General features: G+C 37.0%; 1 protein-coding gene and 1 long non-coding RNA gene across 2 annotated transcripts; one reads left to right on the forward strand and one right to left on the reverse strand.

Annotated features, from left to right (window-relative positions):
* Window positions 1–1,553: 1,553 nt before the first annotated feature.
* Window positions 1,554–54,832, reverse strand: LOC149779842 (uncharacterized). The gene is made up of 2 exons (XR_016414946.1): window positions 53,574–54,832; window positions 1,554–3,484 (listed from the first exon to the last, which is right to left on the reverse strand). It is a non-coding gene; the product is annotated as an uncharacterized LOC149779842 (long non-coding RNA).
* On the forward strand, window positions 50,043–57,756 carry LOC149779843 (toll-like receptor 1). The gene is made up of 2 exons (XM_089936517.1): window positions 50,043–52,727; window positions 54,853–57,756. The coding sequence occupies exon 2, from the start codon at window positions 55,331–55,333 to the stop codon at window positions 57,665–57,667; it is 2,337 nt and encodes a 778-aa protein (XP_089792643.1). The 5' UTR covers window positions 50,043–52,727; window positions 54,853–55,330; the 3' UTR covers window positions 57,668–57,756.
* The last annotated feature ends 14,333 nt before the right edge of the window (window positions 57,757–72,089 follow it).

Here is a 72,089-nt window from a genome sequence, read left to right on the forward strand (position 1 = left end):
TAAAATTAGGTTTTTCATTTAATACATCGTATGTTCTCAGCATTGCAATCAGAGGTGATAATATAACTTCAAAGTATCATAAATATATGATAATTAGGCCTTCCTGCTTCTTTTGGGATTTGAAAGCTGTTTCTCAAACAACGGGAATCTTCACAAGTTAATAAATAAAAGTAAATACATTTTGAGATAATTCAGTTCCTAATGATTCCATTTTATTTGAATTATTTGTATCTCATTAATCTAGATGAGCTGTTTAAAATATGCCTCAATTTTCCAGCTGAGCAGAAAACCCAAAAGGAGTTGAGTAATCGGTCTCGTAAACAGTTGTCTGAATATATTTTTATGTATATCTATATTTTTTCTAATTCCTGGTACATGGCTTTATCTAATTTTTGTCATTTATTTTCATGGCTGTAAAACGTAGAGAATATCTTTAATTAGATCTTGCTTACGTGACATGAGTTATTTATGAGCGTAGCGTAGATAGGATCTATAAATAGATGATTACGTATGTGGTATGTGTTGACAATTGTTAACAATAAACTTAATAATAAGACTTAATGGGGCCATTAGATTAATTTCTCATTGGCTGATGGGGTTTCGAGATTTCTAGAAGACTTCAGTAACTTCCCATTGGTTGGGGTAGGATACATGAATAGAACAATTCGAGGCAAAATGAGTAGTAAGATCCGTCACGTGGGGTGTATCGTGAAATATAGTCGTAATAGAAGGTGTATATAAGGAGGGAACCAGGCAATAAGATTAATTCCTATTTTGGAATCAGGCTTATTTATTGTGTTCCTGGAGTAAGTCTGCAGACACGTTTCATGTTGTAATCAGACACGATTTGTGAGGAAAACATTTGTTGGACTGTTCAGTGGAAATAAGAAAGTGCTCATTATTTGGACAGTAATATTATTCTGGAACTGTTGTGAATGATTCAAAGACGTTCTGGACGACGCCATCTTGACAACGTCACAATTTTGGGCGAACCAGTACATTTCCGGTTTGAAATTTATATGGAACTTTCAATTTATTTGGTCTTTGATAGAACTTTGCCAGGAATATTTTGGATTCACTTCATAATACACAAGTTCCTCTCACATTTTCATTTATAACTTTGATAATTAAATCATTTGTTAAGTTTTTACAAAACATGTTGGTCTTGCTTCTTTCTGTTACTTAGTTTGTGACCATATATATATATATATATATATATATATATATATATATATATATATATATATATATATATATATATATATATATAATGGAAGGGACTGGTCCTGTTGCACACTTCATCGCCTCAGTTTCAGAACGAAACAAAGGATTGAACTTGCCTTCTTGATGATAGTGTCGTATCGTTAAAGAACTGCTCATCATACAAGAGAATTTGTCTTAAGGAAGTAACGTTTAACAAATACTGCAGCGATGCGTGATGATGTCGGAGAATAAAATAATTATTTAAGGTTTGTACAAAATAAATGAATTGCACTGCATTGTTTAAAATATTTAGAAAAAAAGAAACAAATGTGAATAAAAAAACTCAAAAGTAAAAGTTATAAATGTTTATAAGCAGTTTTGTTATATATTTTCATTTTTACTTCATTACCATGTCCATTTTACACGAAAATTTGTATCCATGTAAATGATATTTAAAGAAAAAACCTTTGTCGCATAAATATAGTCGGTTTCAAAGTGATGGTGGAGGGTAGAGAGGGTATAATGTAAAGTCAATAGAAATTACAAATGAAGTAGTCTTGTCGTCACGTGCAAAAAGTATTGCTACTGATGTGAGTTACTTGCTTTCATTTGATTTCTTTATGAATTAGATCTTTTCTCATATATATGGAATGTGTCCCTTCTTTTCACTGTCTTGTATGAAAACAGCTATGTGTATAGCATGCATGAACTACCAGTCTAAACTCACATCCGACCAAGAATCGCATAGACTGGGATTTGGCGTGTCGCTGTCTACCCCCTTCGTCAACTACTTATGATTCCGACCTAACATGCACCAACAGATCAGGATCAACGTTGTTAATCTGATTATTATAATGCAGTATATCTGGGTGCGCGTTGCGCATTTAATGTTACGTCGTTCTCAAAGCGCACTTTATGTACATTTAAACACGTTAGTCCGGATTATGTAGACATTCACCTGTCAGTCACCAAGTTTATTTCTAACCCTACACGATCGCACATGCATATTTGTGGATTTCATCCTAAGTAACAGGGGCGTAGCTACCGTATAGCAAGATTATGCAAAGCAGAAGGGCACACAAATTACTTTTGTACACTATAGATTAGGCAGGGTCCCATCTCTACGCTTCGCATGGGGGCCCGCATAGGGACCTAAATATCCTAGTTGCGCCAGAAACAATGATGCATTTTTTATAGCTAGGATATATCTGATTGTAGATCTAATTGTCTTGATAAGATCTGACATTTTCAAGGACCCCATTTTATCTTCCGTGTACTTTGATCTTCCTGCATGGATAAAGCGTGATTTCTCCATGCAGGAAATACATTTATAGCGAATTTAGAAATGAGGTCATGCCACTTTAAACTGGTGTGATAACATGACCGCTACATACATATCAGTTGACTAATTTCAAATACATGTATTTGTTTTATAACACAGCATAACGAAACCAGAGGCCCAAGTGGGTCCCTGTCACAAGATAGTATGACTGTTTTAACCGAGAAGGAACTGGAACAGGAACATATGCAAAGACCAGTCATCAACATAATACATACAAAATATAAAAAAAGAAAATGAATACAGATTTACTATGTTATGAGCAACTTCTGACACCTAGTTTACATTCCTGTCATTGAAATGTATTGCACGTTTTCTCTGAATTCATAAGCTCTTAGAATATAACGATTATACGCTATCAATTCTACAATAGGGAACTCTTTTGTCCTCATAACAAGTGTAAGACTATTTTATTCACACAACAAACATGAAATTATGTTGTTCACATATCGTGTAAGGCAACAGACATGAACTTACGCTGTTCATATATCGTGTAAGGTAACAGACATGAAATTATGCTGTTCATATATCGTGTAAGGTAACAGACATGAAATTATGCTGTTCACATATCGTGTAAGGCAACAGACATGAAATTATGCTGTTCATATATCGTGTAAGGTAACAGACATGAAATTATGCTGTTCACATATCGTGTAAGGTAACAGACATGAACTTACGATGTTCATATAGTAGAGATGGAACTATTATATTTTGCTGCTCATATGAAAGTCATGAAATATGAAATTGTGATGTTCACATTATAGAGTTGAATATGCCCTATTCCTCTTTAACAGGGCAACGAATGCTGGAGCGTGTCGTCAAAAGGTTGCACTATCAGACCACATAACACTAGACTTTGTTGAACACATCTTTAGCATAGCCCACTCCCTATACAGGTTACACTCTGATTCCAATGACAAACACATCAAATCAGCTGAAATGCTGAAATAAATAATGATAACATGGGTTACAATCTTTATAGCGCACCATGATACAAACACTATTATAAATGTTATGTATGCGTGAACAAGATAATACCTAGTGTGAGCATCAAAAACTGTTCTAACTTCAGAACAATTGTATATAATTGCATGATAACTAAGTCAACTATTGATCTATCTACAAATAAGAACAATTGAAAGAAGTTAATAGAAGCTGGAACCAGTTAAAGTATTACTATATACGTCGTGCATAATTCATACCATATCACATCAATGTCAATTCCGATAGGAATATGACTGTAAAATGAAAACATATACAATTAAATCTTACATCACCGTGCTGTGGGAAATGTTACTGACAACTGAAATCTACTAAACATTCCATGTCTTACAACACAGAACAAAATACTCTGTCAGATGATATAATAAAAAAGAAACATATATGATTAGTGATACATGTGCTGTACACTGTCGTGAAGGTTATTTGTGTATGTATTTTTTCAAATCTGATAAACGTACACTGTCGTGAAGGTTATTTGTGTATGTATTTTTTCAAACTGATAGATGTACACTGTCGTGAAGGTTATTTGTGTATGTATTTTTTTTAAAGCTGATAGATATACACTGTCGTGAAGGTTATTTCTGCATGTATTGTTTTTAAAGCTGATAGATGTACACTGTCGTGAAGGTTATTTGTGTATGTATTTTATTCAACACGCAATAATGACCTAGTTTTTCTGGGCAGAGCCACTGTAAGATATTTTGCTTTACAGACCTTTTTATTTTGTTCAGAAAACATCGGTAAACTGGATAGTTCCCTGACAAAACTCGTTGTTTTGTCGTGAAGGAGAAATCATTCTGACAATGCATCCTGCTACATGCATATCTTGAAAGATTCAGACCCCATAAGCACATACATGGCGCGAACCGCAGACTGAAAATCCACGCAGCCAAGTAAAAGAGTTCATAATGACGACAACTAGCCTGTGCCGCAGTAAGCAGGTCATCTTTTGTATGAGTTAAACTATAAACATCATGAATGCTCCATACATCTAAAACGTATAGCAAGTAATGCGCGCGTAATTACGAAAATTGCAACATGACCCACTGTGTATTTACTTTAAAATTCAATAAAATGGCCGCTTAGTACACATAGTTCCGTGACAACCCGAATTTGTTCACCTGCCTGACATCGGCAAACATTAATAACAGCTCGCCCAGTAGTATGGGTCAATTATGGCAGCCATAGTAGTAAATGGGGCCACCCTAGGGACAATGGGAATTACCATTAAAAACACCCCTGGGCCACTCTAGGGACAATGGAAATTTAACATGGGGAAAATTGCTGGGCCACTCTAGGGACAATGGGAATTTAACATAGAGTTTGGGCTTGTCTAGGGACAAGGGGAATTGAACATGGGAATAGAGTTTGGGCTTGTCTAGGGACAAGGGGAATTGAACATGGGGAATAGAGTTTGGGTCTGTCTAGGGACAAGGGGAATTGAACATATGGAAATTGAACATGGTGGGTCTGTATAGCGTCAAGGGGAATTGAACATGGTGGGATTGTCTAGGGACAATGATGGTAGAGGGTCAAACACAACAGAGACAGAAACATACATACACTAGTACAAGCGTGAGATTTATATATAAAGCATTACCAAGACCTGAAATCTTGCTGGGGTGTTCAAAAATTTGCATAATTGTAATGATGCTATAAATAGCTATAATCAAGGAAATGCTCAACGACAAAATGGATGTGACTAAAAGTAACGCTAAAATGACGAAATTGTCCCAGAATTTAAAGGAAAATAAACATATCCCCGAAAATTAAGTTACAATGGTTTAGACTAAAATGGATAAAATTAGTAACTACTTACAATATCAACTTCTGTGACGATCGTGAATAAATACCTATGTATCTATAATCAGCTGAAATTCCTATGAAATCCCACTATCTATTTATAGCTCCAACTTGTGGGTTTTTCCTTTGGAAAATCCCACTATCTTTTTATAGCCTCAGCTTGAGTGACGTTCCTGTTTATGAATCCTAGTATATATGTATAGCTACAAAATGTGGAAATCCCCAAGTCGATATTTACAGTCTCAAAATTTCCAGCGTCAGTGACGTCACTGTACTGAACACTAGGGGATAAATGTCAACAGTGTTGCAAGTGGCTGACCTGAATACACGCTACTGCAGGTAGGTAGGTAGAGTGTATCTGATAGGGATAAAGTGAGTTTTTATAGGGACAAACAGAGACCAATACACACACACACACACACACACACACACAACGTACGCGCGCAGACATACGCACACAAACACACACACACACACACACACACAGAGGGAAGAGGAAAAAACAAACCCCAAATATATTATCAATACAGAAGGGAGATAACACAAACCCCAAATAAACTATCAACACAAACGTACGCGAACGCATACAAACCCCAAATATACTATTCACACAACGTCGCTAACGCATACAAACCCCAAATATGCTATCCACACTCGGGAGGAAGAAGAAAAAACAACCAAATATACGATCTACACAACGTACGCGAACACACACACACACACACACACACACACACACACACACACACACACGCACACACAGAGGGAAGAGGAAAAAACAAACCCCAAATATACTATCAACACAGAAGGGAGATAATACAAACCCCAAATAAACTATCCACACAAACGTACGCGAACGCATACAAACCACAAATATACTATCAACACAGAAGGGAGATAATACAAACCCCAAATAAACTATCCACACAAACGTACGCGAACGCATACAAACCACAAATATACTATCAACACAGAAATGAGATAATACAAACCCCAAATAAACTATCCACACAAACGTACGCGAACACATAGAAACCCAAATATACTATCAACACAGAAGGGAGATAATACAAACCCCAAATAAACTATCCACGCAAACGTACGCGAACGCATACAAACCCCAAATATGCTATCTACACTCGGGAGGAAGAAGAAAAAAACAACCAAATATACGATCTACACAACGTACGCGAACAAACACACACACACACATACACACACACAGAGGGAAGAGGCAAAAACAAACCCCAAATATACTATCAACACAGAAGGGAGATAATACAAACCCCAAATAAACTATCCACACAAACGTACGCGAACGCATACAAACCCCAAATATACTATCAACACAGAGTGAAGAAGAAAAAGTTTTTTGAAAGCACCTAAGCCCTCACCTGCAATGACCAACTCTGCCAAACACCTACACCCCACCCCCACTCCCAACACTACAAAACCCATTTAACCCGTTATTTTATGGCATCAGTGTGTGATGTAGGAAACATCAAGACACAAAATGATGGATGAATAGACTGACTATTGTTTACCGACTTGCATGCCTAAAGAGCGTGCGTGAAGGAAAACATCCTTCCATTTCAATTCTAACTAAAACATGATCCAGAGGGATAGAGAGAGGTGAAAGAGCACAATTTCATAAAGTGTGAGTAAAAACAAAACACGCCATCCTTATTATACAATGTCAAGACCAAGAGACACTTACGTTTTCTTTCTGGTCTATTCTCTTTTAGAAGGTAGTATGAAATTTCACATCAGGGCCAACGCATCGGCTCACATTGTCAATTTTTCCATTTCCATGTCTTTACTGGCACAAGTTCTTCATCATCTTCAATTTCTTCTTCTTCTGAATCCATCTTCTCTGTTTCGTCTTGTTTTTGTTTCTTCTCTTTTCTCGTAGGGCACTCTGAATTCCAGTGTCCTTTCTCCTGACAACGATATTAGGTATCTTGACTTTTGTCTCTCTTTCTTAGACGAAGCAGGTATTCTGGAGACAAATACCCATTTACCTTTGCAGATATAGCAAACTTCATTAGCACTTACACACTTTCGTATGACTCTCATCAAATCAACGATCAAAAGAGTAAGTTTTGTTGCCACTTTCGCATGTGAATTATGCTTTCGTATAACTTTTAGCAAATATTTGACCAGCAGGTCGATCTGTGCTGACTCTTCCATCTTCTTGATCGTTTGAGAGCGGAATGAATACTCTGACGCTAAGACACTCTCCTTATATACAGGGACCTGCTGCGTATGAAACCTAGTCAAATGTAATTTTGCAATAAGATGAAACGATTTCATTGAGGAAGTAAAAAGCAATGATGTACCGTATCGCCTCACACAAAACCTGAAGTGTTAGTTCAAATCCGTGTCAGCGATTTCGAAGACGACATAACTGAGCTTTAATCAATGCTCTCCAATTATGCCACAAAACCACGAGTCCTGATTCACGCAAAAAGAAATTTCGTTCGGTCCATAAAAAATAGTATCATATCTGAGAAACGCAAAAAGGAACTTCCAGAAAACTGAGAAAGACGGCTTACACCTACAACGTAAATGTATGAGTTCAAGTAGTGCGTAAAACTTAGTCAAATTAAATTTTTACAGTCAAGACGAAACGATCTCTTTTCGAACAAGAAAGCAGACACCAAGCGACAATGGCGACCCGTGTCACACAACACTTTTCAAAATGTATATTATCAGAGGTTTGTTCTAGCGATCTGCACGGTTAAATTAAATGTTGATGTATTTTGCAATAAGACGGACACAATTTCCATGGGATCGCCCATGGTACGAATGTTCGTGCATTAGTTTAATTTTTAAAAATATTTTTTTTATATAAATCGCCTATAGGATAGACCCAGTAAAGCATGGCCATTCTCGTCACTGTCTGAATAGCTACTCAAGTCAATTCGAAGCGAACGCGGTAAGAAAATAAGTATAGCCAATGAAATGGCTTACAACGGGTGATGCATTGTTTTGTTCTAGGACTGTGTGGCATAATAATCCCTATGTTCTTGCGTTGTTACCATTACAATGCAGACAGACTGAAATGTGAACTTACAAGCCCTCTTTGTGTGTGTTGTACCATTTCCTCTTACCACATCAAAATACTGAGCGTCACAGTATTGGTTCGCGTTTTCAAACTGACCATTTTTTTTATATCTCACTTAAACATTTCGACATAAACACTCGCACTCACATCGGTAGAGTCAGAACAGACGTGTTACAGTATTGAGGGGCATGTTATCTTTTCGTTTTCAAACTAATAAATTTGGGGCTTGTATGAAGTAAAGAACCGAAAGTACAGTGAAACTCAAGGATGATGACCCAATCTGTCTGTCTATTGATGCGTGTATTTACTTAAGAAGAAATATGACCTCTAAAACACAAAGAGAACGGCAAGCATGATTAGATCAAACACAACGATGTTTTCCTTCACGCCCGTGTAATTTAGAGTTTCAATCGTCTTTGAAGACAAACTTGGTCTCCTTTTGTAGGGCTTGAAATAATAAAAGAAACTGAAAAATCTTAAGCACTTTGCTATAGATAATTTCATCAACAGACTAAACAACATAAATACCGTTACAACAATAGAAAGCCTTAAATCTTCTATCAAAAAGAAATGCATGAAAAAAATTAAAGATTAACGATAACTAACCAATGAATCCGAATTTAACAAAGGCAATGACATGTGAAGAAATGCCTCTCACTTTGGAAAGGTAGGCGAATGTACTCTGTCATGCACCATCAACTTGAAAAAAATTATAAACAGAGAGAAACCTGAATTCAAAATTCAGTTGTTTCTTTTTCTTCAAAATTGTTTCGTTTCTTTTTTCTTTTTTTTGGAACAAATCTAAGCACTAATATAGAGTGGAAAAGGGAAAATGCACATACAAGCTTTGATATTTCTGAAAAAAGGAGGGGATATTCCTAACGTTCATAACCACCTATATATGCTTGGACTTGTCTGTGACTTATCCACAAAACAAGATGTACATATTTCTGGTCAAGCTGCAAGTGTGTGCGTGTTTTTGAAAATGGTAAAAATGGGATATACAATTTTCTCGTGACACTTATAAAGTGAAGAGTCTGTGCAAGTGTCAAAAGCCAAAGTCACATAAGTTTTGTATTTTGTACGGCTTGTAAAGATTTCCACTTTAGAAAATGTGAAGTATCACAAGTTATTATCACAAACAGAAGTGGAATATAGGGGCTTGCAAGAAAGAAAATAACCCAGACAGTTGGTGTCATCAAGAGTGCTAGAGACGGTACCCGAACTTGCTTGCTTGCTTACTTGAATTAAAGTGATTTTCGCTCTAATGGAGCATATATCACTGGTTTAATAACGCACCGCGTGATTTTTAATTACTCCTGTGGAAGGAAAGAGAGCCTCATCCCCCCAGGCTTTTATGTACTCACAGACTACTTTTAAATTTAGCCAATCAGGTGTAGGACTAACTAGTCCTTAACAACCTCACTGAAAGGCTTTAAACATGAGTGGGAATTGTCTCACCACACACTCATTTTTCTGTCCGAGCGTGGTAAAGGAGGAAAAAGGTGCTCAGCAAGACAGCCATGGATGTTAAGTACTCACCAAAACGCTAGCCCGTACTTATTTCAAATCAAGTCGTGTCACCAAAAAAGACGACGTGTACGACATCAAAGGCATTGTCAAACGCAGAATGCCTCAGTGCTAACTGGCTAGGTCTGCATTTCTTGCTCCCGCTGCTGTTGCGTATATTTCTTCCCTCCACACCGAGTTCTGGGCCTAATTCTTTAAATTTCGTTGTACCCGAACTTACATTATCCATATTATCACCAACAAAAAAAAACAAAAAAGAAACGCACAGACCTAAAAGAAACACTCACTCACTTTTTACAGAACATTACTATTTTTAAAATTTTGATAAGCGACGGAAACGAACAACTTAGAGTCACACTTTCTAACCAAGATAAAGAAATCATGTGCTGATAGACTCACTTCTGTATTTTTTCTTCTAACTGACTAACATATCATAGGCAATGGAATGTTATTTCTTTTCGAGAGTATGGGGTAGCCCTGAAATTTTTTTGGGGAACTTGAAGCGATCGCGTACGTTGTGTAGATCGCATATTTTTTGTTTTTCTTCTTCTTCCTCCCGAGTGTGGATAGTATATTTGCGGTTTGTATGCGTTAGCGACGTTGTGTGGATAGTATATTTGGGGTTTGTATGCGTTCGCGTACGTTTGTGTGGATAGTTTATTTGGGGTTTGTATTATCTCCCTTCTGTGTTGATAGTATATTTGGGGTTTGTATGCGTTCGCGTACGTTTGTGTGGATAGTTTATTTGGGGTTTGTATTATCTCCCTTCTGTGTTGATAGTATATTTGGGGTTTGTTTTTGCCTCTTCCCTCTGTGTGTGTGTATGTGTGTGTGTGTGTTTGTTCGCGTACGTTGTGTAGATCGTATATTTGGTTGTTTTTTTCTTCTTCCTCCCGAGTGTGGATAGCATATTTGGGGTTTGTATGCGTTCGCGTACGTTTGTGTGGATAGTTTATTTGGGGTTTGTATTATCTCCCTTCTGTGTTGATAGTATATTTGGGTTTCTATGTGTTCGCGTACGTTTGTGTGGATAGTTTATTTGGGGTTTGTATTATCTCCCTTCTGTGTTGATAGTATATTTGTGGTTTGTATGCGTTCGCGTACGTTTGTGTGGATAGTTTATTTGGGGTTTGTATTATCTCCCTTCTGTGTTGATAGTATATTTGGGGTTTGTTTTTTCCTCTTCTCTCTGCGTGTGTGTGTGTGTGTGTGTGTGTGTGTGTGTTCGCGTACGTTGTGTAGATCGTATATTTGGTTGTTTTTTCTTCTTCCTCCCGAGTGTGGATAGCATATTTGGGGTTTGTATGCGTTAGCGACGTTGTGTGAATAGTATATTTGGGGTTTGTATGCGTTCGCGTACGTTTGTGTTGATAGTTTATTTGGGGTTTGTGTTATCTCCCTTCTGTATTGATAGTATATTTGGGGTTTGTTTTTTCCTCTTCCCTCTGTGTGTGTGTGTGTGTGTGTGTGTGTGTTTGTGTGCGTATGTCTGCGCGCGTACGTTGTGTGTGTGTGTGTGTGTGTGTATTGGTCTCTGTTTGTCCCTATAAAAACTCACTTTATCCCTATCAGATACACTCTACCTACCTACCTGCAGTAGCGTGTATTCAGGTCAGCCACTTGCAACACTGTTGACATTTATCCCCTAGTGTTCAGTACAGTGACGTCACTGACGCTGGAAATTTTGAGACTATAAATATCGACTTGGGGATTTCCACATTTTGTAGCTATACATATATACTAGGATTCATAAACAGGAACGTCACTCAAGCTGAGGCTATAAAAAGATAGTGGGATTTTCCAAAGGAAAAACCCACAAGTTGGAGCTATAAATAGATAGTGGGATTTCATAGGAATTTCAGCTGATTATAGATACATAGGTATTTATTCACGATCGTCACAGAAGTTGATATTGTAAGTAGTTACTAATTTTATCCATTTTAGTCTAAACCATTGTAACTTAATTTTCGGGGATATGTCTATTTTCCTTTAAATTCTGGGACAATTTCGTCATTTTAGCGTTACTTTTAGTCACATCCATTTTGTCGTTGAGCATTTCCTTGATTATAGCTATTTATAGCATCATTACAATTATGCAAATTTTTGAACACCCCAGCAAGATTTCAGGTCTTGGTAATGCTTTATATATAAATCTCACGCTTGTACTAGTGTATGTATGTTTCTGTCTCTGTTGTGTTTGACCCTCTACCATCATTGTCCCTAGACAATCCCACCATGTTCAATTCCCCTTGACGCTATACAGACCCACCATGTTCAATTTCCATATGTTCAATTCCCCTTGTCCCTAGACAGACCCAAACTCTATTCCCCATGTTCAATTCCCCTTGTCCCTAGACAAGCCCAAACTCTATTCCCATGTTCAATTCCCCTTGTCCCTAGACAAGCCCAAACTCTATTCCCCATGTTCAATTCCCCTTGTCCCTAGACAAGCCCAAACTCTATGTTAAATTCCCATTGTCCCTAGAGTGGCCCAGCAATTTTCCCCATGTTAAATTTCCATTGTCCCTAGAGTGGCCCAGGGGTGTTTTTAATGGTAATTCCCATTGTCCCTAGGGTGGCCCCATTTACTACTAGCCATATTTGATAGCATTTTGAAATCAGTTGTGTAACTTTAGTGGGACTTGATGTCAGAATGGTTGTGTACAATATGGTCAAGGTTTGTCGATAAGTTTTTGAGAAGTCGTTAAAAAGTTTATTTCTGTTTTTGTTTTAGGATGCAGGTCCGTGGTATAAGGCCACTTAGCTCTCTGTCTAGGTGAACACTAAAATGAATTCATGTATTATCAAAATGATTTCTCAATTCAAAGTCTACTGGAAAAATCATTCCAGATTCCTGAAAATTATATATGTGAGTAGTATCTAGTTGCTTTGAATCACATACAATTATACATATAATACGTTCATTACACGTAATGTCTACAGCTGATAAGCAAATAGCACAGCAAAAGAGACGCAGTGTTACAGTCGCAAACTTAAACTATGATGAATGTACTGCAAAATTAAAACTTTGACACACACTAATTACAATTAGTACAAATATTTATATATATATATAAAAAAACTGGTCTTAGTGTCCCGTCTTTGATCGAACATATCTATTCCACTATTATTATTATTATTTTATTATTTTATTATTATAACTTTCGAGAAGACTCGTCTACTGAATTTTTGTCTAGCTTGAAATGCCAGTTATCAAAACGTTTAACCTACTTCGGATTTCTTATAAATTTCTTCTCTGTATACATCATCCCGAGATACTAAAACACTGGAGCAGTCTTGAATAAGGGAACTAACTCAGACATACTACCGATAAAAATGCTTTGGAAATCCAATTTACCAAAACAGAAGTTAAAATTTAACATTTTTCATCTGCAGCCTTCTTCGTGCCTCCTTTAATGTACTTTTTCATATTATTTTGTCATTTTACTAAATTTTGAAAATATTTAATCTAACACAGTTTTAACCTACTAGCCACCAGTACAGCTGTGTGAATTCAATGCAAGGAGGCTCTCTACCCTTGTTGAAGGTTCTGAATACATGCATTCTTATAATATCAACCAGTAAAAAATCTGATTTTGTTTTAACATCAGTTGTACCCTAAAACAGGAATGGCTAGCTATCAAAAGCAATGATATCAGTCAAACATGTGAGGTACTGGTACTGACTGGATGGGAAATTACATGCTACGGTTTACAGGTTACGTTTTATTAAACCGAACTCCTTTTTCTACATATTTGGAACTTAATTTATGTATTTAGTTATTTATCATATTAGAATAGCAATCAAGACACGGTTCGCTCCATGCAAATCAAACCGATTAATACAGGGTCTGGTATGTACAAATCAAAAGCGATCAGTGTTGTGTGCAACATAAGTAGCGAGCAATACACAGTTTGCTATGTACAAATCACATAGCGACCAATACACTGCTCGTTGTGCTCAAATCGATAGCGATCAATACATAGCTTACTGTATAAAATCAAATGGCAATTAATATATGGTAGGCTATTGTAAAAATCAATAACGATCAATATAGAGTTGCTGTGTACAAATCAACACACCGTTGCTTTGTACAAATTAAATATTGATATATACACGGTTAATATGCTCAAATCAAATAGTAATCAATACAGGACCGCCCCAGTGGCCGGGTGGTTAGTGCATCCGCCTCGGATGCGGAAAGTCGTGAGTTCATTCCCCGGCCGAGTCATACCAAAGACTTACAAAAATGGTACATACAGCTGCCTCGCTTGGCGCTCAGCATTAAAAGGTTAGTGTTAGGACTGGTCGGCCTGGTGTCAGGATAATGTGACTGGGTGGAACATCATGCTACATGTCTGAGGCAAGATGCCCCAATGCCAGACATCACTAATAAACTGCCACACTACATACATCGTAGCGAATTGACTGAAAAATTGTTAAAGCTACGTTAAAATCCAAATCACTCACACACACACGCAATCAGTACACGACTGTCTATATATAATAGACACTTTGCTATGTACAAATCGGTAGCAATTGCTACACTGTTTGTTATTTATAAATAAAAAGCAATCAAAAAACGGGTTTGTTATGTATATACTTCTGTTGGAGTACTCGTGGAATACCTTAAACATGCCGATTCACACTCACGTCACTTGCTCCGAAGAATGTTTTCACACAGACAACCATGTATGCTGTATTAGTGCTCAGCAACCACAACCACATGAATTAGCTGCATTAGATACCTTTTAAGTGTACTGACACAGAATAGTAAATTTACAAAAGAACATGAATTCAAATTTTATTACGGGAACTATAAAGGCAAACATGTCGCAGAAAATGAGTTCAATGAGTTCAATATAATAACATAATCATTGGAGCAAACAAGTTTTGGATTGAGTCCATGTAACCAGTAGAGAGTAGCAGCCCTCAAGTTTCGTGACTGTATATACTACATTATCAGAGAAATGGGACAAAAAAGTAGGTCACCGTGACCTACATTTACCTGTTGTGAGTAGTACCCCTCAACAGGAATACAATCATTAAGTTTAATAATTTTATATAATCAGATAAACAAGTAAAAACTTAAATGTAATCGCAGGGTCTGAAAAGTAGTTCACAGTGACTTATTGTTTGTGTTGAAAAGTATTTCAAAGATGAATATACCTATCAAGTCTCATGAATGCACGCACAACTACTAGAGAATGAAAGTAGTTCACTGTCACCTCCTTTTGCCCTTGATAAGCAATGATATCCACGATCAATACATCCATCAAAGTTCATGATTACATATAGTAGTGTCAGAAAAGCTGAACAAAATGCAAAAACTTAACATGGACGCCTACGCCAGCAAGAACAATAACAGCGACAACAAAAACGCCGTCAGGAAAGTTATATTTTTGTTTTGCAAATGCCTGATTAGTAAGACAAAATCTTACAACACGCATAAGAGACTAAGCTCATGTACCAATGGCGCAGGAAAGTGACATTTAACATTATTTGGTCGCCTCGCGCACATAACGAGATTGGGAAAGAGGTGGTTCAGACAAGAACTCAGACTTTGATATTAGACTGAGAAAGACAACTCAGTAACATCGATATACACTAACGAAAACCACATTAGAGGTAGATGATAACTAATACACAGCTACACAAAGAATCCATAGGTATAAAACTAATGTACAGCTACACAAAGAATCCATACGTATGGAATAAATGTACAACTACACAAAGAATCCATACGTATGGAAATAATGTACAGCTACACAAAGAATCCATACGTATGGAATTAATGTACAGCTACACAAAGAATCCATACGTATGGAAATAATGTACAGCTACACAAAGAATCCATACGTATGGAATTAATATACAACTACACAAAGAATCCATACGTATGGGATTAATGTACAGCTACACAAAGAATCCATACGTATGGAATCAATGTACAGCTACACAGTGAATCCATACGTATGGAATTAATGTACAGCTACACAAAGAATCCATACGTATGGAATTAATGTACAGCTACACAAAGAATCCGTACTTATGGAATTAATGTACAGCTACACAGTGAATCCATACGTATGGAATTAATGTACAGCTACACAAAGAATCCATACGCATTGCAATAATGTACAACTACACAAACAATCCATACGTCTGGAAATAATGTACAACTAGACAAAGAATCCATACATATGGAAATAATGTACAGCTACACAAAGAATCCATGCATATGGAAATAATGTACAACTACACAAAGAATCCATACGTATGGAAATAATGTATAAATACACAAAGAAGTCTAATTTTAGTTTAATATGCAGTTTTGCACAATGTTATTTAATTTGATTCTTTTTTTAAAATTCTATGCTACTTTCATGTAATATGAAAATAAACTAATTTTACGAATTTTCTTGTATGCATGAAATATTTTGCTCTGTATAAATGGGGTATGTGATGATCGCGCCTATTCATATTCTTGTATATTTGTTACTTAATGTTTCTTGAACTTTAATCATGTTTTTAAAGTTGAATAAAGTTTTATTTATTAACTAATAGGACGATGCAGGGTCTTTGTTTTCTTAATACGACTTGAGTCAAATAACCCCATTCAGATTGTTCGCTGATATTGTTTCATTATATAACTTCAGAAAGCATTTCACCGATAGTTTGGTCTCTTTTGAAGCAAGTGTAGTATTTATGCTTACCAAAGGTGTCCGTAAAATTATATTTTGTTGACGTACATGCAAATCTATAAGTGTTCTATATTTAGGCTACCGTTTATCATCACACGCCACGTCAACCATATTGCATAGTCAATACATGTAAAGGTCAGGATAAGCAGTCCAAGAGAAAGATGTTATATTCCATCTATCTTCTATCTGTCTTTTCCACTTTGATTGGTGAGGCTAAAGATGCCGACAAGAGAGTTTTATTGTCCGGGGAACCCGACCTAATTCAGCTGGTTTAAACAATGAGAGCGGAAATTGCAGCACTGACCGTCGGTGTGTACAACCTGACCACAAGAATCAACGAGCTCGAAAACGGTACTTTATCCAAGTTTTATAGGCAATATTTTTTAGTTTTTCGTGAATGCAAATCATTCTATTTATATATACATGGTACCAATGAATTGTAATACGTTTAAATGCAGGTTAAAGTAATAAAGATACAATATAAAATAAAAAGTCTGTATGTATTTCTTATGTCACGTGTTTAGAGTCAAAGAAACAGTAAAAATAAAGAAAATATGAACTTATGGTTTTAAGAATCAAATCCAAAAATAATCCAAGAATAATGCAAGAATAAACTTTCTGAAGTCCTAATAACAAATTGTTCTACTGATTTCAAGTTCAAATCCCACGAAGAATCCACGATGGAAGACGATAACGTATGCTAAAATATGTAATGTTGAAGTCTACAGTCCCTTGTAGAAACAAGAATTATCACTCCGGTTTCGGATATTTGAATAAAGTTTTATTAAAAAACTGTCCTTGTTCAACCATTTCACACGAGCACACGTATTTTCCAGAAAAATAACAGAATTAATCCTTTTGAATCAAAGTAATTTGAAATAACTCCAAACAGCACAACACACAACTTCCAGTGTAAGAGAACGCCCAGCTGCAACTGAGAATAATTCTTCAAAACAGAGCTTATATCGTCTCCTAAAACGCAAACAAGGGGTCACGTGATCATTTTATAGAAGCTTATAGAAATTAGGTACTTGTTAAAAGTCACGGACACCCAGTGTGACCCTGACGAAAACCAATCATTTGACTCTACGAAATATTTTTTTTTTTACATCTTAAACACGAAGACCCATATTGACCTCGACAATAACCAATCATTTTAAAATAAAATAGAACTTGTTTACGTGGTTGCCAAAAAATTTGAAACAAGGCCTGGATGTAGATCAACACCTGGTGTTTATAAAACGAACAGTCAAGGTCAAACTATTATCTGAAAAAAGTATAATCTCTAGTGAATAAATTTACATTAGAATATCATGTAATACATTTTTTTATATATATAAAAACTGGCAGACAATTTATATATTAAATCAGATATAATTAAATCAAATAAACATAACAATATTCATATCAACTTTTTTATTTGGTGTTTATTACTTTTCTTATATATGTGAATGTAATTACCATCGACCATTTCCCCCCAGCTTTTGTCCTATAGGAGGAAACAGAGTAAATTGGATGATTTAGTTACCACTCTCTCAAGAAAGTGCTAGTAACATTTCTTACTATGTTGTTTTGTACATATTTTTTATTTATTAAAATTCTAGTAGTTACTAAACACAAATTATGCATGAGATGAAAACTAAATAAAAATATTCAACTATTTGCTTGGACACAAGATATTTCATGTGCATGATGAGAAAAATGATGTTCTTGATTGTGACAAAATATAGTTACCGTATATAGTCGCATATAAGTCGAATCAAACTGCAGCCAACATAGACCCAGATCTACAGATGCAGTAAAGTGTGGCAGATATTGATCTATGCATTTTGAAGTTAAACTCACTTATAAGCGATTATATATGGTTTTGTAGGCTTTAACATATTTTCTATCAACAGTTGTAACAAAATACTAAATGAACAGACAGTGTGATGTGTGAGGCTAATTTAACCAGACTGGTATACGTTCTTCGTAATGTAAATGGATTTCTCTCAAGAATACCACCTTAACTGTATATAGAACTTGTTTCAAATGTAATTACATTTGTCCGCACAAGTCTAAACAAAATCTACATATTTCGTGTAAAAATGAAGCACTCCCAAAGAACCGTGTCAGCGATATTTTTTGCTATCGCTGAAAAATTGAACATGAAAAAAGTCTTCTGATGATTATCAGCTGTTAAATTGTGTATTTTGTAAACCGTAACTGGACAGCTTTATAAAACGTAAACCCTAATAAGACAGCTTTATAAAATGTAAACCCTAATAGGACAGCTTTATAAAATGTAAACCCTAATAGGACAGCTTGATAAAACGTTTAACTTTAACAGAACAGCTTTATAAAACGTAAACCTTAAAAGGACAGCTTTACAAAACGTAAACCGTAACAGGACAGCTTTATAAAACGTAAACCTTAACAGGACAGATTTGTGAAACGTAAACGTGACAGATTGACGGAAAATATCATATTTTTGATATGGTATTCAAACAAAAAACAACAAATATAGGGATGAGTTAATATGTTAAATCTCAGACAGATAACCAGGAAACCATTTTTATTCTAAGATGTAGTAACACTGGAATTTATTAATTGTTCTTTTATCCAGGTTCGTCGCAACTTGGAACAAATCCATTCCGTTTCATGGCATCCTTGTAAAAAAATCTGATTAGCTGTTCAGAAAATCAGCACAGTGTTTGACGTATCCAATCTAAACGTTGGTAACGGGTACAGCACACTTACAGAAGCTCCTGTCTCTGGAATGTACCAGTTCAGCTTGGCCTTGTCTTTCGAAAACTTGGGTTTTCGCGTGTTTATTTAAAGAAGTTTGATTCTCGTCGTATTGATACAATCGGTCTTCTGAATGCCAATGACACTGATATTGGGCACGAAAGGAGTAGCTGCGTTCTCACGCATTTATACCAGAGAGGTGTCGTCTGGGTTGTGTGTGCCATAGTTGAATCTCCTATCATGGGATATTACGACATAAAATCTCACTTTTCAGGATTCTTTGTGAGTAACTGAAAGAATGGGAAAATGACATTACACGTTCAGAACTAGTCTGAGACACACTGGTTTAAGTTTATTGGATCTTCATTTAGGGTTGGAGCATTAGCATAAAACATATAAAAACAAACTCAAATGAGATTTTCTTACCCACCTATGACATGAACTGTAAGGGACCGAACATTTATTTTTCTTTCGGGAATGTGCTGGGATATTTTTCAAGACAACAAATGTACCGTCGTCCCCAAATAACTTAAAAATAAAAATAATTTTTATTTTCTTGCTCGTCTGTGCCTAATATCGTCAAGAAAGCAACTTTGTAAACATTGCATACCAAGACAAGGATCCTAAAGACAGGTACTCAAGCATACACATGTTCAAGACAGGTACTCAAGTATACACATGTGCAAGACATGTACTCAAACATACACATGTGCAAGACATGTACTCAAGCATACACATGTGCAAGACATGTACTCAAGCATACACACGTGCAAGAGTTAAAGAAAACGAATGCGCACTACACTGAATTTTAATTCATGCATATATATATTTCACATTACGTATACGTCTGGTTGTATGCTGCAATCACTGAACTAAATGCTTTAATTCATACAATTTTTCCGTCAACAAAATGTGCAAGACAATAATGAAATCTAGCAGGGGTATGCAGAAAATTAACCAAGATAAGAGAAAACATAGCAAATTGTATAAAATGTATTTCCAGCTTTTGAGAAATATCTCCAAAGAGTAAAAAGAGCAGCTGTTTTATTTATATTTCGCAGGGAATTCTATAAAAATCATGCAGCTGAACTAAACCTTTTTTTAACCATACCTGATTTTTCTAGACATTCTTACTATATTTATACACTCTAAAACTATTTACAAGATTGCATTTTAAAAACAGAATGAATAAATTAGTCTAATACCATTTAGAATTTTGAGTGTCAAAAGTTATTTATTAAAGTGATCTAATACCATTCAGAGTTTTGAGTGTCAAAAGCTATTTATTAAAGTGATCTAATACCATTTAGAGTTTTGAGTGTCAAAAAAGCTATTTATTAAAGTGTCTAATATCATTTATAGTTTTGAGTGTCAAAAGCTATTTATTAAAGTGATCTAATACCATTTAGAGTTTTGAGTGTCAAAAGCTATTTATTAAAGTGGTCTAATATCATTTATAACATGCTATCCCAATTTGAGTAATTTTATATTTCCAACTGACAAAAATGTCATTCGACTGAATTACTGGCATATGTCCAATTAAGAGCAACACTTATATATGTATGCCTATACGTGTATAAATGTATGAATGCTTGTACGCATGAGCACACGAGTAAACAACAGGTACTCAAGTATACACATGTGCAAGACATGTACTCAAACATACACATGTGCAAGACATGTACTCAAGCATACACATGTGCAAGACATGTACTCAAGCATACACACGTGCAAGAGTTAAAGAAAACGAATGCGCACTACACTGAATTTTAATTCATGCATATATATATTTCACATTACGTATACATCTGGTTGTATGCTGCAATCACTGAACTAAATGCTTTAATTCATACAATTTTTCCGTCAACAAAATGTGCAAGACAATAATGAAATCTAGCAGGGGTATGCAGAAAATTAACCAAGATAAGAGAAAACATAGCAAATTGTATAAAATGTATTTCCAGCTTTTGAGAAATATCTCCAAAGAGTAAAAAGAGCAGCTGTTTTATTTATATTTCGCAGGGAATTCTATAAAAATCATGCAGCTGAACTAAACCTTTTTTTAACCATACCTGATTTTTCTAGACATTCTTACTATATTTATACACTCTAAAACTATTTACAAGATTGCATTTTAAAAACAGAATGAATAAATTAGTCTAATACCATTTAGAATTTTGAGTGTCAAAAGTTATTTATTAAAGTGATCTAATACCATTCAGAGTTTTGAGTGTCAAAAGCTATTTATTAAAGTGATCTAATACCATTTAGAGTTTTGAGTGTCAAAAAAGCTATTTATTAAAGTGTCTAATATCATTTATAGTTTTGAGTGTCAAAAGCTATTTATTAAAGTGATCTAATACCATTTAGAGTTTTGAGTGTCAAAAGCTATTTATTAAAGTGGTCTAATATCATTTATAACATGCTATCCCAATTTGAGTAATTTTATATTTCCAACTGACAAAAATGTCATTCGACTGAATTACTGGCATATGTCCAATTAAGAGCAACACTTATATATGTATGCCTATACGTGTATAAATGTATGAATGCTTGTACGCATGAGCACACGAGTAAACAACAGGTACTCAAGTATACACATGTGCAAGACATGTACTCAAACATACACATGTGCAAGACATGTACTCAAGCATACACATGTGCAAGACATGTACTCAAGCATACACACGTGCAAGAGTTAAAGAAAACGAATGCGCACTACACTGAATTTTAATTCATGCATATATATATTTCACATTACGTATACATCTGGTTGTATGCTGCAATCACTGAACTATAACTAGTTCTTTAAAAATGAAATTGAATTTGTAATTAATTATCAATATAACATGATTAATTATTTATAAAATACTTGATAGTAACCGTAATGCACACCATATTTGTATTATATTTTTATTAAATAAATTGAGTTCTGATAACCACTTTCACAGCTATAAAGATTATACTAGTGTATATGTTGATTACATTTATCTTTGTATTCTTTTTTTTTTTTTTTTTTTTTTTGTGTAATTTATTTTCTTTTCTTCTAATAAGCGTGTATTATACATAATACTAATGTTACTAAAACTGTTTATCTCTATTTGTTAATAAATGGTATATATATATATATATATATATATATATATATATATATATATATATATATATATATATATATATCTGTGTGTGTGTGTGTCTCTGCAGCTACCTTACTTTTGTGATCACTGGAATGTAATGTGATGCCCAGTCTTACAGAGTTTACACGATGATTTCATCCAGAACTCCATATTTACCTGATCTGTATTGAAATTATTTAGTGTATAGCTTTAACATTGTATTTTTTCAACTTTAAAATCATTACATCATTTCCCCAGATGTATGCCAAATTAACCAGCAAATTACCCCAGTCACGAGAAACTTGCGAGCATGTTCTCATCTATTATTTTCTGTATATTTTTTGCACTGTTGTTCTTTTCTTTACCTCTATTCACAATGCCAGTAACACAGTGTTGTAAAATTGGAGTCCTAAATTTGATTCTTCCATATCTTGTCTTCACAGAAAATGCTATCATTGGAGAAAAGCTACAACAGAATAAAATTTCTAATAACAGTATAGAATCTCCATCGGGGAATTTAGCAATCGTTGAATGCTTAACGTCAAAAGGCATGACAATCAACATCACCAATACGTCTCGAAATTTGTTGTATAGGCAACTAAATGCGGTTGCTCCAATGCCACATACTCTTCGTGGGGATATTAAAACAAACCCGAGACCTAACTAGGGTAATAAAATTTCTTTCCTTCCTTTAAATATTAGAAGCATCTGACAAAAACGTCATTATTTGGAAAGTAAAGCTGAGAATGTTTCAATTGTATGCTTTAGCGAAACACATCTAAATTCTAGCATTCATTTGGATAGTTTAAAACTCGATCGTATTAAAGAACCATTTAGAAAAGATAGAAACTGTCATGGAGGCAGCATCATGGTATAAGTTTCTAATTAGCTATTTCGCTAGAGTCTGAACGATTAAAACCTTGGTTGTCATGACAGTGAGCTAATGTGGATTACGATTATTTTACCCTCGCATAAATTAGTCTTAGAGATAAGATAGAGATTAAAGTACTCTCCAAGCAATTTCTGGGAAATTTTTGACGTTTCAATTATTATCGTTAGTGACACGTATAAACATATTATTATTAATAATATTATTATTATTGGGGACTACAACAATGACTTATTTGTACCTTCTATTACTACAAATTTAGTTAATTTAATGGCAAGATACAGCCTAAAAAATCTGACAAGAAATTCTACACAAGAATCTGACAAGAAATCTGTTACCAAAACCTTGCTTGATCCAATCGTTGTAAGTACTGGTACAAATATACTTCATACAAACATTTTAAGAATTGATAGAGAATTTAGTGACTATGATGCTCCTAATATAGCGAACAGTGTAAATGTGCACCTCCATGCGACTTATATGCGCCGTGTCTGGATTTACAGCCAAGCTGATTTTAACAGATTTAACGCTCCGAATACCGGAAATGGGTAACTCCTTTGCTAACACCAAGAGATATTGATGTGGTAACTGATATATTCACAACCAACTTATCAGAATTCTCAACTTTATGTATTCATAGTAAAACTGTAACAAGCCGATAAACCGTGGAAGTATGATAAGGAAAATAGACATATCATACACATTTGCCCCCAATCGTGGTAGACCAATTGACTGGAATAAATTAAATCAAATCTAGAAAAAGTAAGAAACATAAAAAGTAAGCTATAATGCAATATATGGATAATATCTTTTAGATTCTGAAAAAATGCTCCTAAAATATTTTGAAAAATGACAAAATCACTTTTGAGAGAAAGAAATCATTCAAATTCTATTCCACCACTGAGAGATACAATAAATAATGAAAAGAAAAGCCTAACTTATTAAATTATTATTTTACTTCAGTTTAAAGTATTCCTTATTATAACGTTCTTCTCCCTATTATTGTGCATTACGGTTACTATCAAGTATTTTATAAATAATTAATCATGTTATATTGATAATTAATTACAAATTCAATTTCATTTTTAAAGAACTAGTTATAGTTCAGTGATTGCAGCATACAACCAGATGTATACGTAATGTGAAATATTCACAAGATTCTTGTATTGAATTTTATGATCGATCAAAAGCTTTAGATCTGGTCTGGCACAGAGGCTTATTATTTAAAATGAACAAGTACGGTTTTTCAAGTAATATGATAAAAAGTTTGAAAGTTATCTAAGCAATAGAAAACAAATTGTCCTTTTGCACGATACTCATTCACGAGAAATGATTATAAATGCTGGTGTACCACAAGTGTCCGTGTTTGGGCCTCTCTTGTTTCTAAATGATATCGCCGATCGTATTAGCTCTCTCACCCGTCTTTTTGAAATTGACTCGTCTCTGTATTATTTATCCCCTTATTGTGTTGAAATCGAGCTTGTCATGGAAAATGATCTAACAAAACTGCATAATTGATCCAAGCAATGGTTCTTAAAGTTTAATCCAGGAAAAACAGTGGCTATGTTTTTCACGAACATAAACGTAACAAACATTCCTGAATTTGTTAGCGAAATTATTGATTTTAGGTATTTGGATTTTCATCGCCATCTTGGATTACTACTTTCAACAAATATCAAATGGACTTGTCACATTTATAGCGTTTTAAGAAAGCATCGTCTCGAATAGCCCATCTTTGGAAACTAAAATACAAATATTGAAGGCAAAATTTATCAAAACTATATACAACTTATATCAGGCCCTTCTTGGAATATGCTAGTGTGGCCTGGAATGTTGACTGATTCAGAATATTTAAAAAAAAAATACGGCTTGATTAGTTACAGGAATTTCAAAGACACTAGCAAGCAATCTGTCTAATTTAAAACATGATGGGATTGTCTGCAGTCTAGAAGACAGAGCCAAAAGTTATTAACATTCTACAACATTAAAACTAGCCTAACTCCTTACTATCTCATCGAATTACTTCCTCTCCCTGAATCGGAACAAACAAATTATAATCTTCGACGTTCAAAATACTATTTCACTAGAGTATGTCAGGGCGTCCATTTTCAGTACTTGCTTGGATTACTATCTTGGCCTAACTTTCTCCGACGATTATATTATACTTTTATTAGCTGATTTTTAGCCTGGCTTTGTCATTGCTATCTTGATATATTATGGAAGTGTATGCAAATTAGCTAATCTTACCCTCACTTCTGGTTGGTCCACTCATTTTTTTTTTTTAAATGATACCTTCTAGTCTCAACGGTTTTTTAATCTTTCAAGTTATGAAAATATTACGCTTAAGTCTTCATCGAAGTCTTTTTTAAAATATATTTTACTATTTGGCACGTGAACATGTGCTTAACATTTAAACATTCATTTTCGATTTTTGTTCCTATCATGTCATGAGTGTCGTACGAGACCAGCATATCAGTGGATTCATTTTGATTTCCTATAGCGCTTCTTTGCTTTCACAAAACAAATTTATTTCAGCTATATCAGCATAACCTTTCATTCCATTGTCGCACGTGGTTCTCGTACACAAACCCCAAAAGACCAGCGCATTCTGATTTCCTTGGGTACTTCATGCGTTCACAAAGTAACTTTCCTAAAAATGTCATTTGTTTTCCTTTATTAAAGATGCCAATCTCCTTTTGTACCGTTCGTGGTAAAGTTGTTTATCTAGAGAATGCTTCGGCATTATCGAACATAGGTCAAATTTTAAAGAAAAGGTATTCCCTAAATTTTAAAGCAAAGTTATTCCCTGACTTTCCAGCCTGACAATGATTGCCATACTGAAGAAAAGTGTAAATCACAGAGTAGTTTTGAAGAACATATCTTTTATATCGAAATGATGAGTCATGATTAGGATCTGGGTTTCTAGAATACATACTTCGGCCTTACTTCGGATATGTATCTAGTAGAAGATTGTTAGTTTGGGCTAGATATGTAACCTTTTATTAACTTTAGAGGAAATTTATTAAAAATATAAACGAGCCGACAACTTCTTTTAGTGTTTGCTGTTTTTAAATTTCTATGAGTACTCTTTCAGAACGTAATAGAGACGACTGTAAAAAAAATCTGCATTTAAAGGACACGCAAATTATTATCGCTTGTGTTGTTTTATATAAATTTCCACACTCAAAGTTAGTATAATTTATACTGCTTTTTATACATTTCCACACGCAAAGTTAGTATAGTTTATACTGCTTTACATACATTTCCACACGCAAAGTTAGTATAGTTTATATTGTTTTAGATACATTTCCAAACGCAAAGCTAATATAGTTTATGCTGTTTTACATACATTTCCACACGCAAAGTTAGCATAGTTTATATTGTTTTATATACATTTCCACACGTAAAGTTAGTATAGAAATTACTGTTTTATATACATTTCCACACGCAAAGTTAGTATAGTTTTTACTGTTTTATATACATTTCCACACGCAAAGTTAGTATAGTTTTTACTGTTTTATATACATTTCCACACGCAAAGTTAGTATAGTTTTTACTGTTTTATATACATTTCCACACGCAAAGTTAGTATAGTTTATACTGTTTTATATACATTTCCACACGCAAAGTTAGTATAGTTTATACTGTTTTATATACATTTCCACACGCAAAGTTAGTATAGTTTTTACTGTTTTATATACATTTTCACACGCAAAGTTAGTATAGTTTTTACTGTTTTATATATATTTCCACACTCAAAGTTAGTATAGTTTATACTGTTTTATATACATTTTCACACGCAAAGTTAGTATAGTTTTTACTGTTTTATATACATTTTCACACGCAAAGTTAGTATAGTTTTTACTGTTTTATATACATTTCCACACGTAAAGTTAGTATAGTTTATACTGTTTTATATACATTTCCACACGTAAAGTTAGTATAGTTTATACTGTTTTATATACATTTCCACACGTAAAGTTAGCATAGTTTATACTGTTTTATATACATTTCTACACGTAAAGTTAGTATAGTTTATACTGTTTTATATACATTTCCACACGCAAAGTTAGTATAGTTTTTACTGTTTTATATACATTTCCACACGCAAAGTTAGTATAGTTTTTACTGTTTTATATACATTTCCACACGCAAAGTTAGTATAGTTTTTACTGTTTTATATACATTTCCACACGTAAAGTTAGTATAGTTTTTACTGTTTTATATACATTTTCACACGCAAAGTTAGTATAGTTTTTACTGTTTTATATATATTTCCACACTCAAAGTTAGTATAGTTTATACTGTTTTATATACATTTCCACACGTAAAGTTAGCATAGTTTATACTGTTTTATATACATTTCTACACGTAAAGTTAGTATAGTTTATACTGTTTTATATACATTTCCACACGTAAAGTTAGTATAGTTTTTACTGTTTTATATACATTTCCACACGCAAAGTTAGTATAGTTTTTACTGTTTTATATACATTTCCACACGCAAAGTTAGTATAGTTTTTACTGTTTTATATACATTTCCACACGCAAAGTTAGCATAGTTTTAACTGTTTTATATACATTTCTACACGTAAAGTTAGTATAGTTTTTACTGTTTTATATACATTTCTACACGTAAAGTTAGTATAGTTTATACTGTTTTATATACATTTCCACACGTAAAGTTAGTATAGTTTATACTGTTTTATATACATTTCTACACATAAAGTTAGTATAGTTTTTACTGTTTTATATACATTTCCACACGCAAAGTTAGTATAGTTTATACTGTTTTATATACATTTCTACACCATAAAGCAACACATAGTTTTCATTATAGTAATAAAGAAATAAAGGTCAATCCAAGCAGGGAAAGACAAGTACTTAAATGCTAAATTTCTCTATAATGTCTGAAGTGTTAAGCAAGCAGCTTTTGTCGTGGTCTTTCCCCGCTTTAAGCTGTGCTTTAAAATCACAGATCGGAACTGAATGGTTCATTTAAACGCGGCGTTTTTGTTGTTGTTGTTGTTGTTGTTGCAGACAGTGAGGTTTATTACTGTGACGAATCAGTTGAATAAGCACTCATACCCATTCTTTGTTATCTAATAGTTTGTTTGTCTCTTTTGAAACTTACTATGGTTAGGATTATTCCAAATATACTTTAATTGCATGTCACATATATAATGACGAGTGCCTTTTATCTTAAGTACTATTATATCAATATATTGATACACGTGGCATTTCCGAACATTAGCTCTTTCGGAAAAACTAAGATTCTAAGACTCTGCCAATTCTAACTCTGTCTGTTACCACTGTTGACTAGAATAAGGTTTGGTAGAACCCATAATTCAGGTCGGCTTACCGTGCTTTTGATATGCTATTGTAATCTATCTACAACAATTATGTGGACAAAAAAGCTACACAGTCTTTACAGTCTGTAGTCAGACTATTACATTATTATTCTTATGGATGATTTTAAGTTCGACCCATTTTCGTAACCAAAATACACGAGAAGAAAAATGCCGCATTCCCGCTTGGGTCGCAATAATATATTTTCTTTGAGCACAGTTGCTACTACCTTTCTGCTCAAGTGCTTATTATTCTGCTGGAAATAAGTCTCTAACTGATCACATAATCTGTGACACTTCAAAGAAAGATAGGGTCCGATATTAACTTATCCTGATACTTACAATTTTACAAGTCACAGACCAATATTTAAATCTTCCATAATTCAACATTGCAAGAACGTGTTTCAAACTTCTGTTGTTCGAATTACAATTAGAAAAAGCTGGCCCTAGCTAAATATACGAATGTTAGAAGAATTAGACCGATTGCTCGAGAGCGATATGATATCTCCTCCAATAAACAAGAAGCAACATATTTATTGCGTAGCAAATAGTTTATATTATAGCTCTTGCTGGCAAAATCACGGCCCCCACTTCAAAGTTCAAATCTTTCTTAAAGCCTCAGTGGCATAATGATTCGAAGACGTTACATAAAACCATGATTAAAAGATAACAAGAAGGGGTTCATGAAGGAAAAGGTAATGATCGAAAAGATATTTCTTTCGCTTCTTACAAAACTGCGACAACAATCTTTCGAAAACTCGACAATAAAATATGTTAGATTATTTTTAAGCAAGAAAATTTCGACTTTGATAAGTTTATAAGTGTAGATGAAAACTTATCATGGACTGCACTTAAATTACAACAACAAAAGAACCCAAACAAAAAACAGAAGTTACACGAAATTCAGCGATATTAATTTTTGTGGCTCTGTAGATGTTTTATAACAGTATGTAGGATAGTTTTAAAGTCTAAGAATTTTCACGAGGAATTTATTGAACTTGTCAGAACATGGAAAGAGTCTGCCTGAATTGGAGAATTAAGTTACATTGCACTTAATCTTTCATCTGTACTTCTCGTGTTTATCTTTGAAATTCAAACGGAGTATACAGTACAAATTATAAACACTGTAAGTACAGTATCATTACTGTTATGTATATCTATATTATGCATTTAACTTTTGTCTATGATTGTAAAGTGTACTTTGAATAATTTAAACATCGTGTTAACATAGTAAACATTATCTTATGAGTATAAGTGGAAAAACGTGTTTACGTAACATATGAGTTGAAGACCAAGTCTTGTTTGCAATTAGATCTGACTATCAAGTTGGAATGATTAGGTCACGTGAAACTTTGTACCAATAGGGATTCAATAAAAAAAATAATTCATCAATGCTTTTTTACACCAGTCTGTGATCAGAGTTTAAAGTTGTCTTCAGATATATTTTGAGATGAACTATTTATTTAAGTTATTCATTGGAATTACTAAAGTGTTCATTCACTTTTGGACCAATATTTTAAAGTGAATTATTGTGAATTCATTCAAAGACATTCTGGATTGCATTATTGTGACACATCAGGATATTCAATATTTATGTAAATCATTCAGAACATTCTATACTTTTGGACTTGTGATAGGATATTGAGGATTATTTGGGATTTAATTCACAATGGGATATTGAGGATTATTTGGGATTTAATTCACAATAAGATATTGAGGATTTTTTGGGATTTAATTCACAACAGGATACTGAGGATTATTTGGGATTTAATTCACAATGGGATATTGAGGATTATTTGGGATTTAATTCACAATAAGATATTGAGGATTATTTGAGATTTAATTCACAATAAGATATTGAGGATTATTTGGGATTTAATTCACAATAAGATATTGAGGATTATTTGGGATTTAATTCACAATAAGATATTGAGGACTATTTGGGATTTAATTCACAATAAGATATTGAGGATTATTTGGGATTTAATTTACAATACTGTGCCTCATGAATTTTTACTTTTTTATTGTAGAGAGAAAATAGCTTGATCATTTTAATAAACTTGTTGGTTACGCTTCTTTCTATTAAATAGGTTAAGACTTTTGCCCTTACATTGAATTTCTATGAAGGTAGTACAGCGATAGTAATGTGCATATACACACTGGTATGTTATGGTTTATCATCATCTAATTAACAACACCAACAACAAGAACATCAATATAATTATAATTTTTGTGCTCAAGGGCCACTTGGACTAGATACAAATAAAGTCTTATAATCTTTTTGGAATTAAAGTAAAATTGTGTTAAAATTAATAGTTCATTTTTGTTTTAGTACTCCAAATTTGCTACATTACTTTAATGACATTGACAAAGAATATGACGAAGACGAATAGAAGCACCAGTAATATTACTTTCTATTCCCAAGTCTGGGAGTTAACTGTGTAGTTTTAAATGCTGAAATATACCAGTAATGAAAGGTACCGTTGCAACAAATAGCAAAAGTAATGAACCGGCAAACATTTCAAAGTTGTTCAGGCAGTTATATTGTACACACGAGTGTCAGTAGTAAGGTGGGATACATTAGCGACAATGGGAATTAGCATTACAGAGATCCCTGGGTCAGATTAGCGACAATGGAAATTTAACATGGCGAAAAATCGTGGGTCAGATTAGCGACAAGGGAAATTAACATGGGGAATAAATCGTGGGTCACTCTAGCGACAAGGGGAATTTAACATGGAACTATAGTGTGGGTCTGTCTAGCGACAAGGGGAAATTAACATGGGGAATAGAGTTTGGGCTTTTGGGATTTTTTTTTTTTTAAAAATGTTTTTAAAAAAGGGGTAGGCAATTGAAAGGCTATCTCTTTTCGAGAAATATGGCTGGCCCTGAAAAGGGCCTTTGGGTTTATGTTAATATTAATATTAACATAGATGGCATCTGTCACATCTTCTTCTTCTTCTTCTTAAACTCCTTCTAACTGCCGGTCCATACACAAGTACCCTCTTGAGACATCCTTGTCTTTCTATGTAAACTCTCCTCATCCATTGACTAGTATCTGTCCTATCAACAACAGTCCACTTGGACCTGACATACATGAGCATGTCTGTCCTAAACATCATGGAAGACACAAGGGTGGATGACTCAACTGTGGTCCACATCTTGAAGCGACGAGAATAGGTGAATCAATGCAGTGAACTGCGCTTATTTATAGGTACAGGAAGGATTGAAACGGATTGAATTCATTCACCAATCCGAACACGCGTTACAAAATTCAGTCAGCTCGCATCCAATCCGAAGAGAGCAGTCTGTGACGTCACGTGGTCTATATAGATTCGTTAGCGCTTGTGTGCAGTCAATCTATGCGACAGTGATTCAACATGACGGAAACTCAGAAAACGATCCATTGGGGTGCACCAGCAGGGGAGACTGCCCAAGGGAACCCGGACTTACTTTCAGAAGAGGGACATTGGGATTTTGTGGATTTTCTTACCTCGCAAGAATTTGTTCCGGAACCTTCGTTACCTTCTTCATTACCGCAAGTGGAGAATTTTAGACAGAGACAGAAAGAAGAATTGGAGAAATTTATGCAACGACAAAAGGAAGCGGAACAAGCTTTTCTCCTACAGCAACAGCAACAGCAACAAGAAGAGGTAAGAAAAAAAACAACAACAAGAAGAAGTAGCAGCAAAGAAACAAGAGGGTGAAAATCAAACGGCTACGGTACTGTTGGACATTTTAGCGGAGTTAAGAAGTCTGAAACAAATGTATCAGACTTCTTTATCACGACCGAAGAGAATACGACCTTCCCGAGCTAAACACGCCAACCCTGTGACTAAGCCTATCGTACCATCCTTAGTGATTTCAACCCAATCATCAGAAGTAGGCCTTGGCCGTGGCAAAGGCTTAAGGCAGTTAAAGTTGATTGGTTAAACTCACCCCTACACCAAAATAAAAAGGCCCTTTTCAGGGCCACCCACATTTCTCGAAAAGAAATACAATTTCAATTGCCAATAACTCAAAAAAAAAACAACAAATAAACAACCCATTTTACCCTTATAGTACGTGTTTGTGTATGAGTGCGTGAGTGTAGCTTCTTATTTTAAAATCAAAACTCAAAGACACTTACCTTATATCATTCATGTATTCTTTTATCCATTTTTTACAATCCAATTCACAATTCACCACAGAACACTTTAATTAAAAGTTCATTGACTTCTTCTTTCTCCTTGTTTAGTCTCTCTGTTTTTTGAATTTCTTCACCGTTTTTTCCTCATTTTCTTCCCTTCTTCTTTTCTTCTCCTGTTTCTTTGCTTCTTTTAAATAGAATTGTCTTCTTTCTTCCTCTTCTTCCTCTGAAGAATCCCTCTCTTCTTTCGAAGAATCCCTCTCTTCTTCCGAAGAATCCCTCTCTTCTTCTGAAGAATCCTTCTTTTCTTCTGACTCCTCTTGTTTCATTTTTGGGCAATCTGGAGACCAATGTCCTTTTTCTTTACAATAATAACAAGTATCTTGACTTTTGTCTTTTTTAGCCCCTGTTTTTTTTCTTTTTTGACGGTCTGGACACTCTGAAGACCAATGCCCTTTCTTCTGACAGATATAGCAAGTATCTTGACTTTTATCTCGAAAGGAAGGAGAGTAGTCCGTCGGCTGGTCTGAAGAGAATTTTCTAATGACCCCTCGCAAAGCTCTGACGAAACGTTCCATCTGGGTAGTCTCTTCCATCGTTGTGCTCGGCTTGAGAGTGAAATGAATAGTGAAAGGACAAGACACACACCCTTTTTATATACGCTGGTTTGCCATGACTATAAATTAGTCTATGGTGTTTAAACTTGAGTCATTTGACGTTTTGCACTCAAGATGAAACGATCCTATTCATTTGAGAAGAAAGAAGAAGAAGAAAGTAAGAGACAGAAACGTGATCTATCGCCTCGTACCAGGGCTGAAATCTTGGCACAAATTCATGCCAGTGATTTTGAAGAGGACATGAGTGAACCAGAATTTGAAACCTCTAAACCAAGTTCACCACCCTTAGTCAACCCTGAAAAGTACTATTCCATTCGAGAGACGGAAAAGCGCTTCTCTAGAAAATTTAGAACCACGGCTTACACCTACACGGTGAAGTTTAAAGATTTCAAGTCCGACGTACCCTTGGAGAAAGCAGAAGGGATTACCACCGAGATGTGGGATTCTTTGCTCACCTCACTCAAGCGACAATGTCAAGCCAAAGAAGACGATCGCTTGACACTATCCATAGATCACGACGGTTTGAAATCCCCTGTTTGGATCGAGTTTAGCAGACCCGCAGAACTGACCCCTTCCAAAGTCATGGACAAGATACAACAGGTGCAACAATCTAATGACCAGTTTGACATCACCGATGGTAAAGCCACACTGAAAATGGCCCACGTCTCTCCTCCTCAAGGAACTGGATGCAAAAAGATGTTATTGGTGGACGACCTTCGCAACACCAAAAAGAGTCTCGTCCGAATTAACAACCCTCAAGACCAGATGTGTTTAGCCCGTGCCATCGTGGTGGGACGAACCTATGCCAACAAGAACGACACGGTAGAATGGAAAAGAACCTGGAAAACTATTCAACGATGCGATCGAACCAAACAACGAAACGAAGCAGAACTCCTGTTACAACAAGCCGGACTGTCCAAAGACACACCCTGTGGCATTCCTGAGATGCAAAAATTGCAAGATGCCCTAGCTTCACGCTACACCTTGAAAGTGCACCCTCAAGAAATGCGTGGAACTCTGTTGTTTCGAGGCCAAGATTTTAAGGACGGAAAATACATTCACCTTTATCATCACGATGAACATTTCGATACCATTACCAGTATCACTGGATTCCTGGGATACGGTTATTATTGTGAGAAATGTGACTATGGTTATAACAATCGAGAGCAACACAAGCATTGTGGAATGAAATGCCCAGGATGTTTGGCCTCTCCACCCTGTCTGAGCGAAGGACCAGTGCCTTGTTCGACTTGTTTGCGCACGTTTGTCAGTCCTACCTGTTACCAACAACATTTGAAAACACAAGGTTCGCAGAAGAAATGTGCTTGTCAACTCCTGAGATTGTGCCCTACCTGTGGACAAGGCATACTTACCAATAATGCCAAGGCACACGTATGTCGAGGAAAGAAAAAATGTCACATTTGTCACCACATCGTGGACTTGGAACACCAATGCTACGTGCAAAAATACCAACCCCCACCAGAGAAAGAGGACGGTTACAAGAAGAAAGGCAATTTCATCTTTTTCGATTTCGAATGCATGCAAGAGACCGGCATTCACATTCCTAATTTCTGCGTGGCTCATCGAGCGTGCGAGAAGTGCATTCAAGAACCTATCTTCAGTCATTGCCCTCACTGCAGCAAGATTCCTGGAGGGCGTGAAAAAATCTTTCGGGGACCGAACACGTTAGCCGATTTTGCCCAATGGGTCTTAGACCCCATCGACAAGACGTGGAGCCAAGAGGACATCGAACGTTACGGAGATTGTCATCGTCATGCCACGGTGATGGCTCACAATTTCTCCGGATACGATGGACAGTTTCTTTTGAGATACTATACGGAACAAGGCACCGAGCGTCCTAAAGTCACTTTGAACGGAGCCAAAATCATTTTCATGCAAGTGGGACAAGTACAGTTTAAAGATTCGATGAGTTACTTGGCCATGCCTTTGAGCCGAATGCCTAAAACGTTTGGAATGACAGAAATGGCTAAAGGGTACTTTCCACACTTTTTCAATACGGAAGCCAATCAACACGCCGTTCTACCCCATTTGCCTGAGGCTCACTATTACGACCCCGACAACATGCGTACCGAACAACGAGAAGCTTTCTACGCTTGGTACCAGGCTCATGCCTCTGACCCCTTCGACTTTCAGGAAGAAATGCTAAAGTATTGTCGTTCCGACGTGGACATTTTACGACGTTGCTGTGGAAAATTTCGAGAACTGTTCATGGAACACGGAGGGGTCGATCCTTTGAAAGAAGCTTGCACCATTGCCAAAGCGTGTTCCTTAGTGTACCGCCAACGATTCATGCCTGAAAACATCGTGGCTGTCATCAGTCCTCAAACGACCCACTTTGTCAAACGTCAATACTCGGTCAAAGCCCTACGCTGGTTACATTACTTGTGCGACAAGGAAGACAAATGGATTCAGCATGCCCGCAACGGAGGAGGCGAAAAGACCATCGGAACGTATTCGGTCGATGACTGGGACTTAGAAAACCCCAAGATCGTGTACGAGTTTAACGGTTGCTTATTTCATGGATGTCCCGTCTGTTACCCTGACCGTGACACTAAAAATCAGTTTTTGCAACGAACCATGGAAGACTGGTACCAGGCCACTTGTCAGCGACGCCTAAAGTTAGAACAGCAAGGATACCAAGTGGTGGAAATGTGGGAACACGAGTACGATCACCGTTTGAAAACCGATCCCGAGTTTAAACGCCTCGTGGAAAGTTACCAGTTCATGGACCCGTTGAACCCGAGGGATAGTTTGTACGGAGGAAGGACCAATGCCACCTGTTTGCTGTACCAAGCCGACGAAGAGAAAGGAGAAGAAATCAAATACTTGGACGTGTGTTCGCTGTATCCCTACGTGTGCAAATATTGTCGCTTTCCCGTAGGGCACTCGCAATTGCTGACGGAACACATCGACCTGAAAAACATTCGACAATACGAAGGCTTGATCAAGTGTAAAGTTTTGCCTCCCACGAACCTATACCATCCCGTCTTACCTCATCATTGTCAAGGCAAACTGATGTTTCCCTTGTGCCGTACTTGTGCCGAAACGTGCAACCAGGACCAACCTTGCCATCACAGTCAGGAAGAACGTGCCTTGACGGGAACCTGGGTCAGCGTGGAATTGTTCAAAGCTCTGGACATGGGATACCAACTGTTAGAAGTGTACGAAATTTGCCACTTTCCCAAGACACAACAGTACCACAAGGGTGACCCCACTCAGAAAGGCATTTTCGCCGACTACGTGGATGCCTTTTTGAAACTGAAGCAAGAAGCCAGCGGCTATCCTTCCTGGTGTGACACTCCCGAAGACCAAATACAATTCAAAGAGAAATACTACGAACAAGAAGGCATCTCTTTAGACCACATCGAAAAAAACGAAGGCAGGCGATCGTTTGCCAAAGTGATGTTAAATTGCTTGTGGGGTAAAATGGCACAACGACCGTGTTTACCCAAGACGGAATATTTGACAGAACCTTCCCGCTACTTCCAGATGATTCACGACAAAACCAAATACATGAAACACGTGGACGTCGTTCAAGAGGATTTGGTCTTGGTCAATTACGAAGAAGATCTGGACTTTGTACAAGACGACCCTTTTGGAAATGTCATCATTGCGGCTTACGTGACAGCTCATGCTCGCTTAAAATTGTACGAAGCTTTAGAACTGTTAGAAGAACGCGTCCTGTACTTTGACACGGACAGTTGCATTTACATCCATCACCCGATTCAACATCACCCTGACATCGAAGGAGACCGTTTAGGAGCCTGGACAGACGAGCATCCCGACGACAAGATTCTAAGTTTCGTCAGTGGCGGCCCCAAAAATTACGGCTACGAATACCGGGACAAACAAGGAGAAGTGCACACGACGTGCAAAGTGAAAGGACTGACTCTGAATCATCGTACCAGTCGAGTGGTCAACTTTGGGGTATTGAAAGAAGCCTTGCAATCGGGAGAGGATGGAAACTTTAAAGTGACCACTTATCAACCGAACAAGATTGTACGTTTACCCACTCACCACATCGTCAGTCGACCCTTGGAAAACGTCTATCAAATTGTATACCAAAAGCAAGTGCGACTTCCCAATCACTTTACGTTGCCGTACGGTCACGTCGGTATTGGTCTGTATATAAAAAGGAACCCTAGGCAAGATCGATAGTTCATTGTTCATTGAAGTAACTTACCATGTCGTTGACGAAGAAGAAACCAGATTGGTTTGGCTTGGACCCAAGAGGTGGCCCAGTATGCACGAGAGTTATTCAAGGAAAAAAGTTACTTTTCAACCCGTGTTAGTGACGGTGCCAGAAGAACCCGTCACCCAGGACGGGACTGTCGTGGACAGGCCTGAAAGACCCTTTCGGGAGGACACTTGTGTGACCTTACCCCCTACTATAGAACTGGTTAGAACTTTACCCAAAACATGTTGTACAGACACTTGTGTTTATTCCACGTTCATGGTTATCATGTGCCTTTTATTCTTGTACTTAAGCCTTTGGCTTTTATGTATTTTTGTCTTTCGTATTCATGTTTGAAAAAAAACATTCAATAAACGTGTTCTGAAAAAAAGTATATAAACTCTTGTCTTGTTTGTTTTCGTGTCACAAGTGACATTTCTCACACTATGGCTACCTCTGCTGTCTCTGCTCCCTCTTCCTCTACTGTCAAAGTCATCGACGAACACTTAGATCGTGCCAGTTGGGAGGCTTTGTATCTTCGCCATCCCTTTAACATGCTCATTGCTGGACCTAGCGGTTCAGGCAAAACTGAATTCGTCAAACGTTTGATCGAACATAAACATCATTTGATCGATCGACCCCCTCAACGAATCGTGTGGTGTTACAAAGAGTGGCAATCGGCGTACAGCCTCTTGCGAGAAAGTCAAGGCGATTCCATCGTGTTTGTGGAAGGCATTCCTAAAGAAGACGACGGCATCGTCTCTGACTCCCGTCAAACCCATTTGGTCATTTTTGACGACATGTTAGGAGAAGACGAAGAAGAAGTTAAACTGTGGTTCACGCGCAAAGGGCATCACCGTAATGCCAGTGTCGTTTACATCACCCAAAATTTGTTTCAACAAAGTAAAGCCCATCGCACCATCAGTCTCAATGCGCATTACGTGGTCTTGTTTAAAAGCCCTCGAGATAAATCGCAAGTGCAAGTCTTAGCCAAACAGTTAGGAACGCCTTGGCTGACTCAGGCGTACGACGATGCCACTCAAACTCCACATGCCTATTTACTCGTCGATTTGAAACCTACGACTCCCTAGGATTTGCGATTTCGTACCCACTTGTTTCACCACTGGTGCCAAGACGGAGGGCCTGTCCTGTACACGTCTCCGTCCTCGACTTCATTTCACTCCACATAAAAATTCTATAAAAACCTCAGACCCTTTTTTGTCTGTCTCACTCTCAGTGCGAACATGACGTCCCTTCAGTCGCATCTTCCCGTCAAATTGATTCGTGCCTTGTATGGCATCAGTCGAGAAAAAGATCCACAAACACGAGCTCGTGTCTTAGAAGCTAGTCTCAAAGAAGTCTTACGATGGTTCACGGTGACGGCACGTCAATTACTCCAAGGAATCATTCAGATTCCTCATCAAACCAAACGCTTTTTCGATCGAAACAAAGTCGCTTTGGTCCAACTGGCCGATCCCCGCATCGACACTCAAACCAAAAAACAAATCATTTTGAAACCTGGAGGGAGCGGTACTCTAGGAGGGGTCATCATTCGCTCACTCTTAAGATGGGATCCTAATGCCCCCAAAGTTATACCCAAGACAAAAGTCCAACGAAGCCCCAAGAAGAAAAAGACCAGGTCCCCAAGGAGAACTTCTCCAGTGGCAGGACCCTCCTCTGACCAGACACCACCACCCCGGAAAAAGAAAAGAAGCCCCCAGAAGAAGAAACAGAGAAAAAATCCCCAGAAAAAGAAAAGTCCACAGAAAACTAATCGCAAGAGAGGCACTTCGGCCAGGACGCAACTTTACACTCGCAAACCACGACCTGCCACGGCGGTGACTGCGTCTCCGGCAGCCTCACGTTTGTCCACTTCTCCGTTAATGACACCCATAACTGAAGAGTACTTGGAGACGTTGATCACACCAAGAACTTCTCCGTTGATGACCCCCAAAAGAACTTCCCCAGTGGCAGGACCTTCCAATTTAGTGGCAGTGGCTGCTGCTCACAAAGTACCTTCTCCCAAAATCAAAGTTCAAGAAAGATCGGGCATGTTACAAAGTTTACTGGATTTGTCCAAGCAAGAACTGGCTCGATTTAGTCCGTTACGTACCCCTGCACGACGTGTCATGCCTGTCCTCAAACTAATACGACGTCAAGACAATCAGTGGCGACGCGTTCCAGTATAAAAAAGGCCTGTGACAAAGTCGGGGTATCAGTGTTTTTTGGTGCTCCTGAAGACTCAAAGATGTCACCCTCCAGAAAACCCCAAGGAAAGAAAAGGAAAGGACTGCCACCACGTTTAGCCAAACATGGGGACATGTTATCTGTCCTGTCCAAAGCTTCTCCACCCCTACGAAAAAACTCATTCAAACGGCCTCCAAAGAGGTCATCGATACCGTGTGCGAATGTTGTTTGAACGTTTTGAAAGGCACGATCCCTTTCTCCACACACCAGAAACAATGCTTAGGCAAACATCGTCACGTTCATCGCCAAATGGTTCGAAAGAAAATTCCCATTCGTCAAAAAAAAGAAGATGTTAGTGCAACGTGGAGGTATTTTACCTCTCTTGTTAGGCCCCATACTGAAAGGAGTCTTGGGAACCATGTTGGGAGGACTGGTGGGAGCAAGATAAAAAGGCCTCGGAAGTTCCAAGATCTCAGAATCGACCCCTGACAACCCCATGGAAGGACGAAAACTAGCTTTAGTGCCTTACAAACGATGGATGGAATACCATCGGTGGCAAGAACAACACACCCCGCATTTACCTCCCAATCCCAATTTGAGCGAGATGTCCCAGTTACAACACGAATTGCAGTCCTTGATGGATCTCCAAGATTTGTCTGAAACAGAAAAATCGCAAAAGTACGGTCAACTCTTGCAACGACTGCAACTCTTTCACCAGAAAGCTTTAGACGAAACAGCTCTACCCACTCTGAAAGATTTTAAGACCTTGATGAAAAGTCCAGCACCATCACCAGTACCAGTACCAGTACCAGTGACCAAGACAGAAAAAGGAAAAGAAGAAGAAGAAGAAGGGTTTCAAACTCCACCAGAAAAAGTACGCAAGGTAACAACACCACCTACCTCCAGAATTGGTTGGATTAAAAAGATGATGGCCACCCCTTCTTCATCACAAGAGAAAAAGAAAATGAAGACAGAAGTGAAACAAGAACCGATATCCCCCGCTCAGACATCCTCCTCCTCTTCAACACCTATTGCCGGTCGCACACGCAAAGCATTGCAATCCAAAAAAAAAATACCCCAAGAGAAAAAGAGTAGCATCCTCCAAGAGTGGGTGTTTTATTAACACACCAACCAACACAAAAAATGGAAAAAGTCTTAGCCAGCATTTACTACGATCCCTCCCATCCTGCAGGTTACGCAGGAGTTCAAAAATTGTATCGTGCTGCCAAAACGCGACTGAAAAGTCTCCGTTTGCCTCAAGTGCAACGATGGTTACAAGAACAAGCTACCTACACTTTACACAAACCCATTCGACGCAAGTTTGCCAGAAGTCGCACCCGAGTGGAAGGCATCGATCATCAATGGCAAGCCGATTTAGCCGATGTCTCTCATTTGGCCAGCTACAATCGTGGCTACAAATATTTGTTTTGTGTCATCGACGTCTTTTCCGAATTTGCCTGGGTCGTGCCCTTGACTTCCAAATCGAGCAGCGAGTTAGTGCGAGCCCTGCAACGAGTGTTGAAACAAAGCGGTCGTCACCCTCTTCGATGGCAAACGGACAAAGGCACCGAATTTCTGAACCAAGCTTTCCAAAAAGAATTAAAGAAACGTGACATTCATTTTTTTACCACCGAGAATCCCGAAACCAAAGCCAGCATCGTGGAACGTTTTCAACGCACTTTGAAAGAACGCATGTGGAAATATTTTACGCATCACCACACTCTGAAGTACATCGACATCTTACCGCACCTGGTGCAAGCGTACAACCAATCTTACCATCGAAGCATCGGACGTGCCCCGCAAGACGTGACTCCCGACAACGAAGTGTTGGTGTTTGAGCGCCTGTTTGGTACGTCCCCGACGAGGGCTGTCCCCAAGAAAAGTGGAATGTTGACCGTAGGAGATTGGGTGCGCATTGTCAAAACCAAACGCACTTTCGACAAAGGTTACTTACCTAACTGGACGACCGAATTGTTTCGCGTCACTGGACGAGTGCATGGCCGTCATCCTGCCGTCTATAAATTGGAAGACATGAACGGAGAAGTGCTCAAAGGAACGTTTTATTTGCCCGAGTTACAACGTGTCACCAAAAAAGAAGACGACGTGTACGACATCGAAAGCATTCTCGAACGCAGAACCCGTAAAGTGGGCAAACGACGTGTCAAAGAAGTCAAAGTACGTTGGAAAGGATATCCGCCGAGTTTTGATTCTTGGATCGACGCTTCGCAAGTCATCGGCTATAAAAAGAAGTGACCATCATGCCTTTTCACACAGACGCAGCTACGTCGACCACTCCTCCTTCACCTAGTTCTTCTGTGCAAGATTTACAAAAACAACCCTTGTGGGTGTGGTGTGGAGAACGTGTGCCTAAAACGCAAATCGTCTTTTTCTGCCAAATCTTCGTGGTGTATTGTGTAATCGGGGCAGCCATCGCCAATTTGAGTTTGCAACAAGGAGACAAACAATTGTGGACCATTTTATTGAGCAGTTGCATCGGTTACCTGCTTCCTAATCCCTCCCTGAAATTCACCTCGAACTTGAACCCCGGGAACCTTGTGTCCAGTGCCAGTGGCAGTCACCACTTCAACCACAACCAGAACCCCATTTTAGACGGAGACACGCCTCTGACGTCCACTAACCCCTCGGACAGCCACAGAACTCTGGAATTATGAGTCACCAAAGCCAATTTTACTTAACTTTACCCAGTGACAGTTCCATGGAGGTGTTTCCCAAGAACACGTTGTGCTGTTACACGGCCAAATTACCTCAGGCCATCCAGTTAGATCACGAAGCCCATTGGGAAGTGGCTTTAGTAGAAATCATTCACCCGACCCAAGTCCTCAATGTCCTTCCCAATCAAAATTTTTTTGATGTGGAAGTTCATGACGAGCAAATGCAACAGTGGATGGATAGCAATGTCAAATATGACAAGAAAACCTGTACACAAAAGTACACCACCTATCACTTGTTCATTCCCCCAGGCTATTATTTTAGTGGTCAACATTTGGTCAGCACCATAGCCTCCAGGTTTAATGTCGTGTTTCTGAAAGATTTGGAGCATGTCAACAAAAGTGTCACCATGGAGTACCACAAAACAGCTCGTCGCTTCTTGATGAAATTTGAACGAAGTAAAATCATGTCCATTTTATTTTGTCCTGAATTGTTTGACATGTTGGGCGGAGACATGGACATGAGAAAGGCCATGCTCAAGAAAAACGAATTACCCATCGTTTACGACAACGAGTCTTTTAGCAAGTTATTTCGTGCCCCGGTAGAACTGAACCAAGGACTGAATTTGATGTTTGTGTATTCCGATGTGGTGGAGTACAACGTGGTGGGACACACCTCCGTACCGTTACTGCGTGTCATTCCTTTCAAAGTGGATTCTGCCACGAACACTGACGAGGAAGGTGGAAACACTTACCACGTCCACCGCGAATTTGTCCATCCTCACTATTTGCCTGTCAGTAAGTCGTATTTGGACACGGTCAACATTGCTATAAAAGGAGATCTGGGACAAAATATTCCATTCACCAAAGGAAAAGTCACGGTGAAACTCCATTTTCCAAAACGGTTCTCTCACGACTCGTAAGTAAGTCATGTATCCAGTGTACCGAGGGGTTGCTCGACAGCGAGGACACGGCTTAGGAGACATGTTAAAATCTACCTTTCGTTCGGTGGCCCCGGTGTTGAAACCAATGGTGACACGCGGATTGCACGCCTTGAAAGATGCGGCACTGACGCAAGGCAAAGAATTTCTCCAAAATGTCATCATCGACAAACAAAACCCTAAAGAAGCCTTCATGAGGGCAGGCAAAAATGTCTTGCTGCAAACGGGCAAAGACATTTTAGGCCAACGAGAGACACCTATAAATGCCCTGCACGCTACCGAGTCAGGCATTCAGCAAGGACAAGGCAGAAAGAGACGACGAAGAAAACACCCTTTCACCAGACTTCAAGCGAGAAAGGCCAAGAAATGAAGAACCGTTCGAGACTTAGACGTTTTCGATTATTGAGAAAAGAGACAAAAAAATGATGCACCGAGAATCTTGCGCTTGTTCCAAGACGGAACTGGACCTGTTTGCCATGCCTCCCACGATGATGATGATGCAATAATCCCAGTGGGTGGAATTTCACCCCGTCTCCTCACTGACCGATTCCGCTCCCATCGAGTTTGAAATCAAAGGACAGCCCGAAGATTACATCGATCTGAATAGCAGTTACTTGTACCTGAAAGTCAAAATTCTAGATAAGACTGGAGGTGCTATAGACGATGAAGCAGTAGCTCCCGTCAACAATTTCATGCAATCCGTGTTCAGTGGAGTGGACTTGTACTTGAATAACAAACTGGTCAGTAGCAGCATGGATACTTACCCTTATCGTGCCTACCTGGAAAATCTCTTGACGTACGGAATAGATGCCAAGAACACTCATCTCAATGCCTGAGTGGTATGGGAAGCTGACGAACCTACCAAGTTTGAAATATTGGAAACTGATGAAAAGAAAGACAACAATGATGGATTTGTAGAACGAAGAAAGAGAATCACGGGAGCCGACACAAGTTTAGAACTGATGGATCGTTTGCATTTGGACATGTGGTTGCAAGAAAAGTATTTGCTGAACGGGGTGGATGTCCGCCTGAGACTGAATCGTAGCAGTACCGCTTTCCATTTGATGGCTGATAGTGACGGTTACAAAACCAAAATCCAAGAAGCCAGACTCTACGTACGCCGTGTGGAAGTGTTACCTAAAGTGGGAAACGACATCAGTCAGACGTTGAGCAGAACGACCGCCAAGTATCCCATTCGACGCGTGGAAGTGAAAACCTTCACCATTCCCAACGGACAGCGATCCATGATCGAAGATCATCTGTTCCAAGGACAGTTACCCAAACGTTTGATCGTTGGTATCGTCGAGAATACAGCCTTCAACGGAGCTGCCGAAAAAATCCTTTCTACTTTCAACACTTTGGCGTGTCCAAAATCTAAGTCAGTCGCGATGGCAAGACCTTGTGTACCCGACCTTTCGAACCTGACTTTACCAAGAAGAATTACTTGAGATCGTACTTGTCCCTGTACGAAGCCACCGGACAGTTAGGAACCAATACCAGTCACGGTATTACGTACGAGGATTATGCAGGAGGCTACGCTTTGTGGGCTTTCGATTTCACTCCAGACCAAGGCAGCGACGAGGGACATTTCCACCCTATAAAATCCGGCCAGATTCGTGTGGAAATTCAGTTTAAAGACCGAGACCCTGATGAAACGGTGAACGTCATCCTGTATGCAGAATTCGATAATACCATAGAAATCAACAGTTTGAGAGAAGTCATCCTAGATTACTAGAAACCATGGAAGACTGTTATCCCTCTTTACCTAGTGGAGAAACTTTTAGTGTTGGATTATTGTTAAAAAATGTTAGAGTTGTTGTTGTTTAGTGTTAAGTGATTTTTGAATAAAAAATGTTGTGTTTTGAAAAAATTGTTTGATGTTATATTGTTGGATTATTGTTAAAAATGTTAGAGTTGTTGTTTAGTGTTAAGTGATTTTTGAATAAAAAATGTTGTGTTTTGAAAAAAATGCCTTTGTCTTTTGTTTAGCTATAAGAATGTTGGATTGATGCTCTTTCATTTCTTACTATCCCTCTCATGACACTCACTAAACGTTGCGACTCAAAAACCGTGTGGGGGATGTTTTCCTTCACGTCCGCGCTTTGACTTTAAGAACCTGGGTTGTTTCCAGTCTAACCATCCATTGTCGACTCATCCTCCTACGAAGATGTGCTCCAAACTAGCTAAGCTCAACGAACCCTACGTGAATTTGCATAGGGTCAGACACAGTCTGATACCGAAGCCAGAAGAAATAGAGAATGTGAGAATGTTAAAAATCACTGAAGACCTGATAGAAGAGCTCTTCAGAGAAGAAATGAACAGGGAAAAAGAAGAATGGACAGAGAAGTACAGACTTCAGAGACAGCAGCAACAACAACAACAAGAGCAGCAGCAGCAACCTGAAGCTGACAGAGGCTTTGTCGATTGTCGTATCGACACCAAAGAGTTCTTCTTCTCTTTTCGAAGAAGCAGACCTATCGCCAGAAAGTCTATCCTCAGAGGACATCGCATTCTTAGAAACTAAAAAAGAATGCCATAGCAAACAAAAAAAAAACAGCCCTTTTCAGGGCTACCCCAATACTCTAGAAAAGAAATAACGATCGATTTGCCAATGTGTGTAGGTAGAGTAGTGTGAAAATAAACACTAACTCTTTTTTTAAAAATGTGAGGGTATGTGTTTGTGTGTTTGTGTTTGTAAGTGCTTAAGTAAGTTGGTATGGATAGTAGATTAAAATGATGTCTTTTTTTTGGTGTTTGAGGTGTATATTTGGAGTTAGATTGAATTGCTTTGCGTATGTGGATAGTCTATTGAAGTGATTTATAAAAAATTTTAAAATAGTGATGGGTAGCATAAAAAAGTGAGTGAGTGTTTCTTTTAGGTCCGCGCGTTGTTTCTTTTGGTCATGATCTAGGTAAGATCAATTTTATGTTTTTTAGGGGGATGTTTTCCTTCACGTCCGCGCTTTCACTATAAATTGAAACTCGCTGGGCAGTCTAGCTACCCTTGTTGATTGATCAACACCAAAAATGAACACGAGACTGTCTAAACTGTTGGAACGTCATGTGCATCTGGAATATGCCAGGCACCTGTTGAATGAACTGGCCGCGGAAGCCATTGTGGAAGACGGAAGGATGAGAGAGGAGGAGGAAAGAAGAAATAAAGAAGAGGAGGAGAGAAGATATAAAGAAGAAGAGGAAAGAAGATACAAAGAGGAGGATAGAAGATACAAAGAAGAGGAGGAGGAAAAGGAGAGAAGAAGAAAAAATTTCAGAATCCCAGAAACCGAAAATTGGGATTCTGAGGCCACATATCCTGCCTCTGCTCTCTCCCCCAAAAAGGTAAAAAGTAACTGGGGGACAAGATGTGTATGTGGCGCCAGGCCTGGAAGGTGTCACCATTAACCAGGTGTCCATGAAGTTCCAAAAAAAACAGCCCTTTTCAGGGCTACCCAATACTCTAGAAAAGAAATAACGATCGATTTGCCAATGTGTGTAGGTAGAGTAGTGTGAATATAAACACTAACTCTTTTTGAAAAAAATGTGAGGGTATGTGTTTGTGTGATGGTGTTTGTAAGAGCTAAGGTATGGTTGTGTGAATAGTAGATTATGGGTTTCTTTATTGTTTATTTTGTGTGTTTGTGTTTGTGTTTGTAACTGCTCACGTACGTTTGTGTAAATAGTAGATTATGGGTTTGTTTATTGTTTCTTAGCGTATGTGGAGAGTATAGTTTTGGTTTTATTATATGAAATGAGAAAGTAGGGGATGTTTTCCTTCACGTCCGCGCGTTGTTTGGTCTTGATCTTGGTAAGATCAATTTTATGTTTTTTAGGGGATGTTTTCCATCACGTCCGCGCTTTCACTATAAGAACCCACGAAGTTTGATGTTGGAACCATTCTAAGGAATAACTGAGACAAAAATGACTCAAGTATCAGTTCTATTTAATTTATTGAGAGACATCTATTTCTGGATAATGGATGTAGAATATGTTTTAGGAAGAATAGAAGAGGAATGGAGACATGGAGATATGAAAGACTTTGTAACGAGTTAAGTTCAAGGCCTAAAGACAGCAAGAGATATCATAGCAGGGATGATTGAAGAAGAAGTCAGTAAGTCAAGGGGCTTCATTAACCCACCTTACTTCAGAGTGGGAAGTTTGAAGGAAGCACTGGATCATGTCATCCAAGTCCGGTGCTTCCTAGAAAAAATATTGTACTGGACAGAGTGGAGAAATGTAAAATGGGGATTGGAAAAGGTGAAGAAAGGGGAAGATCTGATGAGAAAAGTAATGGAGGAAGAAGTAGAGAAGATTAAAGTGAAATGGAGGGAAGAAAGAAAAGATGTGGAAAGCAAAAAGAAACAGACAGAGTTTGAGAGGATGAATGAGAATTGGATCAAAGTCCAGGAAAAGTTTAGAGCCTTGGGCCATCCAGACTGGATGCCAGAGGAGAAAAAGAAGAAGAAAGGAATAATGGAAAAAGTGAGGACTTGGTGGAAGAAGTTAAGGAGTTAGAAGAAGAAGAAGAAGAAGAAGAAGAAACCCAAAGGCCCTTTTCAGGGCCAGCCATATTTCTCGAAAAGAGATAGCCTTTCAATTGCTTACCCCTTTTTTAAAAAAAAATTTAAAAAAAAAAAAAAAAAAAATCTCAAAAGCCCAAACTCTATTCCCCATGTTAATTTCCCCTTGTCGCTAGACAGACCCACACTATAGTTCCATGTTAAATTCCCCTTGTCGCTAGAGTGACCCACGATTTATTCCCCATGTTAATTTCCCTTGTCGCTAATCTGACCCACGATTTTTCGCCATGTTAAATTTCCATTGTCGCTAATCTGACCCAGGGGTCTCTGTAATGCTAATTCCCATTGTCGCTAATGTATCCCACCTTACTACTAGTGTCTATAAAGGCTTTTCCAAATCCAGGTTCATTCCTTAGTGAATAAGAGTCTTTAAGCCTGTATTGTAGATATCTTTAAGTTATATCCATCTTTCTTACGCTTAATAGTGCTTTGATCTTTTAGTGAGTTTGTATTATCTTACCTGCCATCGAAAACTAGTTTAAATTATTATATACCTTTCCATCAATTTATCTGTGTGTGTGTGTGTGTGTGTGTGTGTGCAAATACATCAACTTTCATTCTCCCTTTACTGTAGATAGTTTGAAACATCTGAATATATGCATCCACATTTTATCACCATCACTACCACTAATGCTACTATGACTACTTCTTAGTTCTCAAAGTTGAAGAGACCGGAAAATAAGAAATAAACTTACGATTTAAAAGTGCATGTGCAACATTATTAATTAATTAATTAATTCATTCATTCATTCATTCATTCATTCATTCATTCATTCATTCATGTTACCTTAATAATGTCGGTTCGTTAATGATCAAATAAAATATAAATGAAAGGACGTTCTTTTTAATAATATAAAGTTCATAAATAATAACTATCATTTAATTTTGATAATTTTCTCCCATCTTATTTCATTTAGGAATAACGTCATAACTGTTACGGATTTATACTTTTTCTGGTTCTTCCTCGAATAGTCGCTAAATTTGACTGCAGAGAAGGAATGAAATATTCGCCATATTTGGTTTAACATTCCGAAATGGAAAAAAGACACTCGATTTGTTTGATCAGTTGATGCTCATTCAATAATTATCAGTCCACAAGTTTTATTCAAACTGAATTTCTTACATCAAATAATACCACTCCAAAAGATTCCAGGTTGTTTTTACGGATAAATATACCTCTGATTAATGTTCTAAGCAATGTTCTTCAAGGCTCTATCGTTGATCGTATTCTTTTGCTATTGTTTATCAATGATTTAGCTTTGTATTCAGTACACTCTAGCACTGATTTCTTTGCTGGCGATCCTACATTCAAACATATGATAAATCTCTCAACTTTCTAGAACATAAACTTAAAATCAACCTCAGCAATTTATCTGTTTGATGTAGACAAAACAGAATATGCAGCATTACATCTAACGATATGTATGATAATTGTAACAAGGTGGCAAATATTCACTAACACAGATTAGTTTTTCACTCAGAATGGCTGAAACTTGTCTAGTGTTTAAAAAAAAGAACTTCTTAGTAAATACATTCATCAATAGCTGAGCTGGAATTAACACATCAATCACCTGTGTGACATTATTGTCGAAATTTCCGCTTCCTCAGTCACTTAAACTTTTTTTTTTATCTATACGTAATATAACGGAAAGACAACATATACCGAATATGTGGAAATACATAAAATTATAATCTTTCAACAATTTATAAAGTCTCGAAAGAAACTGTACGAATAATCTGACAGAAGTCAATCAAAGAAATGTAACCTGGATACATATGTACATTCATTTTACATGACAGCTCAACAAGCATTGAACTGGCATGCGCCATAAACCCAACTGTTTAAAATAATCTAGTAGGGTACATTTGGCATGAAAATAATATCTGCCATATATCCGCATGGTTTACATATCTGGATTATTGACCCTTGAATATAAAACAGATATATGTGTAACATTGATGCATTTATTATTGCGTTATAGTCGTGATAATGAATCACATCAGTTTTATATATGGGTATTAAAGAAAGAACATATGAGTCCTGTTCGCTTGAAAGGGTGTTTGGAGGAATTGTCCCACACCTGATCCCAAGAGCTGTTTTTATTAAATATGAATATATTCTGCTTTTCTACTTATATATCTCCTTGCATTTCTTCCTAATGTTACCCCCACCTGTATTAATCTGGTTGCTGCATTTGTATGGGAAACATGAAAGAGTTGTTCTGAGTAAATACTGCACGACCTCGGGAGTGCAGTATTAATCCGAAAGAGTTCATATTTTCCCACACAAATGCAGTAGCCTTATTATTATACACTCATTTTGTTTTTTTTTCCTAAGGCTTAATAATAAAAAAGAATACACTACAAGAAATAAAGTAAATTACTTTTGCTGTATTCCAAAATAAATACACAAACGTAGAATCATCAATACACGATAACAATATTAATGCGCACATATCACCGCCCAGCGACCTTTGAACATTAGTTTTAAAAAATCTTCCTTTTGTCTACTTAAAATTGAAATTTAGGGTTATATTTTGAATGAATGGGCATTGAAACATCTTATTCATTTAATCTGGATTAGATGGATTTGATTTTCTGTTGATTCAACTCAATTTTTCTTTTCTGCTGGTGATAGACTGGATTTTCTTTTATAGCTGAGTCAATTCTGTACAAAATGCATGTGATTTGAGCAGTAGACTGGCATGGATCAACCGCACTTCTGTTCCTGTTCTGTCATTAGTGGCTTGAAATCAAAAGGTGAGAAACGGATTAATTCTTTTAATTGAAATGATCAAAACTACGATATACAAGATAACATTTATTTCGTTTTGAGTGCAGTGAGGATAATGTGATTTCAGTTGGACATATAGTCACAATTACAGTATAATTTCGCGGTGTATGTCAAGTTTTGGAACGAATCACATGGGTCAGGACATTCGGATTTGCAGAACTAACTAAGACAGTACATTTTGAGGAAATTCATAATGCATAATTGAAGTATATTTGTATTCCCTCCTTATTACCAGCTACAAGAAGACATGTTTATGCCCTGTCACTTGCATGCTTGATGTTGCAGGGATCCCCGCTATGATTTGTATGGCTTCAATCGCTAACCTAGTATTTTATAGAAAATAGTTAAATGGGGAAAATTGCAAAGCAGCTGTTGTGTAACAGTCCATTTAGCATGCGGAACTAATACTTTTTCGTCGTCTTGGCTTTTATCTCTGATGCTCGTAATTTCCTACTAAAACCTTATTTTTCTCGAATTTAGAGTTTTGACTGACTTATAAAATGGCACGTTTCTGATAAATATGCAGTAGCCCTTGGCTTCAATAATCTTTCCTGTTATTTCTGTAGACCCTAGAGAGCATTGATCATAGTCTGAACCAATCCATGTGCGAAAGGTTACGAATATTTTTCCTAAATAACTGTTCAATTATCAGAATGGTTTTTTCATTTACTGTAGACAATACAGTTTGTTTTAGTTCATTCAGAAGCAAATCTAATCAACCAAAAGCTAAAGCATCTAGTATATGAGCATACATTATTTGTTTACAAAGTAGTTCCTCATTCACGATACTATTCTGAGGCACACGGGTCGTGCAGTATGAAGCCGTGAGTACGGAAAAATACTGAACGATTCTTACAACGTACAATTAACGGAGAAAAAATGAGCATATAATAATTATGCTTCTCCTGCTATCTCGCTATATCTGTCTATCCATATACCTACTGACCTTTGAAGGTCACTTGTACATGCATATCTGCCCCCCCCCCCCCAGTCTGACTCTTTAGGTACAGACGGTCATACATGGGAATCAGTCTAACATGCACTTTTGCAGTTAAAGCTCTCTATTTGTCTTTGTATCTGTCTGAATATCCCTTCTTGAGAGGCAAAACTAATACAAAGTGAGGTATATTTGATACTATACTGTAGTATAATTCACAACAACAATATAATTATTTATGTATGCTCAAGGTCCACTTCACCTTGAGACACACAGTCTTATTGTCTTTTTTGTAATAAAATCAAATTGTGTTAACATTAATACTACATTTCTACTATTCTTATTCCAATTTGGGATATTAATATTAATACTTAAACCGTCAGTTGACTAGGCCGATATACTGTACAATTGACTATGCCGATATATACTGTACAGTTGACTATGCCGATATACTGTACAGTTGACTATGCCGATATACAGTACAGTTGACTATGCCGATATACTGTACAGTTGACTATGTCGATATACTGTACAGTTGACTATGCCGATATACTGTACAGTTGACTATGGCGATAAACTGTACAGGTCACTATGGCAACGGCTAATGTCAACACCAATAATATTGCATGCTTTTCATGTTTGTATTGGTTTCTTTTTCAAGTGTGAAAATTGTGCATTTTGTCGAGTGTCACGCATTCTCTTTGTATTTTGAACTTAAGTATCAATTATGAAAATATATGCAAGTTCAGGCTTTGTTGTAACTGAAAGTAACATGACTGTGAAAATTGCTTTCAAGCCCCCGAACATCCGAGTGATGCATGATCTCATAACTATATTAAACTGAATCATTTTAAGTCGATGAGGAAGAAGCGAATATGCATTCTTAATGGCTGTGGAACAACTTTAAGTGAATATACCTGGCGGAGTAATGTAATAACTTTTTCCAAATCCAGGTACATCCTCTAATACTTCTTGATGTGAATCTGACTTACTAACGTGTATCGGTTAGTTCTATCTCTCAATCTCATGCTTATTAGTGTTTTGATATTTTGATTGAGTTCATGTTTTCCTCCCTAACCATGAACACCTAGTTATATATATATATATATATATATATATATATATATATATATATATATATATATATATATATATGTGTGTGTGTGTGTGTGTGTGTGTGTGTGTGTGTGTGTGTGTGTATGTGTATTGACAGATAGCCAGACAGAGAGAGAGAGAGATATGGAGGTTGGTAGAGGGGATTGTTTGCATAGTCCTGTGAGCGAATAGCTTACGCCGAAGGAAATATAACAGTGAAGAGCAGTCAATGAAAATATTCCAAAGCAAACATGTATAAAACAAAATGAATTTTTATACATCTTTTAAATGAATTTCCGTGTCAGCTGATTTTAGCAGCTCTGATAGCTTTACCATTTTAAATACTATGCAAGGCATATTAATGAAACCATAATACAATCTACAGGCACAATGTGAGGTATTCTGTTTTGGTTCATTCTGTTACTACAGAAAGAAATATGTGTCCTATTGAGTCATCCATGAAGGCAAAGTTTTCCACACATTTACCGAGCGGGATGTGAAGCAAAGTACTATCGACCTGACTAATTAATATATCAGTGTGAATCTACTAGGTCTACGGAGTGCATTATTATATTGCGTTCATAGTTTAGGCTTTGACAGACTTCACACATATGCTTGACTCTCTTCAAATTATCTTTTACAAAATTACAATGTAATCATTATTCAAAGAAAATTAAACTCTTTATCAAATATGCCATGTTCACCAGTATCCAAGTGTATGCATTCAAATATTTTCCAAACTTCCAGACAGTGACTTGTTGATGATGACGAGTACGAAGACTTGCATGATGCAGAAAGTTCGGGTCCATATTCCAGTCTTGATCTAAAGCGTCTCTTCCAAATAGCGAACAGTTGTTCCAATATTCCTCTTCCAAATATGTTTCTACACAGAATATAGGGTATCCACGTATAAGTGGTAAAACATGCAGGTGGTTTATCTTTTAAAAAAGCCCAAAAGTATCTTGGACAAAATCAATGCGTTCACACCTTGTATTATGAAATCAAGAATTCTTCTGTTGAAAAAGATTTCAATGCTAACGTTAATTTTTATTTTGCCGAGTTTATTTTGAAAACTTGAATTTCGTTTTGTTTACACAACTCTCAATTGACAACAATTCAAGACAACTTTGTCACTCTTTGGGTGTCTACTGATTCTGGCCTTGAATGTTTCTTGAATATGAGCAACTAGACGGTGTTTCTTCTTCGATGCTACATATTATTTGCCGTAACCAGAGTAATGGAGACATGATATAATATTATAATACATTACCATTTGGTGCTCAGTTCGTCAGGTATTAAACAATTGTGTGTGGCTCTTGCACCGTCATTGCTTGAAACCTGATCACCATATATCCGCTAGAACAGAGGACGTTCATTTACAGTGTTTAAAAGCTGAGGATGGCAAGTCAACTCCATTCGAGTTTGGAGTCCTGATTACACTAAGGTTTAAAACAGAACATTGAAATTTTTTATTAATTTAAAAATATAGCGATAAATAAATACTGAAATGTTCATTTGGTCATTTTAATAATAATAATAATAATAATAATAATAATAATAATAATAAGAAGAAGAAGAAGAAGAAGAAGAAGAAGAAGAAGAAATAGAACAAGAAGAAGATAGAAGTACTATTAGTGTTGCACCAGAACTACAACTAATGATACAAGTAGTTGTTCTGGCGGTTGTAGTGCTTTAAACTACAATGGTATTAAATATGCATCAAGAGAGAACAAAAATATACGATTGGTCAAACAGCACAAGGGTAGATATAAAGTATATAATTCAGGCAAATTTGCGACTTCTATTCTGAGTATGCGTATATGTATATATGTAAAATGAATTGATGGATATTTCTTGTAGAACTTAAATTCTGTTGACTCTGAAAGGTGGTATTTCTTCAATGATATGCACTAATGTGTAAAATTACTGGACTTATCTTGATATAGGCAAATGATATACGATATTATCTATTTCTTTCTTCAGCTGTACAGATCTCCAGGTAATAAACCATTGTTTGCGGTCAAAGATGTCGACATTACTTAAAATCGGACCTAAGAGTATCGATCTGAATAGAAATTGATGATTTCCAGTATAGAAAAACGAGAAAAGCATGTCAGCGGCATTTTTGTTCAAGCTACGAATGGATTGAGAAGAAGAAGAAGAACATTAAAAACAATAATGAAAGAACCGAAACAAAGCTCCATAATTCAAAAATTATCAGCAGCTCTATATACCTTCAACTAAACCTGCTTCCGAGACAATCGCATTATATTTGCCAGTGCGATTTATCGATACCAAATGGGCATCAACTAAGTTTGGAAACTGGCATTGACGGCTTAATAATTTTAGCTGAGTCTATTTCCAAAGAGGAGAATAATTGATTAAGGAAGGATAAGTCATTTCAAATAACCTGCTTTTTAATTATTTTTTTCTCATAACATTTAACATAACATCTTATTAGATGGAAAACATTGGAAATTCCAGGAGCATAATTTTATGGACGTATTTTCTGTTCCTTTCGACTAGTAGAGTAAACATATCATTTGCTTGCCCGATTGGTTGTTCATGCTTTAGAGAAAATGGAAGCCTGTTAGCCTGTGTCAAATGTGTCTTTGTTGCAGAAAATCCGGAAACTTATAACTTATTTCCCTTTGTCCTACCTATAAATACTAGTGTTGTAAAATTACAACATTTAGTAGCCCAAAATGCAATAGCGCAAGATTTTTTCACACGAGTATCATTTGACGACCTGTCTTGGCATCATGTCAAAGAAATCACAATTATTACTGATTCATATGATTCATATGAAGAGTCAGCTCTATCAAATAATACCCTACGTGGTTTGGATTTCTTGAAGGTTCTAAGAGTGAACCAACAAATTGCATCTCTAGAGTCTGGTGTTTTTCTAAATACTCCAAACATCGAAAATTTAGACATGAGTGGCAATCCAAAACTACGGATGGCAGACGTGATAAGAGCGCTCAGATATGCTCTTCCAAAGTTAAAATATTTGGACATATCTCGAATTCAACGTGTGTCAGGAGAGCCACTGATTCTCGGAAGGGAGTTTACGGAGGCAATTAGGAATAAACCTCTTGAAATTCTGAATATCAGCGGGACGACAGTAGTATCATTGGATGACGCTTTTAATTACCCATCTATCCAAGTGTTTAATTTATCGCATAATTCATTGCTCTGGGTACCACGTAGTCCCAAAATTGATTGGCTTCCAAATTTACGGGAATTTGATATTTCTCACTCGTCTATTCCAGAGTTTGGTGATATGCCTCCCATCCAATCGTTTCGTTCTCCTAAGCAATGTTTAACTAGCCTTAAGTCGTCTTTGAGATGCATTTATGCCCATGACATCATTCGTCGCTTCCAGATACAACTCATAGGTGCATTTTATAGCTCTCCCTGTGAATCTGCCTCAGTAGAATTAATTGACATCAGTAATACAAATATTAGATGGCTAAATATTAGTACGAATTTAGTGCTTTTCAATTTACAAGTTTTTATCGCTTCACGGAATTCTTTGGGATATATTTCACCGAAATTAATTCAATCCTTTCCAAATTTGCGCGAACTTCATCTAGAACGTAACAATCTGAGCACTATGCAATACTTTCCTGATTTTGAAGTTATCCTTTCAAATAATCATGCTCTGGAAAGTCTTGATCTGTCCTGGAATAGTTTGAGTTTTTTGCCCAGGAAATTATTTGTTTCTGTTGCAACTCTGAAAGAGTTAAATCTGCAAGGAAACATCATCGTGCATTTTGACGTTGAAATTAGAGATTTGTACAACTTGAGACTACTAGACCTAAGCGACAATGGTCTTACACTAATAAGTAACATAGTTATTCAGGATCTGGACACGATTCATAAGAGAAGGTTAAACATTACGACGTCGGGCAAAACTTCTTCCACGAACAATTCCTTCAGCTTGTATACAACATGCTCCGGCGCTGCATTCCGTTACCAAGAACGCGATGATCTTGTTATAAATCTCCAAGGAAATAAGTTTGATTGTTCTTGTGAACATATTCCAATCTTGACATGGATTACTGAGTCAAAAATAAATTTTGAAGGTAAATTCAGACATAAATGTGGAGAAGGGTTTTACATTCAGGAACTAGACAAAGGCAGTGTCAATAACCTAGTTCATTATTGTAATCATCAAAGGAATCTGCTAGCTATTCTTGTGCCACTCATCACTGGAGGTTTGACAATTGTTAGCGTTGTACTGATTGTAAAATGTCTGTATAAGAGGACCCTATTGGGCCAAAAGAGAAAAAAGTACGACAATAAACCTGAAGTCCGATTGGAAGATTTAGTGCTCAAGAGATATCGTGCTTTCCTGTCATTTTGTGCAATGGATGAAGATGTTGCTAAAATATACTTTTATCCTACATTGTCTCGTGCTTTGGAGGAATACTTCGGAGAAAAGGACATTTTAACATTTGGAGAAAATTGTATGATTCCTGGCAGAAAAATTGATTTAGAAATTGAGAGATGTTTTTCGCAAAGTGATGTTATAATTTTTATAGTTACGTTAAATTTTATTAAGAATTACTGGTGTAAATTTGAACTAGACCATGCAGAATATACAGAAAAACCTACAATTTACTTAGTTGAAAATATTGTATTGAAACAAAAGATGCCATCTTGTTTGAGAAAACTAAAATTCCGTACACGAGCAACTTGGAGAAGAGAAGAGAACGCCATTAAGATGACACCAGATTGGGAAGTGATTACTCGGCAAATTTTGGACATTGCTGAAGCTGTAAAGCGGGAGTAGAGGTTATAAGCTTTGTTCACATATAACACTATGTTTCATTGTGTGCTTTACTTCATCATTTATGGTGCATATGTTGATATTTTCAAGTACTGGAGAATTTATCTTTTTTATTATTTATGAATAATATCTGTTCATCTTATAAGCCAGAGAGGGAGTAAAATTAAATGGCATTTATTACTTGGTTCATAAGATCAAAAACTCCCTCTCTCTCTCTCAAGTAACAAAGACCACTTATTTTTTTTTCTCTCTCTCTCTCTCTCTCTGGTTTATAATATCTCTTTCTCTCTCGTTTTGTGTTAGCAGGGGAAACTTTTTGAAAATATTTCTGAGACCGAAAAGTTGAAAAAATCCTACTCTGTATTGTAGAAAAGGAAAACCCTATTCTGGCCATCATTCTAGTTTCAGAAAAATATAATTTGATGAAAAAGAAAGTAAAATGTTACTTGCAGTATTTTGGAAGGAGCCCTCTGCATCATTTTGATTCTTCTTACCAAGTAGAAATGGCATCTGCTTGCTTGATCACTTCTGTATTCCGTGTGCTTGTAGATTGGTATCAGAACATATGATCCCACCTCCTCTTGCAGTGAAATGGACTTTATCCAAATGATGCTATCAGTCTCACAAGATGTCCCAAACATATATTTACATCATGGTGAACCAAGCACGGTCAAACTACATATGACCATGTGAAATGTATATTGCTGTTTTGCCGCTGGCTCTTTGCCCCCCCCCCCCCCCAGTCACAGACTGTTTTTTAGAGTTCGGGTGTTCTCAGTGATATAATGGAAAATTCTAACATGCACATCTCTGCTAACCATAATTATTTTGGGATAACCTTTATGATAATGTGCGTTAGATTGTCATTCCGTCTCTTGTCTTGACGCACCTTCTTTTTGAAAAGTCATACACTTCTGGTTCTCGAACGAACGCATTATCCAATGACATCATGACCACAATAATTCCTTCGGACAAATTCTTTTTTCCTAGTCAGTTAGTCATAACTATTTTAAGCTCAGCGAATCAACTTCTCGCTACAACAGACATTGTCAGCTTTTAGAATCTATTATTAGAGAGAGCTCTAGGGTGATATAACATAAAACAAACATTATTTTAATCGGTTGTGTGGGCAAATACATTATACTTATTTCAGACATAACTTGTAAACGAGAAATCATTATATAAAAATATGAGGAAAAGAAATAGATGAATGAAAATGACAATACATTAGAGCACCCCGAATGCTGATTTGTTTTAAAATTGAAAACGCAAAATGTATTTTATAACACCGCAATCCCTGTACTGCAGACAATATAGTCCATGAAGTTAGACTGCATGAATGACTTTGTCATCTCAAGAATGTCAAAACTGGTTTACGGGGAGGCCTTTTGCGAGTCGTACCGGCTAGTCAATGAACTCTGCCTGAGGGTATTCTGCAACTTGTCCAGGATAATCGAAGACATTTTCCTCTACGTCTACGAGACGTTATGTGGCCTCCAACAGCCTTTTTCAAAGCCATTTAGGATGCAGTTCAGGCAGCCCCTAATGAATCCGAATTTGCAATCACGGGATCCGTAACCCCTAAAAATGTTCTAGTAGCTGCAAGAAATGGAAATATTTTACCAGTCTTTTGAAGCTGCGTCACCTCAGACTTGGTTAACTTTAATGTAACCGAAGTGTTGTTTTGTTCGAGTTACATTAAGCTAAGATGGGTTTGGGTCAACCACAAAGAGTCATTTCCAGTTTAAAGTGTCGGAGAAAGATATAATTTTACCCCGCAATTGTTTCGTATTGCGCTCTTTATTTTTACAAGCTCTTTTGGGCTAAGGCCAACCTGAACTTTGTGATAGGACACTATTTTAAGCCATGCTGTTTACCTACATCAGCAACAACTCTTGTTTTTACAATGGCGGCAATGCCCTCATTCGACAATCTGCGTCCTCTAACAACATTATCTTATCAGTGGCAATTACAAAAATGCATCTGCAACCGCCTGGGATGAGAGATCGTGCGAAGACTGTATAGGTACAAGCGTTCCAACCAAAAGGTACTAAACTGGGTACAATATGCGAAAGTAGTAGTATCATTAGGTTTTTTGTGGACTTAAGCAGCTAAAATAAATCTTATATGCCCCATGACTTTACTCTTAAATCATATACGATTTAAGCCAGTGCACAATAACCCGTGGTGAGTCTTCCCCGACGTGCACACAAATGAATGCACTGCTGTAGATGCCTAACACTATGATTATTGATTATTATTAATGAGTAAATGTGAAAATTCATTGATAATATTATTAGGGAAAAATTAAAGTGTTGACCTTCACTATTCTATCGAGTGTGTATAACGAAACGAGTGAATACTATAATGATTACAATTATGTAATTGGCGAATACAGCAATAGCAGCGAAGGCCATAAAACATAAATTAATTAAAGAGATGCCTTTATCACTATAATGTAACAATGGAATCCACACTCACGGACCTTCAGAGGTGCTTCGAAATGACTTGCAACGTCTCAAAGCGAAGCAGAGCAAGCATTGGGAAAGGTTCTCAGAAGCTATTACCAAAAATAATGAAGCAAAATCTATCGACGAAATTTACAAGCTTTCAAGCACACAAAGGCATTATGGAATGAAAATGTGCAGAGTCTGGTCGTATTCGAGTTCATGGAATCCCATTGATGGGTCATTTTGAGCTGACATCATGTTGAAAGATATTCTATTCAGGTTCTCAAAGGAATTTTATTGTGATTCCGCAAAGAACAAGTAGGTGCATTTGCAAACGCCTGGTTTACAATTTAAGGATTACCATACACAAAAACAGTGTACATCGCTTAATGTACTCCGTAAAACTTTTATCCCTCATTTGAATCATGACCTCATTATCCATGTACCACCGCATGAATTGGAGAAGACGAAACAGCTTGTGCATATAAGAACTTCAATGGCATTATCACGTAATCAAGGCAAAGGTCTATGCTTTGCATAATATAAACTACGCGTCAGAACTTTACGAATAATGGAAATCATTTGATTGCGTTACGTGTTGATCTAGGTGTTCGGTCATACCTTACATGTGGTACAGGAGTAATATATCAGAATAAGCTTTGCCGACCGTGCGGGTCTATTCGCTTGTATTGTTGTGTGCGTCTTGAAAGATTGGCTGAAACTATGATTAGCGGACAATAATACCAAAACCCGGCAAAAATTTTTGAGATCTGCAGTGATGCAAAGAAAAATGAAAGTCCCCTATGTTATCAACGAGGACTACGAATGCTTCACTGTTCCAGTGAGTATTGAATGTTCCAACAATGCTCAGTCAAATATATCGCAAGTTGCTGAACATGTCCGATGCTGGTTTTGTTTCACTGTCGCTAGATGTGACGAAACGGTTGAGCACCTACTGTTGTATTGTGGCCAGGACTCAGTTAAAGTGTTTATCGAATCGCTCTAGTTTATTAAGAAATGAATCCGACAACAGTTCTCTTCGCCCGCACACATAATTATGACCAATGTAAATATTCATAAGTTTTTCACTGCCACTCATTACTGATTCCTTGATGGTCTATTTTACACAGAGCTGAAAAGTTCGTGACCGCTATCACATCACTATTGCGTACAGAGGATTCACACACATCGCATGTAGCCTACGAAGTTATCCAAACAAAATACAAATTCCATAACCCGCACGGGTACGATGGTCACATGATAATGCAAGTAGTTACAAAGGCATCGAATGCACCAATAAGCGTCATCCCAGATACCATGAAAAATATTACGCTCAGGCTCTGACAACTTAATCTTATCGATTTTCTAAAGTTCCTGAATTCCAGCCTAGATAATCTCGTGAAAAACTTTCAGCAAGAAGCAATGACTCGTTTTAAAATCATTCATTAATATGGTAAAAGTGACCATGAAAAGTCCAAGTTACTTACCCCCAAAATAATCTATTGCGGCATTCCGTTCATCGTTGTCTCGCAGAGGTATAGAAACAATGTTTGGCCAACGTTTGGTTGTGAAAACCTTGCTGACCATAGTGATCTAAATTTGCTCCTGGACGTGTTACTGTCTGCGGATGTATTAAAATATTTCATGCTTTTGCCATGCGAGAATACAATCTTGCGCGCGTTTGTAACGGGATATGTCATGTGCGATTGTCAAAAATGTTGGAAACGCCCGAATTGCTTACTGATACTGACCAGCATCTGTTTGTGGAAGTTGGTATCTGCGGAACGATTTCTATGCTAAGCCACCGATACCCTCGCGCAAAGAATACCAACGTCGACGAATATGACCTCTAAGTCACAAACAGTTACTTGAAATATCTTGGCGCCAACAATGTTTATGGTTGGGCAATTATGCAGCCTATACCTGTGGATGGGTTGGAATTGAATGATCCCGTAGACACAAACATTCTCAAACACGGACAGGAGAACGATAGTTATTGCCTTGAAGTTGATCTGGATTATCCAGACGAGTTTCACCACACGATTATCCACTGGCTCCAGAAGCTTTGGTTGTATCTCGCGGATCGATGACCCCATACCAGTATGCGATTCGTGGACGAATACAAAACGCAAGATTACCGAAATCACCAGACTTTTCCCCAAATATTCAGACGGAAACAACTATGTAGTCGACGTAAGAAACCTGAAGTTGTAATTGGGGCATGGAATGCGCCTAAGGAAAGTCCACTGGGTGTTGAACTTTTCCAGCGTGACTATGACACCGTATATACAGATTAATATGGATCTGCACACATAGGCCACGAACGAGTTTAAGAAAGACTTATTCAGACTGATGAACAATGCTGCAGAGGAGAAAACTATGTGGAATTTCCACAAGCGATTCCGTGTTGATATTGTCCGTGATAATGAACAAGACAACCTCATTCGATTAATTGCGGACCCGGCTTTTCAGTCACGGAAAATATTTGACGGCGAATTCGTGGTGGTTCACACAAAGAACGCCAAGCGGAAGTTTGCAAAACCCATCTATGTTGGCGTATCTATGTTGGACTTGTCGAAACTGCACATGTACGAGTTCTACTACGACAAGATTTAGCAGAAATACAGTGACAAGAATGAGTACACGGATATAGACTCGCTTTTGTTCCAAAATAGCTCGGTCACGATGTATATCAACATGTCAGAGTTGAACGAGTATTTCTGTTTTGTTAAAAAAACTAGGAACAGCTCTTAGAAATTCTTTATCTGGATCGACTTGTAACAGCAGAAGCCATATTAGTGATTTGCGTGTGTAGATAAGTTTAAGAACACCGCAGCACTCGCTGAATCTTTGGACGTCAACGATTCAGCTTATGTGTGTCTAACGGAAACATCTACGCTATTTAACGCCTAATTATATGTACGTCTGTGTATCCGGTCATGTGGACGAAACAAAGCATCAGCATAATGAACTTCGTTGAGTGTCCTCACATCAAACCATGCACGAGAATGTTTCTTTGTGCGGTGGGTAAATCTACCACAGCACTTGCTTAACATGCCACTCTCAGGCAATCTCATGAGTGATTATTGCCGTGCCCGCTAATTTTTCAACGGCTGCTTGACCATACCAGGTCGGGCCATACTATATTTTAATTAATGCCATCTTGGAGACTTTTTTATTCGTTTATATTTGTTTATGATATCAATATATTTTACCTCCAATGAGCGGACTTTGTCCACTAAGTGGCACACTAGCGACAACCAAGTGTAATCTTCGTCTTCATACTTCCTCTGATGATCCATCTGACGATTCTTTCTCCGACTGTAGGATTAATGGCGTTCAAGCCATGGAAGATGAAATCTATATCAGCACGTGACGCGTAAGGACATCACCTGATGTTTTATAAGCAAGATCGTGTCGGTAACATGCAGCATCGACACAATTTGTAAGCGCTTCTGTAGGCTCATACCGATTATTTGAATCAAGTCATTTATTGAGTCAAGTTCCAGTAACACAGTATATGTATCTGGGGATGATCGTTTCACTAGGATACTTACTCTATGGTGTTCTATGTAGCTTTGTTGATGCAGCAGCGTCATCACTGCTGCCGACGCTTCATAAGTTCCCACAAACGTGAACTTCTTTATGCCAAGCCGAACACGTGTTCCAGCAATCTTAGCTCAGAAATTACACGTTTGAGCTCGAGTTGGATTTGCAGTACGAGTTTTCATGCGGCATCACATACAATACGAACACGTAAATGTGTTATATAACAAATGACCTTCAACACTGCATTACGAGAAAGGACACAAATCTGTCATTGATATTTCCACGCAGGCGAAACCCAAACTACTCAAGCAAGGTGGCATGTTTCCAAACTCAAATCGCACATTAACCTTTCGCCCGGTCGGATCAGGGAAAACCCTCGTGTCGTTAAATATGATTTTGAGATGATTAACTTTGTATCGGCTGTACATCATTGCACCTCACAATGACGATCTACCATGTCATGAAGCAAGTCGTCCCGCATTGATTTCTCTTCCTCAGTCGATGAAGCTCATACTATTGACGACCTTGATTCGGATGAAGATAACCTTGTTGAGTACAAGCACGTGTGAAGCTTGAACATCAAGACAACCCTACGAGAACATTTCATGTGGCCCACACAAGAACGCAGACATAATTTATGTGATTCAACGATAAGCCCGCGTGCCTGTAATGATCCGTGAGAACTGCAACATGTTAATGATATTTCGCATCATTGACGCACATGGTTTGGCAAACATTCATTGGACTTGGTGTGTCACTGACTATTGGTTGAATGAGTTTCGTAAAATGTTTGCGGAGGTTATCCAGGATTCGCATAGTTTCCACACTACTGACTTGACTCGCAGTCTGTCTGCATGTGTACGTGTGATGATTATTGTTCTTTATTCTGCATGTGTGTGTGCTTCTAAATATCAATAATCACACACACACACACACACACACACACACACACTACCTTGACTTCCACTATGACAGTGAACAACAAATAAATGGGCCATGACAAACGCCAAGCTGCGGGAAAACTTTGTTGGGGCTTCTTTCTACAACTGCACCTTTAATTTCAGTTAAGAATTCGCGCTGCAAAGTATTTTCACTCTTAGATCTGTTTGCAGGATTTTAAAATCATTGTAGAGATATTTAGTTTTGTATACTCAGTCATTATAGGACGTACTTGTGTCACTAAGGAAACAAAATATAGTACATTACTGCAAGGTAGATCTTCTACAGTGTCATTTATGAAAAAAATAGAAATTAAAATTTTACACAAATTTCTACAAACTTTTTTTAGTTTAATTTTAAAAAGAAATAAAGTAACATACAAAATGTTGAAAGTATATCACAAGATGGTTATTGAATGACGATTGAGAAATAATGTGACTTTCGTGTGGCAGAGATATAATATACATGTCTAGCGTATGCCGTATTAAAAATCAAAATCGGATGCGTTGATTTTAAATGAATTTTAGGACAATAATTCATTTCATCGATTATACAAAGTGAGCTGTGTTACTTAGCTTTCTTGTAAGATCCACAACCAGGATTTGTCTTTCTGTTCAGAGCAGCATTGTCGAAATGGCATTTTACTAAGTGCAAAGTTCATCTGAACTTAGGATCATTTTACACAACATATAGTCCAAGTCAGTTTCTTTTAAGAGAGAAGTATTTTCCCTTGGGTTGAAGGCAATCTTTTCGCGTAGTTTAAAGCACAGACTAATAGTTATGACCATAGCGCTGGACAGTACATTGGGAATTTGGGTTTAATATTAATACAAATTAGGATTCACGACAATAACGCTGGACAGTACATTGGGAATTTGGGTTTAATATTAATACAAATTATGATTCACGACAATAACGCTGGAAAGAACATTGGGCTGAATATCCCGGATAAACCGTCCTCAGAATGTAATAAGGTTATCTGTGCTATCAACCAGCAAATCGATAAGTCCCAATGTAGCCTTCATTACTTAGTCAAGTTGTTCGACATTGCGAGACACAGGGCAAAGCCGCAATGACTTCGTCACTAGCCAGCACATACAAAATAACAGTTAAATTTACAATCTCTAATACCTGTTTCAAGTTGCATTGATGATAATATGTTGCATTACTTATTGAAAAATTAAATTAAATTAAATTTGGGTAATATCATTAATTTTTAAATACAATTTTGGAACTTTGTCGTAAAAGAATTCAACGACTGTATACTACTTTTATCTTCAATGACAATGCTCTTATACATACATACATACATACATACATACATACATACATATATATCTACATACATACATACATACATACATACAGACAGACAGACAGACAGACATACATACATACATACATACATACATACATTTGTATATTTTTGTTAGTTATTTTCTCCATGATTACATGTTATGTATAATTGTATTTTTGACTTGACCGTGTCCAACATCAAGTTCATGTTGTTCCTGACTAAAGACACTTACGTTTTATTTTGGTAAACAAATAATACAAAGTTATTTTTTTAATGTAGTGTGGGTTAAATATTAGGATTATTATCGATAGAAGTAAACATATTTTGTAGGGTCTGGGTCACGGTCATTGGAGTCACCCCATATAAATACCAAGTCTACTTGATGTTTATTACATTCTATAATATAATTTTAGCAACAGAATCTCCCAGAATTTAAATATTTCATTAAGTCATATTATTTCCAGAAAATGCTAATTTTAATCTAGGTCAAGCAAAGGGCTTTATGATCTTGTTTATCTAGAAATGATTCATTTGTGCTGTAAGATCTTGAGGCAGGATCGTTTGTATTGTTGTGTTCAGTATTTGATCTGGGTGAAATTGATTATCCAAATTATTTATTCACCGGAAATAAAAAGTGATTTTTAATAATATTCTTGGACAGAGACATTAACTCGAAATTATAGTGAATTCAAAGAAGAATATCTTGGATTATATTATTGTGATTCATCACAATACTGTTGTCACATCACCACGTCATAGGCCACTACTTGTACATAAATACCTTCAGCGTCGGATCTTATTTCGAACACCACTGAAATTTAATTAGAACTTTATTCATTAGGACTGGTGATAGAACTTTCTGAAATATTTTGGTATTTAATTCGCATTGCTGTAAGTTATTTTGAAATTTTCACTTTGTATTCTAAGTTAATAAATTATTTGTTGAATTTTACAAAACCTGCTGGTTCTCACTCTTTTCTATTATTTATTTTTTAAGACCATACAGTGGTAATATGATCTCAAGAGCTCTCAAGAGTACAATTTTCAGAACGCAAAATAAATCTGATTCAGCCGTACAACATTAACACCAAGTAGCATGATTCATATTAGTGGTCACTAACGGTATTCAACGTTCAGTGTTGGTCACTGCTTGGACTGACTGCAAGTTTTAAAACATGCTGGTGAATATGATTCGATGACCAATTCGATAACAATCTGAAACACCATACGCTGAATTGAGAAAAAATATGCTAAATAATTGAAAACTGTAACTTTTGCTCAGCTGTACTCAAAACCAAACTAATTAAATGGCGATCAGAGGTTACCCCCATGAGAGAAATATGCAAAATGCCCGTGGATTTAACGGGAAATGAAACTTTCCATATTAGTAATCCGAGTCTTCAGGTACTGTACTACGCTCTGGTAAGTATGACTTTTGACATACAGGTAACGTTGGTGATTGATGGGATTTTTACGTTGGAGGTATAGCTTCAAAACAATGTACGCATGATGGAATGTAGAAGAACATAACGCTTGAATTCTATGATTTCCATGTATGTGCTTGTTAAAACCACAGTGTATGTTATTTTAATATACCTCAATACCTGTCAATGAAAAATTAACACTTATAATGTTTTGGATATATTTTCCCATCAGTTACTTTGCTGATTATAGAATCGTCCTCAATTTGCACGTGCAAGACGCAACCGAGTTCATACATCCGTGTGTGAATAAATGCTTGAAGATAGTGTGCAAACATAAATCAGTGTTTTAATTCAGATGCTGTGCAAACTATCAAGTAGAGAGAATGAATAAGAGAAAGAGAGAATGGTCCCTTCAGAGGCTAAGCAAGATTCGATCACGAATGTTACAGGTAAAATGGTGTCTATACATTATTTGAATAAGTTGGATCAAATATTATCAAAAGGGCATTTTGACAATTTCTTTGAATGGATTAAATTAGGAACATTAACAAAACAATTTTGGAAGAAATGACAGATCAATGAAGAAGTTGAGACATTAACGGAAAATTACTAGATTTACAAGTCGAATATGATAAGATGAGAAACAAGTGGAAGCATTGTAAAATAGAAACGAAGACATCTTAAAGAAAAGATGATGATTATTAATGTAAATATGCTGCTGTTTAAAATGATGGACGACTAAGAGCAATACTCAATCCAGAGTTCGCAATATTTGGATCTACGGAGTAGATGATACAAATGATAAGGAAATTTTGAAAGAATACTGAGAGAAAATGACAAAGTTATTTAGACACAATCTAACGGTTACATTCTCATGTGAAGATAATAATACATTCATAGAGAGGTATATTTCATGAAAATTCAGATAGAATTATTGTCTTCAGTAAGTTAAAAGATTAGTCCGGACGAGGTACTCACTGTAAGCCTTTTGTGAAATTCACAAACGAAAGAAAAGGTAAATGCTCCGAGGATATAGCAGGTTTGAGATGTTGAGACAAAACTCAACGCGCAACTAAAGACTAACATATCAGGAAAATCAGAAAATTCATAGTAAACAAGAAACTGATCACGTTTATATTTTGATACACTACTGATACATGGTGAGGTTAAATAATTTCAACATATTCTTAGTAAATAATGAAAAGAAGATGATTGAGTACTACTTTTCTTGTACATGTTGTACCTCCAGAAAGGGTTGCATTTTGCAAGGAAATAAATCTTACATTTGGTTCCCTTGTTTATCTTATTATCTTACTATTCCTATGCATTTTTCCGAGGCTCCATCGGGTACAATCAATTATCCCTCTCACTATGATGGAACATGCCTCTGTTTTGTTCCGAAATTTTACATGGATTTAATTCTGAAGTGTGATTATTTTTCTCTTCTGGGATTTAGTTACTTTTCCTTGATTGATCTGTGCTTGAATACTTTCGATTGGTTTGTATCCACGATATTCATTTCTGTTCCACTATCTGGATTTATCCACGATATTCATTTCGGTTCCACTTTCTTGATTTATCTATGATATTCATTTCGGTTCCACTTTCTTGATTTATCTATGATATTCATTTCGGTTCCACAGTTTGGATTTATCCACGATATTCATTTCGGTTCCATTATCTGGATTTTTCCACGATATTCATTTCGGTTGCACTTTCTGGATCAACTCTAACCTCAACAAAGCCTATTTTGAATTGGACTGAATACATGTTTTGTTATTTAGAGTGTCTCAAATATGGTAAAGGGACTAATCCGTTATAATAATAATAATAATAACATCCATACATACATACATACATACATACTTAGAGAGTGCCGTGTTTTTTAAAAATCAGAAGTTGATTTATTCATTTTGTTATGAATGTTGTGACGATTCATTTCATCCATTTTATTATTATAAAGTGGGCGGTGTTACTTATTTTTTTTTATTATAATATTCACAGCGAGGATTTGTCTAAATGGAGATAGTGGAAGTATCGAAATAACATTTTTGATATACATTGATCAACCTTGGTTAGAACTCAAGTACTATTTATACATGATATTTTCAGATCCAATTCGACATCGATTTAGCTTGAGATATCTTTAAATCGGTTGAGTTTGCAAACATTTCGTATAGCTTGAACAGGCCCAAACTAGAATTTAAGTACATAGCGCTGGACTGTCATAAACATCCAGGATAAGCTTTCTTCGAATTGAAACAAGGTTATCAACCATCAGAATGATAAGTCACACGTTAACCTTCTGCACGGAGTAAAGTTTTTCGACATTGCACAAGACACAGAACAATTACACAATGACCTTTCGCGGATTAAGTTACAAACTAACATGAAAGTATGTTCCACTGCGGGTTGTGATACACGTAAATATGATGACAACCGCTATTTCAAATGAATATTGTTATCTGCGCTGCCTTCCGCGAGCGATGATAATGATTAGCCGCGTAAATATAAACAATACATGGGCGAACTTAGGTTTGGTAACATTGAATATCGTGTACAGAATTATGACACCACACTTAAAAAATTAAACAAAACTAATTCTTATTTTGATGTTTATATGTTGGCATTGAATAACGGCTTTATGCAAAATGGTTGTCCGCCACAAAAAAAGCGCAGTACAACATTAATCTGTTGAAGCTGAGCGGATGGCCCAAATGTGAAGCATTATTACGTATGGAAAAATAATCTTTCCCGGTTACTATAAGACAACCATAACTTTACCAGCAATGGAATATTGAAAGTCGTAGCGGACAATAATGCCAGAACCCGGCATAAAGGTTTTGAACTTTGCAGTGATGCAAGAAAAATGAAAGTTCACTATATTATGTACGCGAACTACGAATGCTTCACTGTTCCCATGAGAACTGAAAGTTCCAACAATGTTCAGTCAAATATATCGCAAATTGCTGAACATGTCCAATGCGGGTTTCGTTTCATTGTTGTCAGATGTGAAGGAACGGCTGAGCACCTAATATTGTATCGTGGACAGTACTCAGTTAAAGTCTTTATGAAATCGCTCTAGGCTACTACGAAATGGACCCAACAACAGCTTTCTTCGCCTGCATATATGATTATGACCAGTGATGGTATTCATGCGTTTTTCACTGCCACACATTTCTGGATCTTTTATTTTTAGTTTGACACCAATGGCAGAGATAAAACGTTCGTGATCGCCGTCACATCACTATTGCACCCAGAGGAGGCGCACACATCGCATATAACCTACAGTTACGAATTTATCCAAACAAAATACGAATTCCATAACGTGCACGGGGATGATGGCCACAAAATTATGCCAGCAGTCTCACCGGCATAGAATGCATCAATAAGCCTCACCCTAAATACCATGGAAAAATGACGTGGAGGTTCTGACAACTATACCTTGTTGATTTGCTCAAGTTTCTGAATTCAAGACTAGACAATCTCGTGAGCAATTTTGCTGCAACAAGCGATGATTCTTTTCAAAACCATAGATTAAGATAGTGAATGTGGCCAAGGTTAAAGTAACTTACCACCAAAATAATCTATCACTGTGAGTACAAGAGCGACTGGAGTAAGTTTGATGAGACAGAGTTATCACTGATTGAATCATTCCATTCTTCGTGGTCTCGTTTAAGTATTGAAACAATGTCTCGTCCACGTTTAATTTTCAAAACCGTGCTGAACATCGTGATCTAAATTCTCTCCTGGACGTGTTACTGTTCGCGTATGTGTTTAAGATATTTCATGCTTTTGCCATGCGAGAATACAATCTCTCACACACTAGTTTTCGTAACGGGAAATGGCCTGCTGTTATCAAAAATGTGCTTTCTGATATTGGCCAGCCTATGTTTGTGAAAGTTGTTATCCGTGGTGGGATTTCTATGCCAAGCCACCGATACCCTCGCGCAAACAATACAAATGTCAACCTAGATATCACAAACATTTACATTAAGTATCTTGGCGCCAGCAATCTTAATGGTTGGGCAAATATGCAGCCCATACATGTTGTCGGGTTGGAATGGATTGGTCCTGAACACATAGACATTCACACACAATGATACGAGAACGAGAGATATTTCCTTCAAGCTGGTCTGGAATATCCAGACGAGTTTCACCACATGATTATCCGATGGCTTCAGAAGTTTTGGTTGTGCCTCACGCGTGGATCTGTATGCAATTCGTGGACGAATCCAAAACTCAAGATTACCGAAATCACAAAACTTGAACCAAATCTTCGGACTGAAAACAACTATGTAGTCAACGTAAAAAACCTGAAGTTGTACTTGGGGCATGGAATGCGCTTAAGCAAAGTTTACTGTGTGCTAGATTTTTCCAGTGTGAATGGATGGCGCCGTATATACAAAATTAATATGGATCTGAATACATAGGCAACGAACGAGTTTGAGAAAGATTTATTAAGACTGATGAACAATGCAGTGGAGGAGAAAACAATCTAGAAGTACTTCAAACGAATCCGTGTTGATCTTGTCCATGATAGTGAACAAGACACCTCATTGGATCAATCGCGGACCCAGTTTTTCAGTTACGGAAAATATTTGACGGCGAATTCGTGGTGGTTCACAGAAAGAACACCAAGCGGAAGTTTGCAAAACCCATCTGTCTTGGCGTGTCTATGTTGGACTTGTCGAAACTGCACATTTACGAGTTCTACTACGACAAGATTTAACAGAAATACAGTAGCACGGACATGGCGAAAATAG

The sequence above is a fragment of the Sinohyriopsis cumingii genome, chromosome 16, assembly GCF_028554795.1.
Source record: "Sinohyriopsis cumingii isolate HCF-2022 chromosome 16, ASM2855479v2, whole genome shotgun sequence".
NCBI classification, from domain to species: Eukaryota; Metazoa; Mollusca; class Bivalvia; order Unionida; family Unionidae; genus Sinohyriopsis; species Sinohyriopsis cumingii.

Bases quoted from the DNA above. Each gene is read 5' to 3' on its own strand.
- LOC149779843 (XM_089936517.1), top strand. From the start codon at position 55,331: ATGGAAAACATTGGAAATTCCAGGAGCATAATTTTATGGACGTATTTT.